Here is a 54,861-nt window from a genome sequence, read left to right as displayed (position 1 = left end):
TAACAATAATTCTAATTTACTGTGTTTTGTTTTTAATCTCCATAAATCAAACACGGTCCAAACAATTGAATAAAAACTCTACATACGCTGCAAATACTGAATTTTACAAATGTACTATACCTTCTACTACATCATAGGTAACACACAGTAGCTAACAGTCTGTCAGTGACTTATATGTTTAACCCATCCATTGCTATGTCACACAGCCAATTTGCTGGTGCAGAACAGTAAAAACCCAGTTCAATCTAATCTGTAGGTCAAATCTCTGAATTTAAATCTCTTCTAGACAGGTTTAAGTCTCTTGAAGTGCCTTCTTTTTTTCTTTCTTTTCGCGGTGGGCACAGAAAGAGATGCTATTTCCATGCAGAAAATATGTTGCCAAGGTAACAGAGGAGAGAGCGAGAGTATGAGTGTGTGTGTGTGTGTGTTAGTGAGAGAGAGAGAGGGAGGCTGAGATACCCCGTGAATACCAGGACTGCCGCTGCAGACGTAAAGCTCAACGCTCCACCCCGCGTGTCAGCATCAGCACAGCAGAATTTCAACCCGTGTACAACACTCGTTACACATCTGAAGCCTGTCTTTGAACGCTGTAAATGTCAAGACGGGTTTATTTCTGTCTCTGTTTGCAGCACAGAACAGTATGGGTTATAATTCATCCTTCCGTTTTGCTGCTCCGTCTTCTTCGCACCCCCTTTCTCACCTCTGGTCCCCTATTTCTCCCCGACTCTGTCTCCACCTATATATAGATTGCCTGTCTCTCCTTCCTTTGCCTCAGTGTCAGTCTCTGTCTCCCCTCTCATCCTCTCCTGGTGTCTGTCAAACTTTGGTTTGCTTGATTGGCATGGCTATAATTAAATATGCTGCTTTCAAAGCAACTTGGTCTACACTGGATCTATAATTATTCAGTGTACGTCAGAATAGGATGAGTACTAAATACACATGCAAACTATTAATTCAGCCATTAGATATAGCCTACTGCTTATCCGTGCAGGGTTGCAGGGTTGGAGATGGTCCCAGCTGACACCGGGCGAGGGCGGGCTGCACTTGGGCAGGTCAGCTGTCTATCACAGGGCCGACAGATAGAGATAAACAACAAATCATGCTCACACCCACGGGCAATTAACGTAACCCGCGTGTCTTTGGATTGTCAGGAGAACCTAAAGGAAACAGCACAAGGGAACATGCAAAGCTTCAAACCCAGAACCGTCTCTCTGTGAGGCCGTCTATGTTGGTATTCAGTTGTTTTAAGTTGTTTAAGTTATTTAAAAAGAAAATCACTAGTTTCTCATTCTCACTTGGGAGGATTTGATGTTTTTCTGTGTTTTATATCATTATAAATTCAACATCTTTGGGATTTGAACTGCTGCTTGTAGATGGGACTTTGTTGATGATACTGTTTTGACTGGTGGAAGGTAACTAAGAGCTTTTACTAATTACTTTTATACAATTTTGAATACAGAGGGGTTTTTTTAGTTAAAGGATCTGAGAACTTCCTCCAAACATTAATTGATTAATCAATAATGAAAATATAATTAGTTGTAGCCTCTATATATTAGATAAGATAATGAGACTGCTTTGAACTCAGAGGCTGTGTGGGGTTTTATTTTGTAAAGAGTTTGGTTCTTGAATCTTCATAAGATCGTCTCATTGCAGTGTTGTGAGTCTGTTTTCTCTGTGTTGCCAGGTTTGTGTCCACAGCCCCAGTAGCCAGGTTCTGATCATTTTCAGTTCCATCAGATTTATGATTTTTTTTTACAGCAGATGCACTGATGCACCATCCCTTCTCTCTTTGCTGTATCCAGCTGGTCCAGATGTGGTGTAGCTACAGCAGCCTCCTCCTCCTCTCTCTCTCCCCTGTGCTTCAGTCTCTCTCTAATCAGCCACCAGATGTCAATCACAAATTGACCTTTATTTGATTAATGCCTCATTTCAGGATCCTGGTCACGTCCCCGCTTCGCTCCAACCAGTCACTAAAGGTGAATTCTTTTCAAAAGACCCGATCCGCTGCATCTACATTTCAAATCAGCGACTGTAGCCTGTGCAGAGATGTGATTGGCCCTACATCACCAAACGATGTACAGCCAGTTAGATCAAAAGACCTTTAAAGCCTTGTTTATGAAGAGCTACCTGACATTCTCAATTTCACCCGCAGTAGCTCCGTCCCATCAGCTGCAGTGGATGACAACTGATCAAACAACAGCTGCGGGGCCACTGCAGTGTTATTCTCCATCCATATCCCCATGTGTGTTCGCATGTATACTTGATAATCCCAATTAGCATGAAATTCATGTTAAATGTGACACCCCGGTTTGATATCTCAACTTAACAAGCACACTTAGATGAGATCACTGTGAGCAATAAACAAGATTAGCACTCATAAACACATAATCCTGGTGTGATCTGGTTAGGGAAGCTGTGAAACAATGCAGATGGAGACACTCTGCAATGGCCGAGTGAAGTGCAGGCATGCGTGTGGTAACGTGTAGCCTACTACTTTGGGGCCACTTTGTGTCTCTGCGATTGCTGAGCAAAATAATGTGGCCCACGACCTCCCAACAGCTTCCTATCCTCCATTAGGCCCAGCAGAAGCCTGAAGCGATAACAAGATTAGCATAAGCACTTTTAGTAAGTCACTGTGAATGGGATCCTTAAAGAGGCTTAAACTGTCCCCCCCCCCCTTCACCAGCAGCTGATACATAGTTGGGAGCTGACTGGCACATCTGCTTGGCTGCTCCACTGCTCTCTTAGTGATCTCTAATCAATGAGAGATCCATCACTGGTGACGCTCAGCACACAGACAGAGAGCAAATCACTTCTATAAGTGATAGCAGCTATCAGGCAAATGGGCAGAAAATGGTTCCTAATGGTGCCTGGTGTGTCTGGTGTAAACTGCAACCAGCCTCTTTGTCGTCCATCACCCCGGAGCATATGTAACCGAGAGAGAGAGGAGGGCGAGGAAGAGGAGGGAGCATCTGTTCGTTCAGCGTGGGAACCCCTCAGGGGGGCAGCGAGATAATCTGGGTTCACGTCAAACCGAATCTGGAGCCGTGTGTGCATGTGGGATGACGCTGTGTCACCGAGTCTGCGTGTCAAACAGTGGAAGTCACTCAGTCAGCAACACCCCCGCCGTGTGACCTTCGCTCAACCGACTCCTCCACTCACTAATGGGAGATCCAAAAACACACCCTCAATTTTCTGTCTGCAGCTTTTGTCAAAAATCCTGTTGTTAATTGAGGCGAAGTTGACCCAAAGGCCGGGGTCACGCATAAAAATGACTGTGTCCAACCTCCTCGCCAAACTAAAAACCCCTCCAACAGAGTGACACTGCTCGAAAGGAGAGTGAAGTACTTTTCAGTGTGACCAATTAACTTGACAACACAACACTTGGCAGCACTGGTTATCTGCTGCAGTCATGGCTGTGACGAGACAGTAACAGTTGGTGCTGCGTAAACAGGGAAGTCTTTAGTTTAGATTTGACCATTTCAATTATCTCCCCCTTTTGCCTGTGCTGTTTTCCCAGAAACAGTGATCACATTCACTATTAATGAGCCATGATGTTCATCCTGGACCCATTTACTCTTCTCAATAATGCATACACTTTGGAATTGCCTGTGCATATTTTACCCCACCCCCTCTGTGTACCCCCCCCCCCCCCGAGACAGATATTGGTGTTGTTTTGGTTGCCCCAGGCTCTCTCTCTACATGTTCTCACTGGGATAATACTTGCCAGGGAAACAATGTCTCATGTCTCATGTGTGAGTCTGACTAAGACCGCCTGCTGAGTGGAGATAATGAAACACCAAGCTGCAGCGTGAAGAGCAAAAGGTGCTAACACACTTGTTGAAGGACCTCGGTCTTGTACGATAAAACGTTTCCATTACTCGTCTGTGATGCTAAGTGGCTCCTCAGTTTGTTGAAATAGGCCCAACGATCTCTCAAAATAAGAAAATTGACCACAAATTGGACATATCAGTGTGCCAATTTGAGTTTCCCATCATCATGATTGTCATTAAAAGCAGGCAATTGTGGTATCGGAGGCCATGTTGGTTTAAGTGCTCCGTAAAAGGACTTGTCCTGTCAGAACCGACTCAAAGTCACACTAACGGAATGAAAAGCCTGTTAGTGGTGACAGCAGAAAATGAATTTAATCAGCCCAAACATTAACGCCACCATGGATGAGAGTGGAGGAAAGGTTCATCTAAATGCCTCTGATGATCACTCTGACCCTGGTGGCATCTGAGCAGATCTCAGTTCAGCTCCAGACTGAGGAGGGGGTCGTTTGGTCTGGAGTGGAGGAGGTGGGTCGGACTCAAAGAGACTGCGGGTCCAGGAGAAGCCCATAGTGGCCAACCATGGTGTTTTTTGTGGAACCATATCTGTATGCAGTTGTTCCCAGATGGACACAATCATCCTCACACCATGAAACACCTAGTTCTCCACCCAAACAGTTGGTGGCAGTAACATGATCCACTTGAACGTCAAACACCAACACGAAAGAGGTTGAAGAAGTTGTTGTTTGCATCATGTTCTCCAAGTGAAGACTGTCAGAGAGAAGAGGTGGCTGCAGGTACGTTTTTAACAAACAGAGTCATGTTTATTCACTATGTTTGAAATGTCTCTTGTCTAAATATGGACAGATGATCCAGATATGGTAATGTTTGCAAAGTTAACTTAGGCTGTTACCTTCCCAGTATGTGAGTTGCATGCTACAAACTGTTTCACTGCATCTGAGTCATTTAAAAGAAAATATTCAGTTGGAATCAGCATGAAACAGTCCTGTGGTTGTAATGTGGCCCTTTGCTGCTCCCCAACGACGGGGCTTTCAGTGTCGATGTGGCTTGGTCAGTTATAGGTCAGTCTGTCTCGTGTTTTTGGAGATAATTAAAATTCTTCCACACATTCACACAAATATCTTCCCAGGGTTCAACTGCATGAGTTTCTCAATTAGTCCTACATTGCAAAGAGAGTTGCAAAGAAATAATAACTTTGAAAAGCTTTCCCATCATTTTATGGTTGCTGTTGTTGATATTGGTGCACCTGCCAGGCAAATGTGTTAGTGAAGCACTATAGATCTATATTGTGACTTGCCACAGGAGAAAAAAATGATAGAAAATATAAGATATCAATGTCTGTGCCACCCGTGTGTGAGCACCAGTGGAGTGGAGTAAATTTACTTAAGTACATATCCAGAGGATTTGTACTTTACGTGAGTAGTAGATTTCTTTGGTACTTATTACTCTTACTTGAATACATTTCCAAGACAAATATTTTTACTTTTACTCGAGTTAATTTCTAGGAAGGCTGAAAAGTACTGGTTACTTTCAGGTCTGCCCTTTTTTTCTTATTTTTTCTAAAATACTATTGGACACAAGCTGTGTTTGTCAAAGAAGGAAACCCTAACCCCTAAAAGCAGCACATCATCAGTGAGTTAATTCTCAGAAACAAGAGTTAAAATGTCCTTAAATTCATGTAGAAAAAAATATAGTAATTCATTGATGTGAAAAATAAGAAATTTACTCTTACTCTTACTTTTAAAGTAAATTTAAAAGCATGTACTTTAGGATACTTAAGTACCTTTAAAAGCAATTACTTTTTTTACTCTTACTCAAGTAACATGTCGACTGAGCTACTTTTACTTGTAACGGAGTAAATTTTGACCAGTAGTATTTGTACTCTTACTCAAGTACTGGGGTCGAGTACTCTGTTCATCTCTGGTGAGTACTGGCCTCAGTCAAACCACCTTTATAAAAACTGTCTGGCTCTGCCACCGAGGTCCACTGCTTAAGAGGGTCAGTGGTTTGCTGGGTTGTTGGTGGTGGTGGGGGCTGGGGGGTGAGATTGTTGCAGTTTGGAGGAGTGAGTCAGCACGATACAAAGCAGTAAACTGGAGAAGAGGGAGATGGGGGGGGAGGGGGGGACTCGAGCAGGAAACACATTATGTGGGTCTGGAAAGCGGGTCAGGCTCGCGCCGTGTTGTGAAGGGGAGCGTGTGGTTCTGATGTGGCCGGAGGGCACACTCCGCTCTGCTCGGTGCCGGACCTCCAGCAGAAGTCTCACCCATACTCACCCCACCGCTGCCCACCCCTCCTGCTCTCCCACTTCCTCCCCCCACCCCCTCCCCGACCCCTTTGTGAAGGTGCAGTGAATACAGAGGAGCCGGAGGCGGCCTGGCTGCCTTACAAAGGATGCTCTTTTCTGTGTCTCCTGCACTCCTCGTTCTGTTTCACTCGACATTCTCTCTCACTCTCTCGGCTCCCCGTGCCCTCTCCCTCTCCCTCTCCCTCTCGTCTCCCTCTCTCTCGTCTCAGAGCTGTCTCGCTTTCTTCTCTCCACCTCTCGCTCCCTCTTTTTTCCCTTCATCCTCACCCCTGCCTCTCTGCCTCCCACCCTCCTCAGCGTATTTGTTTCACAAAACCTTCCATCTACTCCTCTCTGCTTCGCCTCCTCTCCTCCTCTGTCTCTCTCTCTCTGTCTCTCCCTCTCTGTCTCTCTCTCCAGAAAAGCATCTATTATTAACATACACCTCTGGCTCTTGTCGAAGACTAAACCAAGGTTCAGGCCCAGCTCCTCAGCATTTTAATCACCCATAATGAGCAGGAAATAATGAATAAAAGCGCTTGAATCCAGCTTGTTTGGATGACAGCAATTAATTTATGTCTTGCATACTGTATGTGCAGCTCATCTTAACAGGTTCTCCCTGCATTAATGTTGTATTTCTACCCAATATTCTGTATCCCCCAGGGTTTGGTGCTGTTAGACGCATACCAGTGCATGTATATAAAAATCAATCTGGCAGCATCTGACCACCAAAACACAGAGTCCAACACTGAATCGGAGCTCTTTTTCCAGACGATAATGCATATCATGTCAGTTCTGCTGTCAGGGAGGAATTACTGTAACTGTAGAATCGGTTGTGCATGGGTTCCCACTGTGGGGATTGTGTTCAACTTCTCCTGCGGCAGGTCTCTGCAGTGGCTGCACAGGCACGCCGCTGTCAGGCAAAAGGAGAAGCGTCCCCGGTGACTAGCGTGGCCTCTTTTCATCATCTGCTTCCAAACAGCAGCGACTCGGGGCAGGGATCTGTAAGAGGTCCACCGCTCGCGGAGAAAAGGGGAGTTATGTTGCTGCAAACCCAAAATTCATCAGCACTTTGACTGGTGGAGCATGTTGAACTGAGGGATGCAGCAGTGGCTTTGTTGTAAAAATGACTTCCCGGGGCAGTGAGTGCCTCCACTGATGCTTCAGACGGTGGGAGAAGTCGGGGGAATTCATGAGGCAGACTGAAAATAAGATAAATCTGGAGTGTGTCCCTTTTATCACTGGTTTATTTGTACTGGTAAACATCAAACAGAAACAACAGCAAAATCAAGAGCTGGCATCCACCCATACGTGTGATTATCGTTTCTCTTACATCGACAAGTTAATTTACAATGGCTGTCACCAGCGTGACATGATAACGTCGGTAAGTAAAAAATATGGAAATGAACGCTTCCTCTGGATCTCGTCCTCACGTAATATCAGATTACTTCCCGCACCTGTCACGCTGTTGGTGTTGATTCAATTGTCGCTCAAATCAGTCATGACAGGAATCCTATCAGAGTCGAGTCTTTATGCAATTATGTGATAAAAATGTATCGATTCAAACCAGAGGGCAGTATAGGCTGAGTCGACTAGTGCCACAAATATGCTGCATTGTGCTGTGTCTGGGAGTGTGAGGTGCTGAAAAGATGGAGCGCTGTCTGTCTACTACATTCTCTTCCAACCCCCTCTGGGATGTAAAGCACATTCGTAATCTCTCCAAACCTCCTCCAAGGTAATTAAGACATGTCACCATCTGTCTGTAGAGCTGTAGACAAGATCATGTTCAAAGTCTACAGAGATTGTATCACTTTAAGTAACAGGCAATGAGATTGTGAGTATAATAACCCATCCCCCTGCATGTTCCTCTCTTTTGTTATAATACAGTATGTCCAGGTTACTGCATCCAATACCACATGAACACTTAGGGTTGTGTTGAGATGTACAGTATCTCACACAACTAAACATTTTTGTACATGAAGTCGTTTTATACATTGTTGTTGTGCCTTTCATCAAATGTCGTTATAAAGAAGACTTTGATAGGTTATAAGGTAGAAAACAAATGTGAAACGTTTCCCACAACCCTGTGCGCCTGCCTTGCCCCCAGATATATGAGAGAAGCCGGCGGGTCCCTCGGTGGAGAAGTTCACAACAAGGCATCGGATCCGTGTCTGCTCCACAACAGGCCACAACTCCCATCCAACAAAACAGGAGAGTGCGCGTCGTAAATTCCAAAATCATAAAGTGCTCTCCAGAAGCCACTCGGACCTGGAGAGCTTGTCCCTGGCCCGGTGAATGTTTGTGGAGCCGTCGAGCTGCGGCAGCTCTCCGCTCATGGACAGGCTGCGTTTGGAGCGCAGGCTGGCCCCGGTTTTGGGGTAGGTCACGTAGCAGCGCTCTGTGTACGAGTCTACGTTAAGGGAGTGCCTGCGGTTCACCCTGGCTCCCCCTGCGGGCACAGTCATGTAGTGTCGGGGGGTCTGGTGGGGCCGCGGACCCCTGGGGACGGCAGTCCATTTGGTGGCCTGGCCGGGGACAGCCAGGGTGACGGCGGTGGCCATTTTGACCTCTGACGAGTTATTGCGGTTCATGTTATCCAGCTCGACGTCCGCCTGCGCTTCGGCTCTGCCAGACTCCGAGGGTTTTGGTGGAGCGCTGGAGCGCTTGGGCCTCGGAGCGCCCGGGGAAGCCGGGTGCCAGCTGTGGCTGGCGGCGGAGGTAGAGACGGTGCAGTCGGGGACGGAGGTTTTGGTGCCGGCTACGACAACGGGCGCTCGCTGCTTGGCTGGCTCCGGGGGCGGCAGGGAAACTCGGAGGCAGTCCTTGTCATTCTTTTCCGGACGTAGACCCTGTTTGGAGAGGGACTTGGGAATCCCACAGCTGTGGAGCTGTCCGTCACTGCTCAGCGAGCGAATATCCCCCATCTCCAGAGCCTAACGTGGCATGAGGAGAGAGAGAGAAGGATGAAAGAAAGCCTCCGTTTCAATATCAACAAAGATAATGAACAGGAGAAAGAAACAAAACAAAGGAAAATCATGTCACACTGACCTTATCTGCATCTCCTTGGTTACACACCCTGTAGCGCACAATGAGGAAGATAATAAAGGCGAGGACCGAGGCCACAATAATCCCTCCGATGATAACCACAATAGTGCCGCCAAGAAACTGGGACTGCATGAAATGGCATCGGAGGTACTGCGGCTCGGTGGTGAAGTGGATGCAGCCGATCACCCTGGTGGCCGTCAGCGAGGTCACCTGGTCGTCATAGATGGCCAGCACACACAGGTCGTAGTTAGTGCCGGCCGCCAGGTTGTTTACCAGGATGTTCTTGCTGGTTGGAGGTATCATTCTATAGAGGGTTAGAACAAGAAGCTTTGTGAGATGTGACATAGATGAGAGAGGGTTAAATGAAAGGAGACAGAAGCAAATCAGATTATCCAGCTTATTGTTTTGTAGGGATAAAATGACATGACAATGATTTATCTCTCAGGGGGCTATTTAAGATCTGTCTAGGCATAATCTTTTGTGATATTTGATTTATTCTCAAAGCGTCAATGCCGATAAAAGGTTGCTTTCAGTGGCTGGGGGATGCAGGATGCCTCTGTTTGTTCACGTCAGGATTACAGGCGCAGCTCCTTCATGGGTTGGGTATAGCCGCTGCCGAACATCCTATCTGTTGTTGACTTCGAAGTTCATTTGGAAAAAAAAGGTGCCTGTGCCATCACATCACAGTGATTAGCAGTGAATGTGGAGTGAAAGAGGGCAGAGATGAAAGAATGCTGTATACACCCGGTTTCTCAAATCACAGGCGTGTGTGAAGTCTCGGATTCTTTTGTAAAACTCTGGTTTGAAGACTCTTTCATCTCCCTATCAGTCTGCGGCCGACTGCTGACATTCTGGTTTGATTTTGTTGATTAAGCACGATCTGGCGGTAAACGGTACACTCCAGCAAGGAGGTGGGGGGTGATGAGTAGAAGAATGAGAAGTCAGATACAGTGCATTAGTCTGTTTTCCTCTTAGGATTAATAGACACCACAAGTAATCATGTCGACAGCCAGGTCCAGTTCTTAATGACTAAATATCCAGAGGGATTTACGCATTCAAAGACTATGAAGGTGAAACAAGGGTCAGGGGAATTCAAATTTGAAATATTGAGTTTGTTTACTAGATTCAATTGTGATACTTGCACGGAATCCACTTCAAGCAATATCTGCTTACCTGTACACCAGGGAGTCATCATACGTCCCATTATACTGGATCTGGAACATGCGGATTCCAGGAATACTCCTCTGGAAGTTAAACTTGACAAGGGCCGAGGTGGACGTGGCCTCAGCGATTACCACTTTCTTATCCTGGCTCGTCTTAGTGTTCCCCAGGGGCACCACTCCCGTCTCTGTCCCCGTCTTGGTCACCGTGGCGATATCTGATGATCCGGGGTCGGGCTCCTGCTCTGAAGCCGTGTTGTTGGTGATGTGCGGCAGCTTAGCGATGACCAGCTCCACCGTCTGCTGGGCCTCGCCAGCCGGGTTGGAGGCCACACAGGTGAAAGAGCCTGCAGCACAAACTAATTGGATTAGTATTCCCACTGATTTCTTTTCTGTGATTATACACAAGCATAGACACAGTAATAAAAACACATCTCAACCATATTTAAAGGGATAGTTCAACACTTGGGCAAATTGGCCAATTGCCATAATCCCTATAGCTTTAGGAGTTGGTTCGTTACCTTTAATTGTCGGTGCAAGCTATTTTTAGAAAGGCGGAGCAGAGCTGTGAGCTGCTCAGAGCTACGCTATGGAGGCTAATGGGATTTCTTGGTTTCCCTCATCAAACTCAACAAATACACAATCCAACAACTCTCGCTCTGGTGGACAAGTTGTGACCTGCACATTCACCATGCCATGAGATAATAATGGAACATTACGAGACAGAGTTGTTTTTGAGGTAAATTCATGCAAAACCGTTGATGCGTGTTCCCGTCAGGGGCAGTTTTTCGGCAAACAGTCTTTGCATTTGCCTCGAAAACAACTCTGTCTCGTAATGTTCAGTTATTATATCATAGCCAGTGGTGAATGTGCAGGTCACAACTTGCCCACCAGAGCGTTTTGGAGTTGTTGGATTGTGTATTTGATGAGTTTGATGAGGGAAACCAAGAAATCCCATGAGCCTCCGTAGTGTAGCTCTGAACAGCTAGTGGCTCTGCTCCGCCGTTCTAAAAATAGCTTGCACCGACAATTAAAGGTAACAAACCTACTGCTATGACTATAGAGATTATGGCAACAGGCCAATTTGGCAAAATGTTGAACTATCCCTTTAAAGGGATAGTTCAACATTTTGGAAACTTTATCCACTTTCTTGCTGAGCTGTTTGTGTTTACATGCTCCAAACAACCAATGGACCAACTGTTGTGTTAGCTGTATACTAGCAAGCAAGGGACACACTACTCCTGTCTCTGTGTGTGTTTGTCTGAGTGAGTTCAACTCTGACTGAACTCACAACTCACCAGAAACCCCAGTTCTTCCTTTTATCTCCCTCCAGTCTCTCACCTTTCTCTCTTTAATCTCGACGTGTTCCTGAATCCTAATCACACCGCCTGGGGTGAGCACAAATTTCAACTATATTTGCAACTCACACAGACATATATCATATAAAAGTCTAAATATGTTGTCTTATCTCTGACTTCGTCCAAAAGTAACAAACTCTGCCTACCAGAAAATAATTAATCTCTAATCAACACGCTAATGAGCATGCTGTAGCTCAGTTGTTTAACTCATATTAAAAAAAACAAGAAACTGCGGTGCTATATCCTGCTACACATTTTAACTGCTTACTTGAAAATGAAATCATCTCATCTCCCAGTCCAATAAAAAAGCATAAAATATATTTCCTAAAATGTGTTTTATTCAAGGTGGATTTTCTTTTCTTTCAAAAATAACCACAAACTGGAATTGAACCACCGCAAGACACTTTGTGATCAAGGTGAAGAAGTCACTTTTCTTCTCCTTGTGACTTCAATCAGTGTGTCAGCCGGCAGCACTCTTGCACACTCTAAACTTTATCACCCGGTGCAGACAGATACTTCACTTCTATAGGCCTCTGCGTACACAAGCAAACAACTCATTTTGTTCTGTCAACAACACAAGCACAGCCAGCCAGGGGTGTAAACAGACCGGAGTCCTTGACGGTGCTGATGAGGATGTCCAGCGTGCCGTCTGTGTGGACCGTGGCCCTGGAGGAGTTGGACATAAGGCGTCCGTCTGGGGCGATCCAGTGGATAATGGGGTCGGGGTCGCCCCTGGCCTTACAACGCAGAGTGACGCTCTGACCCTCCAGAGCATGCAGCTCCTGAAGCAGAGGGAGGCAGTCAGCATACCATTTCAACATATGTTAAACACACACACACACTGACTAGATAATACACTACATACTAAACTGAACTGATCTGAACTGTAATCCTTTGTGCTTTACCCAGACAGTCTGAATAGCTGACACATTATAATTACTGCCCTTATTGACAAAGTTGTTTTGGAGTTAGCATGATTATGAAGGCAGGATTATCAATATGACAGAAGATTGCAGTATGTATGAGTCCAAGACTAATATAATTCCATCTGCAATTATGCATAATGGCTTTGCTGAATGTAAATGAGATGATATAGCTGTAGTTATTTGCAGAGAATTTGATCAGATAATTTTGTTTGGATGCATGAATCAAGAGCTAAATCACTGTAAGCTTTCACTGTGTAATAAGAGCCTCTCAGTGGATCCATCATAAACCTACAAATAGCTTTATTAAGACGATAACTGAAAATCCTGCTAAAGAAGTTCTCTAAAACCCTCCACAGGCCACAGTTCGATTACATTTTCGAGTGCGATCTAGATATTTTACAGTATTCAGTTAGCTGTGTGGTCCAGATGAGTCCCACAAGTCCTGTAAGGCTCCGCTGGCTTGTGAAGCTAATATTTAGTGTGACAGTCAAAGAAAGCACAAAGTGCCACCTTGGATTAACTGAGGTGGAATCCAATGTCTGCCTCTGGGAACATAACAGTGGTGAGTGTCTTAACGGTGCACAGTTCAATTGAAGGGTTATACCTGAGAGTGTCTAGTGATGAGAGGGGGCTCACACAGGAACTCCTCCTCTGATACGGTCCAGAAATAGCGTCCGGCAAGGTGTTGGGGTGAAGCGCAGGTCTCCAGATCGTCCTCCCTCCGTAACCTCCGCAGCCACAGCAGCTCACAGTTACACCTCAGGGGGTTCCCTCCGAAGCTCAGCGCGAACGACGTGGGTCCCATTATCCCGGAGGTGGCCAGGACTCCGGCTCTTTGGAAAATAGGGTCAGGGGGAAGCTTCTGGAGCTTGTTGGAGGTCACGTCGAGCCTTTTGAGCTTCTGCAGCCCGGAGAAGGTTCCCTCGGGAATGTAGCTGAGCATGTTGTGGTCCAAGTTGAGGGTGTGAAGATTGGACATCCTCTGAATGGCCACCCAAGGGGCGCTCTCCAAGTTGTTGTAGGATAGGTCCAGCTCTTCCAGCGCCGTGAGGTCGTTGAAGGCTCCGATGTGGATGTGGGTGAGCTGGTTGTTGTTGAGGATGAGGTGGTGCAGCTTGGACATGCCGCTGAAGGTGTCGTTGGTGATGCGGCTCAGACGGTTGCTGTCCAGGTGAAGGGCTCGTAGGTTCTCCAGGTCTTTGAAGGCGTGAGGCGCGATGGAGCCGATGGTGTTCCGAGAGAGGGTCAGGTCCACCAGTTTGGTCATGTTGGCGAAGTCTTTGCGTTTGATGCTGGTTACAAAGTTATCCCCGAGTCGCATCTCCACCGTGTGCCTGTCGATGTAGGGGGGGACAAACAGCAGCCCCTTTTTGTCGCACAAAGTGGCCAGGTTGGGGTTCAGCATTTGACAGACACAGCGTTTGGGGCAGATTTGAACTTTGTGGGCCTTCACAGCCACACCGAGAACTATCAGATAAACCAGGAGAGACTCCATTTGGCTTTTCAGTCAGCTTAGTACACCTAGAACAGATCAAAGCAAAGAGAGATGGGGGGGAAACAGTTAAAGAAGACAAAGCATGACATCTGCGATTGTATCATCTTTATCGTCTCTAATTCCTCTAGCTGTACACGTGCTCTGAAAAAAAAAGAGGGAACCAGGGGATTCCGCTCTGTAAAGTTGAAGCTTTTCCACTAGATTTGAAACATTACTTACACTGCCAGCACACAGCCAAGTCCAAATTCAGAGCGGAAAGTGACTAGGTGTCTCACTGCCCGAACAAACAAAGAATGCTGTGCAATTAGACATGAAACTAATTAGTCACCTGCTGACTTGGGAACGAAAATCTCCCCAGCAATCTTGTATGATTTTTGTGGCAGCTTTCCTTTTTAGCCCCTGCCCCCCTGCCCATACGTTTTGATATGATAATGTCAGTCCTTTATATTTGTGTACAGAAGGATGAAAGTCTAGACTGGCGGTCCAGGGCCTCATAGACTGATATCTCCCAGGATCATATCGCCAATAGGAAGGGATGATTGGGCCCAGTGCCTCGGTGAGGATGTGCTATGCCTTGCTATTGATTTTCTCTCCGCTCTCTCTGCTTCTACTCTTACTTATGACACAACCGAGATGGGGGGATAAGGAGGGATCCATTTGATGAATCCCGAGACCTTGTCAGGGATATAACATGTCATAAAACTAAGAAAGTGAAGATCAGATCACAGCTATGCAGGTGCACCGCACAATGTCCCAGAGCGAGAGTGACATTAGCTGTGATTATATTTAGCGCTGAAACTTAGAGTCATTTTGGTTTGAACACGCAATATTCGGCCCTCTGGGTGTCTCATTACAGCATACAGAAAGGGATACCAATCCAATCAAACACGGAGAGCAAGAGACCCAATCCCGCAACTGTAGTAAAAATTCAAAGGCTAACCTTTAAATACTGAAGAGAATGGCTGATTTATGAATATAGCTTTCTGTGGTTTGCTGGTAATGCCTCCATTGTCGACTTTGGGTCTTGGAGAATGTGCATAAAAATCTTGCCTCAGCACAAAGCCTGCCAGCTGAGTACCTTCATGCTTCGAAAGCTGCTGTTGCACCGGAGCCGTGACACACAACTCGCGGTGTAATAACCTTGACACTCGCAGTATGAGGAAAATAACATGGAGTATAGAAAAACATCAGACTGGATGGGAGTGACACCCTGCCATGTGGGGGGCATGTTTCCAACATAGAGAGGGGGAGTGATGGGAGCCTGGTGGGTAAGTGGGAAAAATGTATCACATCTTAACAAGACCACAAGAAGGAGGTCGTCTGAAAATATGGAAGAAATGGGGGCAATGGGAGGACAGATATTATTGCAGGGAGCACGCTGGGTGTGACATTTTCATGAATACTGCTGATCATGCAGCAATGAATCAATGTCTTTCTCAGCCCATTTTTACAAGGTAAAACTCTACCAAGTCGCAGAAGAAGCGCCTTTGGTGGGATGTAATCCGAGTTGCCGCGGCGAAGAGATGTGAGCGGGTGAAAAATGAACTGTGGCATCGTTATTAAATGTTGCCATGGCTTTCCTTAAGGATGGCAGATGACATCAGTGTCAAGCGTTACTGTGAAGCTGCGTGGTGGGTTTCAAGCTTCTGTGTGAAAATGTTCATAATATATCTATATGTGTGTGCAGCGCGCCCATATCTGAGAATAATCTGCTAAAACTGAGGTGCAAGCAAGCGGGTTGATGTTGGTGTGCCAGCCACCTTCTGCTCTCACTCTGAGTGGCACGGCCTCTGGATGTGCAATGAGGCGAAGAGGACCTGCTACTTCCAGACTCGAATGGTGCTGAAGACGTGATATTGATTCACTCCGTGGAGATGGGGCTTTTTTCACTGCTGAAAAGTCAGTCAAACGTGAAGAGAATGGTTGCAATGGTAATCCCTACAAAATTTGTTCTGCGAGGACAAAAGGACAGTCCCTGGCTGCCGAGACGGGGCAGGAAATATCTCTCGCCGACTCCCTAATTTGCATTTAATTATGGGTGTTCCACAGAGATTTGCATAACAGGTTGCACTCATCAGGTACATGAACAAATAAGTAGATAATCAATCAATGCATTCATCAATCACGTACTTCATCTTTAAATGTCACGCCCCCAGAAAATCATTATCCTCCAGGTTGGGTTGTTCATTATGGTGAGACGACTTGGGAGGGCCACAAATAAACAAGAAAACAGATAATCTACTGATGTATTAACTGTAATCTCCCTGTTAGTCAATCAAATGTTCGTTTACTACCTCTGAGCAGGTCTTTTCGCCCTCGGAGAACAGAACAGACTGACAGCACACACCCACACACATACACACACACACCAGTGGGTGGATTTGTGCATAATAGAGGTAGCTCACTACACAACAACCTCCAGCTATGGAGACAGACATTCATGCACAGCAGCAGCATTATACTGTAGGAGAGGATATCTATGGTCTCCCCGGGGCAGCGTTCGCCAAGAAAAGCTTTATGCAGCACACTGCATGCCAATCGGCCCGGTGAGGTCATGGGGAATATGTTTTCAGATGGTCTGACTTATGCTGGAGCTCGTGTGAGAAAGCCTCTTCAATCCACGTCTGGGCAGGGACTGAGGGAGAGCGGCCCCGCGCGAGGAAGTTAATGAGATGAAGTCTGAACGCTTTCGCCTCCATGCAGGTCGACATGATGGCACATGGCAGCATCTCGGCAATGTCTCACCTGGGTTACTCGGGAGGTGGGGGGAGGAAAGAGCAGCAAGACGCGTGCTACAGCCAAAAATAAGCTGTTGGCGTGTCAAGGCGGTAAACTGACACCGCAACACTGAAACACTATCGACAAAACAGTGAAGCAGGTCCTGCTTTATGAGCCCAAATGGAGCTGCAGCGTCTAGTGAAGTGGATCATATTTTCACCGAGGTGGTAGAAATTCTATTTCACCAGGTAAATGCTCGTGTAGCTCGGGTCCAAACATCCTGACCAAATATTGATGCTGTTCCGGACCGTCTAACTAACACATCTGTGTTTGTGAATGCGGGCATGTGCTGTGACACCCTTTTCCTACAGAGTCTGCCAATGTTAGAATGCGATAGCTCTTGGGTGACAGCCTTGATGCCATGGCAACACAGAAAACGTCAGTTTTTTCTTTTTTTTGGTGAGATGTTATCAGGGGCTCATTTCAGATCGCCTAATAATATTTAGAACAAAGAGTCCTCAGAGGAAAAGGCCTTAAACGGCCGAGGTTGTGGTCAGAGGCCACAGACTCAGTGTGTGGATCCAGTGTTTGGAGCGACTGAATCATTCCTCTCCTTCCAGTGCAGCACGCAATAAAAACCTGAGTGACTTGATGGATAGCTCTGATGTAGTTGAAATTATTTTTCAGACAAGCTAGTGTGTGTGTGTGTGTGTGTGTGTGCCAGCCAGGGGGATGGCATACTAAGCAGACACCACTGCATCAATAGAAGTGCTGTTCATCAGCATTTACAACTCCCCCTTGTAATTCCAAGTGTTTTCCTTCGCACAGTATCAGAAGAAATTCAGAGCCATGATGGTGACTATCTCCTGACTGGAGCACACTAGAGTCCAACAAAACAAACTATAAAACCAGAAAGCACTCATTATTTTGAGAGGCTGCTGTTCCCCCTCCTGAAGCAGGAGAGACATTCAAATGCTGATCACTGACTATGGATCTTAATTCTTGAACCGTGGTGACGAGCCGTGATGTGAGGGGGCTTATGACCTGGGATTTTCTTCTGGAGAGATGAATGCTGAAACCTTGAGCATCACCTCTGAATATCAATACGGCCTCTTCAAACAAATATTTTCCACAGCATGGGGCCGCAGGTCTGTGGCTCGTCAAATCTGCCAAATGCCAAGTTCAATTTCAGGTAGGAAGTGTAAAAAAAAAGAAGAAGAAGAAAAGAAGTAAAATCTCTGCCTTTTTTTGTGATAACACTATGCTTCTCTTACAAGAGCCCTTTTCACGTTACTGTCTGGATGAAGGGGAGCAGGGACAGTCGAAATGAAATTCATGATCAGAGTACATATTGGCTCATTTTCCCTCTTTCAAAGACTCCTGTTTTCTACCTTGCACAGCAAGAAAATAGCTAAATAATGTATAATCTTCTCTTCCCTCTTTGTGTTGTGTCATCAAAAAGCAGCTCTCATACACTAGGTGCACACACACAGACACACACACACACACCTACACACACACAACATCTGGACCAGGTGTATGTGCATGCAGGTTTGCAAGCCTTAAATAATTACATTTTGAGATCTTAACGAAAACACCTCATCTTATTTTGTGGTGGGTAAAAAAAAAAGTGGGTCATTGTATGAGGAGCTGGTCTGCAGAACAGCCACATATCACTCTCCTGCTATCAGTGAAAGGTATAGCAGCACATAAGCTACATAACTGAGTGCATTAACAGAGCACTAAGAGCACAGAGAAGCAGCAAAATGAGGCGTGAGGCTGATTTCACTGGTCTAGCAGTTACAATGGTGCCTCGGGCTCTCATGAATAATAGGATATGTGATAACTAACACTCCACACAAGACAAGACCATAAGTCACATTCGCCAGTCTCCCATCAGTCATCTGGCAACATGTTCCTCTGCCCACACACTTATAACACCATCACCTGGCTAATTTAGACTCTATCACGGCTTAATGACTGGGGTGTCATTTGCATATGAGCCAGGGTGATGCCATCAGACAGCCTATCACTGTGCTGTATCAGAAAAGAGAAAAAAATACACAATAAAACACAGACACATCTCACATCTGAAAATCAATCTTCATCCTGCACGTATAGCTCCGTGAGAGCGGGCTGAATAATGGGCACATTAGACACGATTCTCACTTTCACCTGTAGGAGAAGAAGCAGCCAAGTGGATACTAAAAATAAAATTGCGATCTGACGGCGTTCCTTGGCAAATGAAGAGGTTTTTGTTGACCTTGCGGTATACAGGTCCTGGGCTGGTGGGCTACAGCCACAACCCCTGTCACACAGGAGGAGGAGGAGGAGGAGGGGGGAGAGATCTGAGCCCTTTGCTTTCAGATGCGTCCTGGGAGAACTAGACTCCTACTTCAAGTCAATATTGCGCCTCTTGAAACACAGTTCCCCAAAAGAGTTCAGGAGCTGCGATCCGCACCGATCGCCACCAATAAAAAAAAATATTGAACTTACCTCGCAAATGAAACATCCAGCCCAAGTCAAAGGAGGGTGGCTCTGAGCTTATTTCCTCCCAGGGGGGGCTGAGAGCATCCTACTGAGAGCGGCTTGCCTTTAAAAAAAAAATGGGACCGAGATAATTCAGGTGTCCCGAAACACGCGTCTTGGCTCCTATAACATGTGACGGCCTGCGAAACCAGCGATGCCCTTCAAGAAATCCATGAGCAGCAGATAAAGGACGATTCCTCCACGATCCGCTCCAATCGGAGAAATGTAGCCTATCTGAGATTTCCTCCTCTGGTAACCAAAGGGAGAAGGGGAAAAAAAAAAAAACCCACAGTGGGAAAACGCAGCCTGAAGGGTCCCGGTGCGGCTCTGGGGCTGCAGCTGTGCGGGATCGCCTCCGCTGCGCATCCGCCTGTGTGCACCTCCACCAGAGAAAACGCCTTTGTAGCGACGGGCTGCTTTAATATCTACAGCGCTGTGAGAGTGACTGGTGCTGCGCTGAATCCAGCCAGATGTTCCTATCGCTTTCACGGTTTTTTTTTTTTTTTTTTGCCGGCGACGCAAGGCTCAGTGCGAGTTAATCCAGATTGACTGAAAGGTTGCTGCCATAATATATCCCCCCCCCCACTTCTTGCCCCCGGACGACTGTCAACCACCGACCCGGCTCCGTTTCTGACCAGAGGTGCTGTGCTCGGAATGGTAATCTGTGCGCTCCGAGCTGCACAGAGACCATTTGTGTGCATAGACAGATGCAATGCCTCCCAGCCTATCTCACAGGCAGGCATCATCATTTATTCATGTAGATTGAACTCCACTGCACGAAAATGCAGGAGATATAGGCTACCATTCTCTAAAAATTAAAAGCCATTAGCCTAAAAAGATCAGAAATGTTCATCTGATTTAGACAGGAGATGGGAAATGAGCCAATGTTGGCCCAAACGAGAGTCTAATTTATATCCTTCAGATCAAAATTTTGCTGTAGGCTATACTGTACATCTGGTATAAGTGAGGCCAAATATAGCAGCCTTTAAGTGAATATTCTTGCATGTATTACATAGATTATTGGCAGGAAAGTGTTGAGTTGGCTGAAACTGAAAGCCTGGACTCCCTGTGGGTCTGTTTGGCACCCTACCCATCACTATCTGATGCAATGATCCTATGGCCTTTTGTGCAAGTTGGCAAAGTAGTCTATATGTGCACGAGTCCATTACAGAGCAGTGGTGCAGTCATCTTGGACTCGCATACTCAGTGTTTTTTTCTTTTTTTTATTCCCAGGAACAGTGACCTGTACTGCTCCTGTAGCCTTGCAGCACTTTGGAAATAGGTGTTCCTTGTCATCCGGAGAATTACCCTGAGGATTTCTACTTCAGATCAATAGCTCCATCCAGTTACAACATATCCACCAGAGATCAATAGGAATGGCCTAAATACTTTAAGCATTCACAGCACCACAGATCCAGAACAACAAGTCTGTTGTGTGTATGTGTGTGCCGTGTGCACTGATACATGCATGATGAAGGCTTTGTTGTTTCTTTCTTGTTGTGAGGTCGATAGATTAGCCATTCATTTCAGGAGTGATTCTCACGCTGTGTGGCAACCTGCACTAAAAAACCCAGAAGAGGAACTGAAGTCACCATGTGGGTAGTGAAGTGTTAATGTCAAGGCCTGCATGCAACCTACTGTGTGTCTCATCTGATCTGAGTCATCATGAACTGACAGTTAGTGATATGAAATCACACTGACATGTTTTGGGTTTTACTGTGCTCCTTTACTGTTGGCCTCTCTCTCTCACTGACATGTGTCATCTAGAAACTCCTGGTAGCCGAGGCTGTCCGCCCGTTCACCTGTCCGGCTCTTCCTCTCCAGGAACAGGCCCTTGCTGTCCCGACGAGGGTCGGCGATGCTGCCGCTCCAGGGGGTCTCTGTGATTCCCAGCAGCTCACGCACATGAGCAGAGATTACCTGCAGGGTGCACAGCAGAGTGGAAACCTTTGATAAAGTATATGTTCACAGTATCTAACCTTTATTTAATGAGGTAGTCCCACTGAGAGTTGGCAGTCTCTTCAAGGAGATCTCAACTAGTAGTTTGGCACCATGGAAAGATAAGGTTGCAGAGTCATATTCCAAAAAACATATCAAAAGATTTGCAGGCTTAACCAATAGAAATGATCTTGACTCGACAAATCTCAGGAGCCTTCATTATCAGTTTACACTCTCCAAAGAGAGACAAAGTCTTTTTTGTTCTTTTTGAAGTTTCTACTAAAAGCAGAGCTGAAAGGATAATGGTGCTTTTAGTTAATGTAGTTCTGACCTGAGGGAGAAATGTAAAACCAGCAGTTGCTTTAGCTATAAAGAGCATCCAACACTGCTTTAAGTGGATGTCACACCTTTAAACAGAAGTGTATAGTGAGATGAGTTGGCATGGACTGGACAGTGGTTGTTGCTGTATAGTCTCATTATTTGTTTCAGTTAAGACCTTATTCTGTTCTGTGGACGGAAACCCTCAAACACTTGGTGTTTTTACTTAGTGAATTATGATAATTACCAAAATCTGAATAAATTAAGACACATTCATCAAAAAAAGTTCCAGCACCAGATGGTGAGAGTTATTTAAAGCAGAATCACTTTAACAGTGTCAGTACTGTGTTGAAGCTCCCATCAACACTGTCAGAGTACAGCTCTGATATGTGAGGTTTCTTCTTATCTGTTATTACCTGCATGTCTTTAAAATCAGTGATTCCAAGTCTGGGCAGGTAGATACAGTTCACATAGATGAGCTTTCTCCCAGTGATGAGGTTGTCGCTGAAACATGCCTGTGACAGAGATGAACATTGAGATGTCACACCACTGACTGATACTACGTGTTATCTGCTTTCAGCGAGGTGCAATGGTGAATGTTAACCTACTTTGTACTGTGGGAATCCTAATGACTCGATCCATCCTGCAACATCATGACAAGTCCACTGTAGGAAACTCAAGTTGCCTGTAAGCATGTTGCCATGGAAACTGTTACCTGCCATTAGGTGTTATTAGGCGTTCACCAAGCGAAGAAAAAATATAAACAAAATAAGGCTACTGTGTCGATGGGAAGTGGCGGAGTTTTTTCAACCAACTCGACAAACTGTTCAGTAGAGCCAAAGGTAGAGTTCCCAGGAAGATTCTTTTAAAGCTTTTTTTGTTTTTAAAAGCTCAGTCCAGAGTCAGAAACAACTCAAACCACTGTTTGTCCGAACAGCCAATTAGCTTCTTGTATTTTAGGGCGGCTGACAAACCGAGCGATTTGATTGGCTCTTAACTCGGTCTATTCCCGCCCCTCACTGAGCAAACAGCCAATACCGCCTCGCGCAGCTTCCACAGATCTACAAACCACCCGCTCAACTGCCAATCTCGCGAGTTCACGCTGTCGATGTTTTGTAGATCGACTCAAAGCGCAGCATTTAATCCCGCCGCTCTGCCTTCTGCCAGTTGAACTTCTCTCTGCTCTGCGGGGTCTTGTGGGTCGGTTGAAGGGCTTTGGAGCAGGACAACACAAACCTGAACCTTCAGCAATGGCAGCCATTCTTCTCCGGTCGCTAGTGAACAAGACGGTAAAGTAAAGTCACGCTAACCCTCTGCAGAGCGGTGGCTTTTGTTTGACGCTTATGCAACTCAACATAGCTAACCACCTGCGCTGCTAGCTAACACATACACACACACGCACGCACGCTGCACACAGGCTACTCCTACTTTTTTGCAAGTTATTTAATATTTATGTGGTGTTTTAAGTCGGCCACGCAAGCACAGGTGTTGTTAACATCACGTTGAGAGCAGGGAGAAGTCAGTGGAGCAGTCAGGCTCGGCTCTTAATCTCCACCAGACCTGACACAATGAGTTTAATGCGAACTGAGGTCGACTAATGCTCTGGTGTTTTATTTCTTGCAGGCCCCCGTTCAGCTGGGTCGCTTGTGTTACTCCTCCTCCTCTCTGGTAAGAGCTGCTACTTTCATAACCCAACACGAATGACTGGATGTTATGTCAGAGTGTGTCAGGCCCCAGTGAAACAAAGCCCCCTCCTGTTTTCTTACATCACCTTTCAGATTGTGGCACAACTGAAACTTCATTTTTGATTATTCACCAATAAAGATCTTGTATGCTGAAGATACATTATTCAACATGCACATTTATTTATTTTAGAATACTACTTTTTATCTGATTTTCAGTTAAGCAAAACACTCATAATCTCACAAAAACACAACCCCCAAACCCCTTTCCTACGGTGGCCCTGAGAGCTCAGTGCACTGCAACTTAAAATGCATGCAAAGACACAAACCTGCTACAGATTCAGAAAACAACAGCTATGACATCAGTTTGACAACACAAACCTGACAACAAAACAGAAGTGTTTCCAGGGAGCATAAGAAAGTGACAGCCCTGACAGGTGCAGGCTTTAGTTCAGTGCATCTTGACTTTAAAGGTCCTGAAGACAGCTACCTGTCAGTGTTGTGTGAAAATAAGGTGAGTTTGTTTGGTTTATGATAACATCAACATCACATAATCCAGCTTTTATTGCTTATGCATTCTGTTAGCTGAGCCTTAGACTTTAGCAGGGTTTGTCATAGTCACAGTTTTTCAAAGATATTTTTTTGCAGTGTCTGCGTTGTCAAATTAATGGAGTTGTTTTCTCATTTTGTAGCACATTTGCCATCCCTAAGAGTGATACATTTAGCTCTCAGGGCCATCTCAAGAAAGGTCTTTTATATTAATTTCTAAGAGTGTGTGTGCTCTTTTTCAAGTGGAACAACTATTCATTTCAAGAAATTAATTAATAGGGAGATGGGAACCTATAAAATACACAAGGTAATTATATGTATTTTTGGCGGTTTTCAAGATCACGCTATAATGTATTGTATTCATGTATTCATGATATGAGTGTATTGGTCAGGTACATTTTTATAAATGACAATCTACAGAGGATGGTTCCACATTTTGGTGGTTAAATTATACAGTGAGGCAAAACACTCTGACAAATTGTCCCATAAAATTCAAGAAACTTTCAAATAAGGTTTTGTCAGGACATACATTTCAATTAAAGGGGTAATTATTTTAAAGCATTAATTCCCAGTTATACTGCATCGATTTTTTCTTTAACATGGAGCAGATTTTGCACCATTCATACCCTGCAAAGAAATTTGTCATTGCACTCTGTGCACTTTGTGCTCATTACAATGCATACTCATTACCTGTGTCCCAGTTCCGCACCACTCTCTCACTGACGCTGTATTTTCTATGCACTAATCTTCCCAGTGCAGTCATTTGTAGTTGGTGTATGAGAAATCAGCACAAGATGACACAACATCTGCGTGTATTGAACTGTCAGACATCAAACTACAGAGCCATTACCAAAACCCATAAAGACAGAATTACATCATTAAATAATAATTGATACTTATTGAATTAATACAACACAATCAAAATCAATCTTTTCTAAACGGTGTGGATATTAGAATTTTAACTGAAACTAATTTTTATTGTTGAAGTTGAGATTTTTTTTTATTAAATGAAGCAATAACATGATTGCGTGTTCAGAAAGTAAAGAGCTCCAACACGACAGTGCTTTAGACGGTGACTGTATGTTGTGATGATGGATGGTTGTCCTCAGTGAACTCGGTAATGATGTAATCTAGCTGGGAAGGGATTTAAACATATGCTTCTGTGATCCTCTAGCCCACCACCAAGCTGTTCATCGATGGCAAGTTTGTTGAGTCCAACACGTCTGAATGGCTCGACATTCACAACCCTGTAAGTATTCATAGATGAATGATACCCAATCCGCACACAGGCTGCAGTAACAAGATCTCCACTAAAAGCTTGCTGCAAGGAATCTGGTCAGCTCTCTAGTAGTAACTGGTGAACATGAAAGAGGAGAAAATATGTCACGATTTTCCCCATTTTCTAAATTTCTAATGACCTAATTTGTAAAGTGAGCCCAGTGTAAAGCTGGGAGATGGTTTTTAATATCATCCAAAGGGCCTGCTGGTGAATAGTGTGTCAAGTAAAAGCCTGTAGCAAGCTGGTGATGGTGACGACAGCATGCATCTACTGTCATCATGTAACACTTAAAACCTGTAAAGAATAGAAAACAAACAGTGTTATTAATATTAATGAATTAATGTACAGGCAGCAGTGCAAGTAATGACTTCCTCCTGCTCTTAGTCAACTTGTCTGTGTGGACTGTCTCCTTCTCCTCAGGCCACTAATGAGGTAGTGGGACGTGTTCCCAAAGCGACCCAGGAGGAGATGCTGGCGGCCGCCGACTCTTGCTCCAGAGCCTTCCACTCCTGGTCCGAGACCTCCATCCTCAGCAGGCAGCAGATCTTCCTGCGCTACCAGCAGCTCATCAAGGACAACATCGTAAGCACATCTGTCACTTGCTCATGTTTCAATGATGTGTCCATTTTAAGATTACAAGTTGGTGAACAAGGAAATGTGTGCATTTTTTTTTTCTTTTGCTTTAAAAATAAAGGACTTCTCCCTGATGTCTGAACTTGTTTTTCTTAATCTTTCAGAAAGAGCTGGCTAAAATGATCACCTTGGAGCAAGGCAAAACTCTTGCTGACGCGGAGGGGGATGTATTCAGAGGACTACGTAAGTAATGCACTGACTTGACTTGCAGCTGCGTTATCGGGTTTGGATATCCTGGTTGGATTGAGTGCGTGTTTTTTTTTTTTTTTAAATATCTGTATCTCTTGATGAAAAGTCCTGAACTCTGGAAACCCTCGATACCAAAGTCTGGGTAAAATAGTTTGATTCCAAGTAGCTGCAGGGTGTCCATCATTTGTGTGCAACGTGATGCTCCCTAAAGTAGTAGCTTTCACTTTTGAATTATGGGACCAAAGTTTATAGAGACTTAAAACTGCTGTTCACTGTGCTTTATTATAGCCTTTAGTTTTTATCAAAACAAAGGTTGCAGTAACAGTATTCCTGCAGCATTACATTGTTATTTTTCTGCTATTTTGTAGAGCACTTTGCAGGCTCTGCTTTCAGTTGCACGCTATATAAAGATAATTATGCAGGTTCCACAATGTGGTTCACTTTGGCAGTCTTGCATCAACAAGAATCAAGTGCACTTGCAAATAAAAGATGATATATTTTGGTTATTACAAGACAGAGGGTGCCAAAGTATTTTTGAGTTTGGTACAGCTCCCAGTTTTGGGGATGCCCAGATTATTCTGGCATGCTAACTTTACACTTATCAGCTGAAAGACAGGCTACATCTGCAGGTGAGCTGCCAGCATTTGAGATTTCCTGCAGCACTGGGAGCAACGGTGCTCGAAGTTTCCACAAGTTCTATTACAGTTTCCTTTTCACGTGGAAAATAAATCAATTAAGTTAGTTTTTTTTTATTAGGTACGAGGCTAAAGCACGAACTGAGTAATGTGTTTTAATGTCGGTATTTAATCATCTTGTCACCATAGATAACTAGAATTTCCATTACACTTATTCAGAGACATATCCATTAGTTTTGTGATGCATCTCAGATCTGTACTTTTTTACTTGTTAACTTCATCCTCTTTTTTTTTTTTTTTTTTGCTTCCTTCCTCAGAGGTGGTTGAACATGCCTGCAGCATTACATCCCTCATGCTGGGGGAAACCTTACCCTCCATCACCAAGGACATGGACACTTACACCTACCGCCTGCCCATCGGCGTGTGCGCCGGCATCGCCCCTTTCAACTTCCCCGCCATGATCCCTCTGTGGATGTTCCCCATCGGCATGGTGTGTGGCAACACCTACCTCATGAAGCCCTCGGAGCGCGTCCCAGGATGCACCATGCTCCTGGCTAAAATGCTTCAAGATGCTGGGGCACCAGATGGTACACTCAACATCATCCACGGCCAGCATGCAGGTGAGTGTGTGTGTGTGTGTGTGTGTGAGTGAAAATATTTGCTTCTGAATAAGCAGGGGGGGGCAATCATTCAGTGTACGATAACCAATGGGGAAATGTCCACGGATGATTCAGATACTAGTCATACACCCCCTGGCGATATGTAGATGGGGACATTTCAATGATTCATGCAGCCTATATCTGTAAGTAATTCACAAATGTTGTGCTGCTGAAGGATTTGAGCGTCTGTGTCACAGGCCTGTGCGTTCCTATATGTGGCCGGATGAATGCAGCACGGCCGAGGCAGAGGAGGGGGAGGATTCACATTATGTTTATCTTTTTGTAGCGGTGAACTTCATCTGTGACCATCCAGCCATTAAAGCTATTAGCTTTGTGGGCTCCAACCAGGCTGGAGAGTACATCTATGAGCGAGGATCCAAGAATGGCAAGAGAGTGCAGTCCAACATGGTACAGCAGAACTCGAAGCTCTCACTTCAACAGCCACATACACACAAACACACACACAGTACTGTTGTTACATTAGGGAACTAGCTGTTTTCCACAACCCACATTTTTCAACACTGCTCCATATGCATCTGTCTGTAGCGATTGGGAACAAAGTATCCACTATTACTGTTACTATGACAACAGCTGAGCGTTTTGCTGAGATTTCTAATGTATGTGATTAGCACTGTGCTGCCTCTGTACAGTTTCTCTCCAGTAGACTCCGTCAAACAGATCTGTGTGTCCTACATTTTCTATATTAGGGAGCCAAGAACCACGGTGTGGTGATGCCTGACGCCAACAAAGAGAACACCATCAACCAGCTGGTGGGCGCCGCCTTCGGAGCAGCTGGCCAGCGCTGCATGGCTCTCTCCACCGCTATTTTTGTAGGGGAGTCTCGTGACTGGCTCCCGGAGCTGGTTGAGCGCTCCAAATCGCTGCGTGTAAATGCAGGTAATTCCATTTGTAACAAAAAAGAATGTATTGTTTGCATTTTATTTTTCATTTTCTAAACAAAAGTTGGCTTCTGTGGAAGTAAAATATGACTGTTTGTCCTGAAGGTGATCAGCCCGGCGCAGATGTGGGCCCCCTGATCTCCCCCGAGGCCAGGACAAGGGTGGAGTCTCTGATCCAGAGTGGAGTGGACGAGGGTGCCAAGCTGATGCTGGATGGGAGGAATGTCAAAGTAAAAGGATATGAAAACGGAAACTTTGTAGGACCCACCATCCTGGGCGGTGTGACGGTGAGATCAACACAGCAGCTTGTTTTTCAGTCACTAAAAAGCTTAATATAGGTGGATGCACACTGCACAGCCGGTTTATTTTTAAAACTGCAGTCTGAGGTTAGCTTGTTTTGTATTTTGATTTTTTTAATTCTTTTTTTTTTTTTTGAGAAATCAAATGAAGCTGACCTTGCTTTTTGTAACTGGGGGAAAAGAGGGGGTTTTAGCAAGTACAAAATAAGTTGCAGTAGCTTCTCTGTGGAATTGTTTTTGTAGTCAGAATGATTATCACAGATCAAATAACTCACAGCAAATATGAGTCAGTTTAATATGGTCGAGAAATCTCATTATTTTAACTCGTATCTCAGTGTTATGCTCCTACAATTTCTTCAATGCACATTACCTGGAGAAGATGAGGAAAACTGCTGCATGTGGAAGATTTAACAGTAGTCGTATCATAAACCTAATGTGCTGATAATGAAGCCAGCGAGTTCTGTGAAACACTGGAGGAAACTCTGGTTTGATCCTTCTGCTGTTCTCTCCAGCCGGACATGACGTGTTACCGAGAGGAGATCTTCGGGCCGGTGCTCGTCGTCCTGGAAGCCGAGAGTCTGGACGAAGCCATTTCTCTGATCAACAGCAATCCCTACGGCAACGGCACCGCCATCTTCACCACCAATGGAGCCACAGCACGCAAATACACACATGAAGTGGATGTCGGCCAGGTGAGACTTGCTTTCCCAGTAGAAACACAGACACAACCGTTCAAGATGTGGTGTTTGGGTTTGGTTTGGTTTTTTTCTCCTTTTTAAACTAGAAATTCTTTGAGTGATGTCTCCAGTCATAACACCCAAACACATTCCTGTTTTGAGTGGGTGCTGTAACAAACAATCAGTGTCTGATTCAGAGATTTGGCCTGTCTGGGCTGTTGACCCAAACTAAACAGCAGCAGAAGCTCCTTTTTCTCATTTGAGTTCAAGGTGAGAGTTTGAGTTTATTGTGATGACAGAAAACACACAGGAGGCTTTAGACCAGACAGTTTTGAGCAGATTTTTCAAGGAGCAGACAAAATCGTGCTCCAGAGAATGAAGAAAAGTCATGAACAGAAAACGTAAGACTTTGTTCATCCCTCAGTGGGGAAATTTCAAGTAACAGCAGCTCCAGGATATGAAGTAGAAAAAGACAGGAGTAAATAGGTATGGAAAGAAATGAGAGAACAATAATAAAAAGTAAAGTAAAATGTGTCTAAGAAGTTGAACAATCCAAAACAGGTAAAAGATGCGATAAAAAAGGAACATTTTCATTTCAGCATTCAACTGTTTTCTTCTTCTTCATGTGCTATTAACCCCAATTTTGCTGTACAGAAATCTTGATTTGTTGACATGTATCATTAGCTGAGGTTGTGTTGATTCTGCATTTGAATGAATTATTCAAGATTTTTATTGTCAATTCCCCATATTTCCCTTTTTCCAGGACACACAGAATAATTGAAAAACTGTTACTTTCTTCCCTTAAAAATAAACATTTTAAAATATAAATTAGGCAGTGGACAGTAGTGCAGGAAAGCTCTTGGCAAAAAGCTAAGGGAAAAATATTTTTGTGAGCCTTGGTGTGTTAAAAGTAACAGAGGAACAACTACGTTTTTAAGATGTCTTTCTTACAGTTTATTTTTTATGTCATGCCAAGCAAATGTAACATTTCTTCCTCATGTATGTGTTTGTACAGATTGGAGTGAATGTGCCCATCCCCGTCCCCCTCCCCATGTTCTCCTTCACTGGCTCCAGAGGGTCGTTCAGGGGAGACACCAACTTCTATGGCAAGCAGGTAAATGGAACGTTCATGGAACGCTACACATCGGAATGGAAACTTGAATTTGATTGGTTGACTGACACGGCGCTTCTCTGTGTACCACCAGGGCATCCAGTTTTACACTCAGATCAAGACGGTGACATCCCAGTGGAAGGCCGAGGACGCCACTGTGACGAGCCCAGCTGTTACCATGCCAACCATGGGACGCTAGGCTAAACCGATAGAGCATCCAACACAACCTTCACTGACTTCTCATATGCCTTAAGCCCAAGGAGGGAATTGTGGGGATAAAAAAAGGTTACATGTCCTTTTTAGTGTCAACACCAGGGATTGTTGGTCGGTGATTGTACTTTGTACTTTGAAAATCCTGGACACCTTTTGTTGCACAAACACACATCGATGCGAATGGTGCTGCATTTGGAGACTGGGGGAGTTGGGGTTGGACTGATGAATGAATGGTGCTGTGAGTCTCTCTCTCTTTATAGGTTTGTATTTTTGTATGTTTTTGTCCCGTCTGTGTCTTGTCCTGACTGGGTCTGTTATGATTTAATCATGGATCCTTTGTGTGCTCTGGTGTTAGATTTCTTAAAGCGTTAAGGAGAAATTGAAATGGTCAGTCGTTCTGCTGCTGAGCAGTGACTGCAAATGTCTTCCAGTATCATCTGTGACTTGTCCTGTATATCAGCACTTGATATATTGTTAAAAAAAAAAAGTAGATGGAAATGGAACAAATGTTACATCAGAACAAGGACACATTCACTCCACTGAAATAACGGCTGCTGCTCATGTCCTCCAGATGTGTCCTACTCTATACTGTCCAGTGGTGGGATTAGTGTGTGTGTGTGTGTGTGTGTGTGTTCAGTGTCAGATAGCAGCTCAGTTCTATACTAAAGTGTCTGCAAAACAGTTTCTTTCTGGTCAGTATGAACAGTATAAAAGTTGGATTGCGGTGTTTTTACATGTCATGAACTTGAAATTATACTCTTCAGAAACCGTTGAGATGAAGTTACTGGGATGAACAAGATTAAGTGTCAGACATCTTTTCATCACTACTTCAAACTTTGTCCCCTGTACTCCCCTCTGAAGTCTTGTTGCTGAAGATGAAGAGATGAAAAGGTATCAAAACTGTCATTTACCGTTTGAATAAAGACGCTGTAATTTGATGCACTTGAGTGAAGATTTTTATGTTAAAATGGAGCCACTGGATCTGTTACAGTTTTAGATACTGTTCACTCCACAGTGATAATATGTTCTTCTGCCTCAGCCTATAATTCCTTCTTTTTTTCAGGTAGGTCAAACAGTCCAGGGCTCAAAAGACAATAGACAATCAGGTACATCAACACTTCACATACACAAATGTATGTATAGCGAATATACAATGATGTCTTACCTCTCAAAGAAGCTTTTCTCCCATCTATGTCTCTCCCTTTCATTTTACTTTAACTATAAACTTACGAGATAAAGGTGTCACATTCAGTCATCCATAAATACCCACTCGCAACACAGTCTCCCTAGTAGTCCAGTAAAAATGTAATTTAGTAAGATGTAAGTTTTGGTCCAGTGCCAAAATAAACGATAATGGTTGGACATATTTGACTCACACAAACTCCAACACTTTGTTCCAACCCCATGGTGTCTCTTCTGAGTCGGGCTTACAAAGAATCCCATGATGCATTTCCACCCCAAATTCCTTCTAGCTGTGTGAAAATGTTTTCCTCTGTAGTTTACACATTTCTCTCTATCTCCAGAGATAACTATTCCCTTCTCTTTCCTGTTTACTGTTAATAGAGTCTCTTAAACTTTTATTTATATAGGCTAGTGGCATGCTAAAGTTTGGGCACCCCTGTCTAAATGTCTGTTAATGTGAACAGTTCAGAGAGTGGAGGTTCAAGGTTCAAGAGTCTTTATTATTCAGCAAGTGGAAGATGAAATGATCTCCAAAAGGCATACAGTTAAACATGAAACACTTTTGCAATATATTAAGCAATATCACTGTTTTATCTTTGTTTTCTACAGTTTTAGGGTGAAAAGGGAAACAAAGCAGCAGCTGCAAAAGAATGTGAAACCCTGGAGACTTGAGCTCTCAGATAACTTTGACCAAGGCATCAGACAATTTACTATTTACACACTGATAGTTTCCAAAGGGGGGGTGCTACTAGGCACCAACATGCCAGTGGCCAAAACTTTGTTGAGGGCCCTTTTCCTTTTCTGTCATTTTGAAAATGTAAAAGATGAAAAGGAAAAAGAAGGATATTGTTTAAAATGTAAAGGGAATATGTCGTCTGTACTTTATGCCCTTTGGAGATCATTTCATCTTCCACTTGTTTAACTGTTCACTTAACAGAAACTTTTGCCCAGGGGTGCCCAAACTTTTGCAAGACACTGTAATCTTTATATTCCACATCCAGTCAAGGAGTTGTGGGTTGGCTCTAAGACATGCAGTACATTACTGTCTTCTTTTTCCAATCCCTCAGTCATAAATTCATTTAACAGATATCACACATACAGATCTTCATCAATCTTGGTTCTCCAATCTATAATTCATTTAGAGAACTCTTAAAAAACTCATAATGAAATAATGATGATAAAGATAATGACCACTTAAGGCCCCCACCCCTGTGTGTTGTTCTTTCTGGTGCCTGTCTGTTATGAAGTCAGCACCTTTTATTGTGACCTGTCTGCAGAGCCCTGCTGCACGAGACCCAAAACAACAGTTGTCCCGGGCTGTGACGTCACGGGCAGTCAGCTGTGAGAGGGCTGGTCGCGAGCCGGACATCATGGTGAGCCACTGAGCCTCAGCTGTGTTCAGCGACCACAGCACGCTGCGTTAGGTCGACCCACATGCTCCGTTACCGTGTGTTTCATTGTTTCCGGCGCGGCTTTGATGTTTTATCAGGAAATGTAAAGTTGGTCGTTGACGCCGCGGCAGCTAACGTTAGCTAAGTTAACTAGCTTGTTGACAAACTTCACCGGTCGGTAACGTGCCTGTTGGAGAAGTAACTCAACGCTACGGAAAGCTAAATCGTTGCACTGATACAGTATTTTGTTGTGGGCTATCACTATTTGTGTATTTAGGGTCGTCCAGTCTAGAGTCACGGTTATAGTGTTGTTGGTCGTACAAGTTTATTCTCGGCTCGGCTGCTAACTTCTCCTCCTCTAACGTTAACTTACTCTGCTAAGTTACTGTTCAAGCTAACAGGCAGACTGTGGTGCTGTGTGTCACCTGACGTGATGTGACATGACATGTTAGCTTTTTTAGTGGCTATTATCCTCAATTCAAATCAAAAGGCCACTGATGCACCATGGGTCATGTGGTTCATATTGCCTTTTCGATTTTTCCCCAGACAATCAGCAAACAAACACAAAAAACAGGTGTATGCTGGTCCTAAACCAGTCTACTTACATGAATAATCTAATATGCCCATAGCATCAGTCAAAAGTAAATGTCAATTAACCAAACTTACTTTGCTAAATAAACAAGCAACTATGATGAAACTAATGATTAACATAAGAGAGTTTCATAAAAAAAAAAATGGAACAAATGACTTCAAGTGACTTGAATTTTAAACAACTAGATAAGAGAGAAATAAATAAACAAGTGAAAAGCTACTACAGTTTAGTCTTCATAGTATTTCTGTCTAACTTAATATAAAACCAGTGTAAATGGCTGATTAAACGCTGCGTCTGTTCACTGACAGTGGATCATTAACTTTATGGACTCTGCAGCGAAGCATTTTTATGCTAAAATTTGCTGGATCGTTTCTGTTGATACTACACTAAAGGAGTGTTTTTGTTTTTGTTTTAGTTAGGGTTACCGTCTGGTAGTGTGAAACCCAGTAGTCTGTAACTCAGTCCCTCCAAAGAACCAGCACAGAAGCTCCACAGACAATACCAAAGCATCATAAACCATCATTTTATATTGCTTCATAAAAAATGAAGCCTTGCAACAGCTGCAGGTCTGCTGTCATGGTTTCAGGCGTTGGCATCAGCTAACTTTCAAATCGCAGATGATTGTGAAAAAAAAGCACAACTGAAAAAGAATATAAAATACAAGCAGAGAACAGGAGAAAATAAAAACACATGCCATAAAATAATAAAAACTACACAGAGGACAGACCAACAATGAAGCCACAAGAATTAGACCAAACAAGACAAAACAAGTCAGTTTTTAACAACTTCTCAAAACAACAGTGTCTTATATAAACAACAGGTTATAACTTTGTGTCATATATTTTGATTTTTAGTGATGTGTCATTTTTTACAGAAAGCAAAAATTACAGCAAATGTCTCATCTCATCACATCACAACCCCTTTTTGTAGATACCATGTATCACAGTTCAGTGATAAATCAGTAACAGTTTCCTCTAAACCCTCTCATGTGTTCGTTTGTTTTTGTTTTTTTCCTCAAGTCTGAAATTTAAAACTGTAAATAAACTAGTAGATGATACAATTCTCAAGTAAAAATGTGCCTCAAGGGTTCCCATAATGCACTGCTTCACTGAGGAGTCTAAAACATCAAAATTCATCATGCAAGGCATCTGAATCTTGTAGAGACAGGCTGACACATGCCTGGGTTGCTTTGTATTGATTGTTTTAAGTATTTAAGTCCAACGTGGTGAAATCGTGATGTTTTTGTAATTGTCTACAAGGCTTTGCTCAGCAGGTAGAGAGGCAGATTTTGGGATGTGGCCCTGTGGTTGGCTCAGCGGTCTGACGGGGGGTGTGGCCACATGCTCTGGCGTAAATAACTTGATTGCTTCTTACCCTCCTGTTGCTTGTCATGCTGTAATTTACCATCTCCGGCTAGCGTCAGCAACAGCTTGAGCTGCTCTGTTGAGCAGTGTAATTAAATCACTAAGTCACACAGCTCTTAACGAGAAGACCTCTTGTCTTTTTGTTGTTGTTGTTCCTCCAGAGAGAAGATGAAACCCGACGTGCCACTTCTCCTCCTGGTCCTGCTGGCTGCCGCGGTGCTGAGCCGAGCCCAGGCCGGGACCTCTCTGCTGGACCTGACCAACAGCATGGTGAACGTCCTCCCCAGCCTCAGCCGCCCGGCCAACCACAGCCGCATCTTCTACGCCGTGATGTTCGATGCAGGGAGCACGGGCACGCGCATCCATGTGTACACCTTTATCCAGAGTGACTCAGGTAAAGCTGGGCTCTGAGCTGTTTCTCTCTGCTCTTTTACTCATTTGGCCGTATCAACATCCAGGGTGAGAATCCTCTTTATTCCCAGGTGTATATATATTGTAGCGCATATGTCATATACGATGTGAACGTGGGAAAAATTGGAGATTTACACGGCAAGGGCAGTGTAACAAGCTTTTCCTCCTCCATCCTTCCTCAGTTCAGGGCACAAAGGTGACACTTGGGTTCATTCACTTTTTTTGTGATAATCCTATTTCGTCAAATTTAAGTCAACATGCCTCATCGTGTATAAGAGGATATAGTCTGCGTATGTATGCTAAGCAGATTTAGGCCTCTTAATGCTTTTAATAGCTGCTGCATATTTGATGTGGGTGGATCTTGTATCTTTTAGAGGAGCTGCCCGTTTTGGACAATGAGATGTTCCATTCCATAAAGCCTGGTTTGTCAGCATATGCTGACTTCCCTGAAATGGTGAGTTCATTGTCATATCTAATCAATTATATCGAACCAAACGGAAAAGGTCTGCTGGCTCTACACACTGTAATCAGAATCACTGCCAATACCCTCCCTCTGCGGAGGATCACACTGGTAATCAAAGCAAGTTTGAAGTGAGAGAAGCAGAGCGACAAGTGAAGATTGAAAACAGTGTTTCCCCTGTGGCTGTGTGTGTGTGTGTTTGTGTATAAAGGCGGGACACACAGTGAGGATGCTGCTGAAGGTGGCCAAGAAGACGGTGCCTCGGCTGGAGTGGAAGCGGACCCCCGTGTTCCTCCGAGCCACAGCTGGACTTCGGCTGCTGCCCGCTGAGAAAGCTCAGGCTCTCCTGGACCAGGTGACGGAGTGCACCCATACGAGGGCACGACAGCACTGTTTACACTACATCAAGATTCAGTGGAGGAGAGGAAGTCGTTAGCTGCTAAACTGTGTGACACTTTCAATGGGAATCCTCTTATCCAGTGAAGGAGCGGGCAGGAAAAAGAAAGAGCGTTTTCAGAGCTATGGCAGGTGGTACGGAGACAAGAGGGAAAGTATTGTTATCAGAGCGCTGTGAGCTTAGTGTGGATGGCTCTCGTGGAGGATAAGATAGTAATGGATGGCCCTGGGGCACCTTGGAGGATAAATGATACTTTATTAATCCTCCTGAGGGAATTAATTAATCCCTTCAAGCGGAGGGCACCTCTGGATGAGCTACCATTACAGTAGATAACATTAAGGACATTTCTCTGCTGCCTTCCATGTCTCCCTCTCCCCTACCTCCCTCTCCCTCCCTCTCTCTCTCTCCTCTTCTTCCACAGGTTCAACATGTGTTTGATGAGTCTCCTTTTTTGGTCTCAGACAACAGTGTCACCATAATGAACGGCACAAATGAAGGTAATGTCTGCCCGCCCCTCCGCCCTTAGAGGCAGCACAAACGTCAGTTACCATGACCACTCATGTTCTCTCTGCAGTATTTTGTAGGTGGCATCAGTGATCCCCCTGCCCTACTTTTTACTCAGCTCTGCAACGTCTACTAGGAACCTTTGTTTACTGCAGACATTTCACTAAACTACCATACATAGATTATTGCTTTTTTTTTTTTTTTTTTGATGACACCTAAGAAAATTAAATAGTTTTCTACCACAAAGTCGTTGTGACCTTAAAAGGCTGTAATTATGTGGTGGAAAATGTTAGTGTCTGTTGTGCCATAGTGTAATTGATTTGTCAGCATTTCAAGCCTTTTTTTTCTTTTTTCAAATTACAGCTCTTACTCACACGTGTGCACATGTGTTTGTATATCCTGTAACCATTGCAATCTCTGTTAAAATGTGTCATCACTTTTTCTAAAATGAACTTGTGCCTCCCCCCTGAAATCACTGTTTTGTGTTTCCTGCTTTGTTTGTTTGCTAATTTTGTACATGTAGGAATCCTGGCCTGGATATCTGTGAACTTTCTGACAGGTAAGCACCGTCTGTGACACAACGCTGAATATTTTCCCAGATTTGAGCTCTGCCACTGTAGGACCAAATTTAACTTGGTGTGTGAAATCGTCAGTATCTTATTATAGAGCCTTGTTCACAAATAGAGGCTGAATGTACACAGCTGCAATTACCTTGCCTAAGGCAGATTGCTCTGATCTCTATCAGGCTCCGCGGTGGGATTTTATACTTTTCAGTTGCACGTGTGTGCCAACTAGGCCTTTTGAAGATATCATCAGAGGTACAAGTGATTAGTTCTTCTCTGTTGTGGGTGCTAGATTAAAGTAGGAAATGTTTTTCAGGTCACCTCAACGCACAAACCAAAAAGACGGTTGGAATATTGGATTTGGGGGGAGGATCTACACAGATCACTTTCCTGCCAAAACTGAAGGTCTGTTGTTTGTTTGCATATTTAGAGACTTCACATTAAACCTTGAATTATTGATCAATAACCCACTCTGTCCTCCGTGTCCCACTGTAGAAAACCATTGAAAGCGTTCCTGTCACTGATTACATCGCCAGATTTGACATCTTCAACTCAACATTTGAACTGTACACTTACAGGTAATCAATAGATGATTAAATATAATTAATACATAATTAATAAAACCTATTGAGTGAGTCTACATTGTATTATAAGTAATTGCGTCAAATAACCTTCATATTGAATCTCTTAATAATCTCCATATATTTTTACCTTTTAAATGAACCTCCTGTATTTATTATCTTTGTTGTGTTCCAGTGCCACTGACTTTGTTGTTGTAACTTCACTTGGATCTGTTTTTAATTAGGAAAACTTCTATTTTCTGTTTAGTCATTAGGATGTGAACAATTGGCAGGCACCATTTGTTTGGCCTATTTTCAGAATGACTTATTTGTTACATACAGTCTGTTCCTGGTTGGTTTGTAACTGTTATCAACCCTTTGACTCTGTCCAGTTACCTGGGAAATGGGCTGATGGCAGCACGGCTGGCCACGCTGGGCGCTCTGGGTGCAGAAGGTAATGTTCTGTTCATGCAGAGAAGCTGCTCTGTCGCCATTAGCTGCGGTGGGTTAGTGTTGTTCACTGCGAGTGTGTCTCTGAAGGATACTGAGGCACAACAGTGAGTCAGTTCTCAGCGCAGGGTCTTATTTGTTCCTTCCTGCCCATTCTGCTCAATACAGAGAGAAGGATGTAACAAAAGAAAGATATTTTGTGGGATGTACTTCAAGTCCTACTTTCTGATAAACAATTCAATTGAGACCCTCAGATGAATCACTGAAGGGCTCGGTGACATTACCGTGTTCTTACCTCAGGAGATTGAAAATGAGTCATGTGTGTGCAGGGCTGGAGTGGCGGGTTTTTAAAAGTTCCTGCCTGCCAAAGAAGTTCAGTGATCAGTGGAGTTTTGGAGGGATAACCTACCATGTGAGCGGGGACCCAGAGGGTAAGATCCTGTTGTGAGGAGAATGAATCCAAAACCATTGTTTAGGGAAAAACATCCCTTACAGTTGTCCCTTTACATTTCCATTAAACCAAGAATTATAACTGAGCAAAACACAGGATGGAGATGTTTTTGATGGCAGTAAAACATTATGTAATGTTCGCAATGCCTATTAAAGGGATAGTTCAACATTTTGGCAAATTTGGCTATTGCCATAATCCCTATGGTTATAGAAGTAGGTTCATCAACTGTAATTATTGGTGCATGTTGTTTTGAGATCCGCCCAGCCGAATGTAGTTCCGGCTATGCATTTGCTTTGAAAACAACTCTGTCTCGGTGTGGTCGTGAATGTGCAGGTCACAACACCAGAGTGTTTTGGAGTTGTTGCATTGTGTGTTTGATGAGGGACAGGGGACCTGCACCACTCACCTCCATTGTGTTCGCTGAGCAGCTCGCATCTCTGCCCCGCTGATCTCAAAACAACATGCACCGATAGTTAAAGGTAATAAACCTACCCCTATAGGGATAATGACAATAGGCGAATTTGCCAAAATGTTGAACTATCCCTTTAAAATGCAGTGAAATTACACATCACTTCATGCAAATTAAGCATCACCAACACAAGATGCTTAATTACACTCCTCTGTGTGTTTCCTCTCCAGGTTATGCAGGATTCAAGTACTGTTACCAAGAGGTGCTGAAGGTGGTGAAGGGCATCATTCACCAGCCGTATGAGCTGGAAGACACCAATGTTTTCTATGCATTCTCCTATTATTTTGACAGAGCTGTGGATGCAGGTCTTATCGGTTAGCACACACACACACACACACACACCTTCTGTACACACCTTTCATAATTATGCACATCCAGCAGAATGTTATTACCCACTCCAGTGCTAGACAGAGGTGGCAAAAATGTGAGTCATCTGCACCTGTCTCGGTGGATTTGATGAGCTATAGGTGTGTAGTTATTAGAGAAATTGCTATCTTCTGCCAGTCTGCACTCAAAGGCCACAGGCTTTAATATAAGTTATTGTGGAAATACACTGGTAAAGCTGCTACTATAATGAATGGTATAGGGTTTTGAATGTGACCCCAATCACCTCTTGTTTCAGATGGAGTCCACGGAGGGATGCTGCAGGTCAGAGATTTTAAGAAGAGAGCCAAGGAGGGTGAGTTGGACAAAACAGCGCATTGTTATTATAACAGATGTGCAGCTACCTGTACTTGAGACACAGCGTGCATCTCAATAGTCTGGACTCGCTGCTTTCTGAAAATCCTGCCCTCACCCTCTCAGCAGAATACAGATGGCTGATTATCCAACCTAACAGACTTGATTCCTCCCTTTCTCTCTGCTCAGTGTGCAATAAGATGACCAAGTCCCCTCCCATCAGCCCTTTCCTGTGTATGGACATGACCTACATCGCTTGTCTGCTCAAGGATGGGTTTGGCTTCAAGGAGAGCTCTGTGCTACAGGTGAGGCGGTCTTATAGAACACAACCAAGTGTTTGTGAGCTAGCATATAATGATCCAGCAGGAGAAATGCATGAAGCAACAGTTTCCAAAACATAAAAATTAACTTTCATGTTTGAAGTTGTGTAATTGTATTGAATTCTGATCTATCAAGTCAAAGACAGGAGTTCAGGATATCTTACCATTACCATTTTAACTGACCCTATATCAGAAGACTGGCAGATTAGTAATCACAAAGATGGTTGCATCGGTCAGATCATAATTAACACAACAATTCCTGCTGTCATAAAAAATAAATGAAAAAAGGAGTTTGACACACAACTTCTGTTACTTTTTTATTTCAATAAATACAAAAGGCATTTGAGTGATTTGGTGTTGGGTTTGTGTCCCCTCCCAGTTGACCAAGAAAGTGAACAATGTGGAGGCGAGCTGGGCTCTGGGTGCTATACTGGATCACTTCCACAACCTGAAGATCCACTAAGGAACAAACACTGCTGATGTAGGTGGTGCTCAGTAACAAAACACAACAAGTAATGGACGCTGTTATCTAACAGCCCCAGACATCTGCTGTTTGTTTCATAGGGGCAGAACTAACCACATGAGTAATTCTTAATCTTTTGTAAAAGGCAGTTATTCTCCAGACATATTATATTGAGCTGTAAATGAGCACTGTGCTGCCTTCCTCCGAGAACAAGTGAAGCACTGGAGGTTTACATTTGAGTGACAAATGTTAGCAATAACACACTCGGTTAATGCAGCTTTGGACATTAATGGATACACAATTTATTTGCGATAAATGTATTTGTGTTTTACTCAGGGTGCTGAACATGGTGGCCTGGCTTTGATAGGCTGGTGATGCTGTGTAAGACCAGTGTTTACATGCAGCAATATGATAGACTGTGCTTCAGCAGTGTTCAGTGTTTTGTTCTACTAACAAAGACAATGGGGATTTACATGTATCGGGTACATTTAGATTTGTACAATCCCTATCAGCCACTGAAGTTTTGGTTAAAAATAAGTGGCACTCGCTGTTGGCTTGAGACTATCACTGCAATTCAACCTCTGACTCCTGTTTACAATGAGAGTGCACAGAACAATGCATGGTCATTATATTTTCATAAACTCTTAAAACCCGTCTCAGTGTTTCTTTGGGAGCATTTATTTTCAAAAACTTGAGGAAGAAGGTTGTTTGTACAAACTCTGCCCTTTTACACTTGTCAAAATAAAACCATCATCGGTTGCTAATTACAAATATCTACATGGGTTAAAGTCAGAGATTCATCTATGTACAGAATAGATAGACGTCTATGTTTAGTACTCTGCTGACTGCCAGTCTAGTTGCTGCTGAAATAGACAGTGTGTGAGCGTGTGTGTGACGTTTCTCATGGCCGACTACAGCAGCGCCACCACATCTTCTCCATATGCATGGCCTTCGGTCGTCATGGTCACCAGCTCATGAGGCTGAGATAGAACTACCACTGAGTCTGCAGAGCCTGGAGGGAGAAACATAGACACAAAGCCAAGGTCAAAGAGGAGAAAACACCACGTCACATGAGCGCTGCCTTAACAGTAACATGAACAGTTAAGACCTGGCTTACACACAGCTTACTCAGTCTACAGTTCCTCTCTACTTTACTTTTGTCCTTGAAGTTTCTATTAACTTTCACTTGGTTTTTGCTTGTTGGTTTTAATGAGGAGTGCTGACAGAAGGTCAAGAGAGAAAAAAAAATCCTGTAATACTGAGTCTATAAAAAGTAATCAAAGTCTTAGAGAGGTGAATACATTAAACACTTAGAAAACAACAGACTGATCCTGAAAGTGACCCAGTGAGCTGTGGGTGGGACAGTTTGACCTTGTATCAACACTTACCTCTGCAGCCGTCTGGCAGCAAATAAGAATCAAGTAAAGCTGTTTTTCTACATAACAACAAAAGGAAAGTCATGTCTCCTCAGTCACATGTTTTTCTTTTCCTCATCAATAAATAAACTAAGTTTCAGTTTCAGGGGAAGTTGACTGAGTCGCAAACAGTGATTGGAAAAAAAACCCCAACTAAACAGGACATTAGCAGCACCACAGGGCGACTCAGTAGCTCTGTCATTAACACCACATTATGAGCTCGGCTAAATGACTGTTTACTACACGGATGTTGTAACGTCAGGCGCTCTGTTATTTTCTCCACCTTGTATATGTGCCTTCTTTACTCCGCCATACGTGTGCAGACGCCTACCTGGTGATCTAAGCATAGCATGATGAAGATTCATGGGTTCCACGGCTGTTGTCATGGTGACCATACTATCTCCGTTCTCGCCGTCCGCCTCCAGCAGGCTGCTCTGTGTCAGGGCCTCGCCTGTCGGTGGCAAACAAATGAACTTTTTGCTTTTCACATAATTAAAGAAGAAACACACATGAAATGGAGAGTGACACATGAAGAAGTCTGAGAAATCAACGTCCAAACCTGAAATCTGCTCTACAACAACTCTCCTAATTAACTCTTGACCCTTTTGTGAATTCTTTTGTGTTAAAGGGCTGTAGTTATTACAACAAAGGCCATTTAATAATTCAGTAAGAATCTCTGCTGTGTATAAATAACACAGAAACTAGCCCTCTGTTGTGAAACTGCATCCTCCTTTGCTTCTTTTACAATAGACCAGCCTCTTTGGGGAGACTGACCCGAATAAATCTGCTGTTTATAATTAGAGCTTTGGCAGCGCTTCTTCTGTGGTGATTCAGCTGCGGTGCTTCCCCATCGCTACGGCAATGTGACAAGGAGGCGAATGCGCTGTCTGCTTCCATTGTTTCATGCTATAAAACTAATTTAAGCTGATTTAGTGCAATTAGTCCATATGTGGTGATGTAAAGGGCTGAATGAATGAGAGAGACGTCTCTCATCTGAAGAGGTGTTGAAACTGATGCTAAGAATAAAGGCAGGAGTGAAATTGGATAAATTTACCACAGCTGGAGCAGACGATTGACTCAAGTATCCACTCGTTTATCTCAGTAATTTGTAAGGTGAAAAAAAGGACAAGATAAAGCTTGAAGACATGGATCTGAATCACTGTTAACTTGGGGATTATAGACTATCGAGGTGAATCTGACCCCATCAGAGCTGTTTCTGAGGTCGAATCGTGCTGTCTCTGCTTTTTCTTTTTTTAAAGATATGTGCAGTCTAAAACAATTCAGCTACTGGCCCTGAAAAATAAAAATTTAAATGATACATTTTTAAGTGCTAAAAGTCATTAATAATTCAAGAACTGTAACTTAGACCAACACCATCTCTCTGCACTTTTTAAAATGTATAGGCTGCTTGATGCTACATAATCCAAGGATTAGCATATCCACCTACCACTCTGGGTGTGTGTGTGTGTGTGTGTGTGTGTGTGTGTGTGTGTGTGTAATACCTGTTTCTCTGCTTTCATTGCTGAGCCCGTCCTCTCCATGTCTCTTCCTCATGTGAACGTTTCTGCTGCCAGACTGAGAGAAGGTCTTCCCACAGATGCCACAGTGATGAGGCTTCTCACCTGCGCAACACACACGCATACAAAGAGACAGAGGGAGAAACAAAAACAGATGTACTACAATGCAAATCCTTCTGAAGTGACAGAAAACTCTCCTTCAAGGCAGATGATGATATACAATATCTGTAGCACGCTAATTACAAAAAAAGAGCTCAGCTGTTGGGCCGTACACTCTGCCCCCACTCACCAGAATGTACGAGCATGTGTTTCCGTAGACTGGAATACTCTGCAAAGGATCGCCCACAACCATCTGCTTCACATAGAAAAGGCTTCTCTCCTGGAAACAGACACCCACCATCACCCCAACACACACACACACACACAGATGTTTGACTCCCTAATATAAAGACCTAATGTCGTAAACGTATCTCAGAATTGCACCCAATGTCCTAAAAGTGGTTGTAATAGTGTTTAATGCAGCAGTTGTGTGTTTTGTTTACAGAAGTTGTGGCGACAGCTCGTGTATTCTGGAGCTGAAGAATGTAAAAATGTAATAAATGTGGAAATTATAGCTCATAACTAGATGTTCTTGCAGACATATGGGCAAAAATATAAACAGTGGAGAGTGGAGCTGGTCTGCTAACTGGTCCCTAGATAGAAGGAGACAACTGTGGAGCAGCCATCAAGAATCTTAATGTCACCTAAATAAAATATGACAGAGTACTGTTACTCATTGCAGCAGTGAAATGGAGGCGCCAGTGCTGCTGACTCTTCATATCTCCGGCCTCGACTGCACCAAGGAAGCATTAAATGAGCAGAATCGAATGGCCTGAGTCAGTTATTACTTCCAGCCAGTTTGGTCTTTTATGCGCAGGTGTCTTCCCTCCTCCCCACCTGTGTGTATACGTCTGTGGTTCTTCAGGTTTCCAGCTGTGGTGAACTTCTTGCCACAGTTCTTCTCCTTGCAGATGAAGGGCTTCTCGCCGTTGTGTGTCCTCATGTGAACCTGCAGCCGCTGCAGCACGTAGAAGCTCTTCCCGCAGCCCTCCGCGCCGCACCTGAACATTCGGTCATTCCTGGGAGCAGAGATAAAACCAAACCGATGTGCCGCGGTGTCTTTACAGCAGCCGACCGCAAGGTCAGACCGGGCAGCTGTAAACAGCTCTCCTACTCTGGTGTGAGCAGAGGTCCTGCAGCACAAGGCTCAGCTGTGTTCCTCCTGTTTGACTGACTACCACCAATAACCAGTGAGAAACACAACCTGAGGTGTGACTAAACTTAGAACTCACTTGGTCTCAAAAGGCTGGAAAATCAACTTTGATATCGCCAGTGTTATAAAATAAAAGTCGAATGATTGACAGTTAGGAATTTCAAAAGACAAAATGAGGTCACAATATCTGTTTTCTTTTCTTTTTTTTAATTTGGGCATTATCAGTAGCATTGTTTGCAAATATTAATGGGATATTTCAACATTTTGGCAAATTTGCCTATTGTCATAATCCCTATAGTTTTAGGACTCCCCAGCAAAAATATCCTGGATACGCCACTGCTTTAATTGTTGATGTTCTTAAATCTGCGGGGCAGAGACATGAGCTCTGCACGGCCATGTTATTTTCACCTTTCCCTCATCAAACTCATCAAATACACAATCCAATAACTCCTAAATGCTCTCGTGGACTAATTGTGACCTGCACATTCACCACGCTATGAGATAATAATAGAACGTTACGAGACAAGTTGTTTTCGAGGGAAATGCGTAGCCGGAACTACATTCTCGACATGGCTGCTGGGCGGAGTGATTTCAAAAGCTAAAGTAGTTCCGAGTATTTGCTTCAGGTGTCATAATGATACATAATACATTATTATTTCATAGCGTGGTGAATGTGCATGTCACAACTTGTCCACAACAGTGTTTTGGAGTTGTTGGATTGTGTATTTAGTTTTATGAGGGAAACATAAAAATACCATGAGCCTCTGTTGCGTTCGCTGAGCAGCTTGCATCTCTGCCCCACCCATCTCAAAACAGCTTGCACCAACAATTAAAGGTAATGAACCTACTCCTAAAACTATAGAGATTATGGTGAATTTGCCTAAATGTTGAAATATCCCTTTAACACACAGACTCGTGCACACACACGACAGCTTATATAAAAGTGTGGTGTCTTGTAAGCCCATGTGGGCAGGGTACAGTTATTTGGATAAAATGCCTGCAGTCAGGAGCTGAGATTGGACTGCACACATCCACAGTGTGTAATGATTTGTTTAAAAAGTTGGAAACTCTATTAGCCTGCAAACTTAGATTATTATTATTTTTCAATTTGGAAAATGTATCCACATTAGCCACGGGGTTGAATATCAGCACTTTGGCAACAACATCTTTCCGGAAACACCGCCTGACTCCATTATCCTCCACCGCCGTGTGTGAAATGTGTTACCTGTGTGTTTTGAGGTGATATTTGAGATGAGCCGGCCAGGTGAACGTCCTGCAGCAGCCCTCGAACGAGCAGCGGAGAATCTGCTTGGAGAGGGGGCGGCCGGTTCGAGACGGCAGCTCTCTCTTGTCCCCGTCCGCTGTCAAAATGTGTGTGTGGTCACCTAGGCAATCGGGAGAGGAGAGAAGAGGAGAGTGAGCGGGGGCTGTGCAGGAGAACGATCCCGGAGCGCCAGGTGTCCGGCCTCTGGAGCGCACACACATAAAAACTAATCATCAAATACTGACTGAGACCCGTCGAACAGCCGCAGCCAGAAGAAAACAACCTGAAGCCGCTCTGCTTTAACCAGCATCACGCCACGCTTTCAATAATAGCTGACACAGGGGTATTGCTTGCAGCGTACCAGCAGTAATGCACCTAGAACTGATACCCCACTGCTGATGGGAACTTGTCTAATCTAACGCAGATAGCAGGCGAAGCCATTACAGTGACACAGAGGAGTTTAAGTCTCTCGCTGAAAGCAGTTTCACTCTGCCGCAGATATTTCATTTAACAATGTATAAAGTATTTTGAACTCTCTCTTAACTGGTCCAGTGGCTCAGAATAAGCCGACAGAGAGATCATGTCAAAGACGTTCAGAGCCGGAGCCACGTGGTCCCAAGAAAAGGACGTGTCCCTTTTCCCCTTCGCTAACGACTTCCTGCTTGACCTTCACGGGAAAATAATGAGGTCAAGGATGTGATGTGGAGAAGAGGCAGAACAGGAGCATGTCTAACAGTCCAGCTGAGCAGTAACTAGGTTATGTGATCACACAAGGTTGGTGTGAAACAGTGTTTTAAATAGTGCTCGAACAAAATATGGAAACTATATCCGCCATCGCCTTTGGATCAGAGGAGGAAGAACTGAGGGGCCAAAGCTGCGTCAGAATAAAAACATTAAAAATGTTTCTTTGGGTGCTCGGTGGTCCAGTGGTTAGAGAGCACATCCCATGTTGGCATATGCCTAAGGTGCACATTCTTATTTCCCCAGTCTCTCTACACTGTCCTATCAAATAAAGGCAAAAAAAAGCCCCAAAAATGTATTTTAAAAAATAGCATCTTTGTTTTGAATTGCAATTTTTAACACCGAAAAAATTCAAAGAAACAAAATGGACAACAAAGAAGCAAAAGGAGATGTTGATAACCCAGAGGAAGCAGAAGCAGGTTGGATGAGAGGAAGTAAATGAGGAACTATGTGGCAAGAAAACTTCACTCAGGTATCACTTTTTTTTCATCCAGGACCTCCAGCTACAATTCAACTCAGAGGGGTTCAAAGATCAGAGATGTAGCCAGGAGCCACAGCGCTCTGATGTCATGGCTGAGGTCTTTATCTATCAGATTGCCTGTGGAGGGAAGTTAAAATGGGCTGTGATGTAGCTCCGACTCCCGGTGAGGGTCAACACTCTGCCGTGGCGGTGTGCGCCGCAGCTGCAGACGCCTACAGTCGCAGAGATTCGTCTATTGTGGAGTGCACTGTGCAACGTGGATCTAATAAACAGGGAGGCTGATGCATGCAGACGGCCGGGATGACTAACACCACAGTCCTGGGCCGTGATGCACGCAGGAGTGTCGTCGTCGGCGTGCGTCACCCATCTATAGTGGCCAGGAAGGAAGGAAGGTGAGAAGAGGACCAGTGCTGCTGCTGCTCATCTTTCTTCTTGTCTATACTGCATTAGCTATATCACTAAATGCACATTAAATCATCCCAGACACACCACTCTGTACTGGAGAATGATCAATGCTCTGCGATATTGTGGCGTTTACAACTCCAGTGGATGTTTGCAGGCAGACAACAAATTCATTTTGATTTAGAGATGATGAGAAGTGTTGATCGCAGTTTGAGTCAGCGCTGATTAAACTGCATTTTCATCTCAACACTGACCTTATTTCTCTTCTGTCTGTCTTGTGATGTCTGATGCAGGGAGTTATCTTACCACAGGATGCACCGCTTCAACAGACAGGCGTCATTCTTTTATATTCTCATTGTCTTTTTTCCCTCCCTAAATCTTTCCTCACAACGTTTAATTACGGATTGTTGGCTCCACTGCACACGTCCACGATCGGCATCATCACAGCGGAGTTTTTGAGGTGACTGTTTGGCTTTGCTTTCCGCTGTGACAAACATTTCTGGCTGCGATGATAAGAGAAAAAGTGACTTTACCGTTACTGACACTCGCGGCTCTGGCGTCCTGGCTGGCCTTGGCGTCTCTGGCGAGCTGCGCCCGCGTGGCGGCGATCAGGCTGTCGTGTGCCAGCTCCTGCACCCGCAGATACCAGGGAGCGCTGCCATCGATCCCGTAGTCCCCCGATGAGACCCCCTCGTCGTCATCCTCCCCGGCGCCATCTGCGGCGAAGATCAGGGACTCCGAGGAGGCTGTGATGCCTGACGGGGAAATAAAGGCAGAGGGAGAATCACCATGAAACAACTGCGTTCAAGGCCAACGCAATAATCTGAAAGATCATCGATGGCATGAGCCCCTCGGGGTCACATTTCTGAGTAATGAATTCAGAAATGTGACCATGGCTGAGTATCTAATGATGCTAGGCAATTTAGTGTTTAATGTTATGGCTTTACTCTGAAGGACGGGGAGGGAGACAGACACAACCCATCTTTAGAAATACGATTTGAATTTAGCTGAACAATAGACAAAATGATTCTGTCTGTCGAAATCTTTTTTTCTATCTTCCTCATCTCTCAGACAGAGCGGTGCATAAAAGGTGCGTGTCAGGAGACCGAATTTAATTTTTTGTCTCTCCTGCCACGGGCTGATGAAACCAGGAGAATGTGCCTGGCAGGGATGATTTCTTCCAACCAAAATAATTTACTTTTTTTTCCCTTCATGGATATGTGTCACCCCAATCCTTTTCAGCCCCGAGTGCAGAATCGGGAGCTGAGCCAGACAGAAAGTGCCGACACCAGATCAGATTTAGAGTTTTAATCTTAAACGTTCTCACTTTTACTTTTATAGCAGTTCATCAGAAAGTGGCTCATCACACTGGAAATAATGTTTCTAGGTTTCTATTAAGGCTGCTGCTAATTATCTTCAATATTGATGAGTCTCTCGTTTATTTTTTGAGCAGTTCCTTTTGACCTAGAAAGAAACACTGAAATGGAAAAGTTTGTTCTTCTTCTTGTCTTATACAAATGTTACTCGTTTCTTTAGAGCAAAGTGAAAATCTAAACACTCAACTGAAGTGTTTGAAGGATTCTTCAACAAACACAGCAGCATGGTGTTGTGTAGGTAGATGCACACAGGTGTATTTATGTCAGCAGGTTGCTATTTGTTTACCTTTGGCTACGTTCAGCAGGACGTAGGAGGTGCTGTCTGACTGCTGTAAGTCATGGAGGATGGGCGGGGGGCTGGGTGACCGTGGGTGTGAGTGTGCGTGGACCACTAAGGGGCTCCGCTCTGACACGCCTCCGAACTCTGACAGGGAGGGAGAACTCTCGGGCTCATGGCTCAGGCCTCCATCTGAGGGGGAAATCAGCGTTTGTTAAATTCAGACGAGAACACAACAACGCACATTATCTGCAAGAGACATGGATCTACTGTAAACAATGTAGATTTGAAACTATTTACTCATAGAATATGAATTATTTTGATAGAGAGACAACAGAAAAACAAAGATGTGTTCGCTTAAAAAAAAAAACCCAATTAAAGGCCCCATTAAATTTTGATGAAGGTAATAAAATCAGGAATTTTTGTTATCACTTTCCCGAACATGAGCTTTTTTTCACACTTGGGTAAATTAATTAAACAGGTTCAGAATAATTTGTGATGGTTAAAGCAGAAGTAAGCGGAATGTTTGTGTTAATATAAGTCTTAAATAGTTATATCTTCCGACGGCAATCACTTATATGGAGTGTTTGGTCTGAAACACGGGTCTGTCAGTCACTCTGCACTGCTGTAAGCCGAGGAGAAAACTTTCCTTGTATCCTACAACCTTTATCCAATGAGGAGAGAGAACGGCATAAAGCAGCCAAGGGATGTGCGTGAATGTGGTGACGTAGGGATGAGGGCGGGGACTGCTAACTCCATCGACTGACAGGAAGTTAGCCAAAACGACCGGATCCCTTACTTCTGCTTTAAATAAATGAATGAATAAACTTGTTAGAGGGAGAATGGAGGCTCTCTGTCTTCCACCTAGCATCTCTTGGCTGAAAACCAACCTTGTAAGATCAGAGCTTCTGACCCGGTGTCCCAGATCTCGTCTCTGAGCACCGCAACACAAACACACCTCGTAACCCGTAATCTCTTGTTTATGACAGATTAAACTACACAAATGTTGTAACATGGTATATGATAAATAATGTTATCCACCACTCTATTGATTGAATTGTAAACAGATGCATATGGCCAGGACGAGGGTTAGCAAAACAGCAGAAAAGCAACCAGACTTGCATAGTTCCTCTTTAAGGCATTAAGATCTATGAGTTTGTACAGTTTGGTTCTGATCCAGATACTAATCTGGTTCTGACAGGTGTGTGGCGTTGTTTGGCTTTGGCAGAGGTTCTCTACTCTACTGAGTGCCATTTTAGTTATTTATGAAATCAATTAACAGGAAATCACACCCACAAACAATGCATAGAATATCTATCACGTCACAGTGTCAAATGGAAAATGAATGGATGTTGAAGCATCTTAGTAGAGCAGAGTGAGGTAAGGCTCGTAGGCCTTACTGTTCTAATGTAGGAGTCAGAACAATGCAATACTGAGTCAGATCACAGGGAATAGAGATCTTGTGAAAGAGGGAGATTAAATAAGCATTAAAAAGACGGTACAGGTACTCAGATCTGGGGATTTATTTGATAAATGTATTACCAGATTTATATATAAATATATTGTAATTTAGTCTCTGTATTGTGCAGCAGATTTAGATCAAAAAGAATATTTAGGATGTAGATTGCGGCCTTTTTAATAAATGTAACATTTTGATATAAATTTTATATTTTGGACTTTTGATCATTCTGCTCAACTAAATTATTTAGAGTTTACCAATTACATGTAGCCTTTGTTCACTTGATATTTTAAGCTGTCTGACAGAACAGTTTGTCCTTTCTGTTTTTCAGTCATTACTGAAAAAGAATGTCTCACATTGGAGACATTTATTTACGAGAAGGGACAATGCACGGGGACAATAAATTCCTCTTCAGTTACACAGATTTAGAGAAGCAGCAGAGGTGACTGTATTGGATTATGGACTGCAGAACACCACAGTATATGAGTCATCCAAATACCAAAAGTTGTTTGTAAGGCTTGTCTGGAGTGGAGGCATCAAAACGTTCATTCAGATTCTACTACGGATGCAACCGATAACAGCGTAGAAGCCAAAACAAAAACACCTTGTGGAACAGTATAAAGCATGAGTCAAAGAGAGGAACGTATAGATGTGAGAGTGAGCAGCTGCTGACCTGTGAGCTCCAGTGGGCTGCACAGGGAGCTGTCAGCTGGAGCCAGCAGAGGCAGGCAGGAGTGTTTGGACTCAGAGTCCTCCAAACCCTGCACTAACGGGATGGACGCGTTTTGTACAAACTGCACCAGCAGCTGGAAGGGGGAACACAGAGACAAACAAAACAGATGTCAGGATGCCAGACTCAGGTGTCACTCAATGCAATGTCAGAATAGAGTGGAAAGACAGACGACAAGGTTACCTCTGGTTTGGAGTCCAGCTCATCAGAAAGCATGGGTCACCCTGTGTGAAACCTGTGACGTAACGAGATAACAAGGAGGAACTTCAACATCTGACACGGTTGTCTACTCAAAACAAAGTCTAACAATAGAAACGAGCCTTACCTCTAAATTTGACCTGCTGAGTTAAAGATATACCGTGGGTCATACGCTCTGGGTGCTGCTGGTCATCTTTGAGTCCAGACCATCACACAGGAGCTGCGGCCAGACAACAGGACAACACGTCAACACTGACAAGGAGCAGCAGCAGTCTCGACTCTGCTAGCTGACAGCTGCTAACAACCAGCTACATACTAAACCCACAGGGTAAAAAGAAGACTGCTCAGTGTGGTGTAAGCTCGACAGCCCCACGTCGGTCTCATACAGACACGGTTGGTGGGTGAAACAGAAATGACAGAGACATACTGCCTTGTTAACTTAGCTAGCAGGGTTAGCAGCAGTTACCAAAACTAGCTCCCGGGGCCACACACAGGTGTTGTGTGTCCGCCGTCACGGCCTGGCCGCTGACCGGGTAACACGCACGAATTAAACCCCGTTAGACCCCCAGTGCCATTAGACTACCTTTACCTTATAACAGCAGCGTAGTTGTGATTCAGTGTGGCACCAGCTAGCTTAGCAATTGTCTCAAAACAGAGTGGCAGGTTTGTTCTACGGAAACTCCGATGGAACAATTTCAGGATGATTTCCGCGTATTCTGCGGAAGGAGCTCGTGCCGTCAACGCCATCTAGTGGTAAAAGTTGTAACCTACACTCTGACAAAGTCACCATTGGAAATATTACAGGGACCGACTCCTGTAACATTTGTTGGGGATTTTCTTTTCTCTTGATTCGAGCATGTAGGCTAAGTTTGTGTCAGTCATCGTTATAAAATTTGTGATGATCATGGTGGGGGGGAAAAGCATCTTCACATTCTGACAAGTTTGGTGCAAATGATAACTTCATTTTGGTGACACTGGACAGTTAGCTCACACAATAAATGTGCAATATGGTTTTGATGAACCATGAAAATTGTATCTTATATGTTCTGCTATTTATTTATTGTATAAGGAGAGACTGGACGGACAACTGGAGACTACAGGAGAGCTGTGCAGGGCCTCGTTTCTTGTTAGAAAGTCAATAAAGTAACAACAAAGACATACAATAAAAAACCGCAAACTGCCCACAAAAAAGACTACACAGACTAAAATGAAAAGAAAAAAGTGACGGTGCCATGTGTGCCTCTTTTAATCTGTGGTTCTTGCTTATTTTTTAAGAGTGGTTGGAGACCAGTGACCACAGGCCAGTGGAGAGAATGTAGTTACAGTACGGGGCCCAGAGCCAAAAACTCCTCATAAAGTGTAGTACAGTCAACCAGGAACGTATATTTTCTATTATTCCTTATATCAGTACATGGTTTTGAATATATGTATTAGTTATTCAAGTACATAGGCAGCAGTAAGCAGTGAGTGTGTGAGTGTGTTTGTATGATACAGGTTTTCTTTGATGCTAACTGTAATGTTTTGTATGATGAACTGTTGTATTTTGGATATAATATATGGATTTAATTACCTTTGACATATCTTATAACTATCCAAAATAGCAGAATACTGGCTCTTTAGAGATGATGAAGTTACACTCTTCGTCTTGGCAATGTGAACAGTTTTCAACCAACAGCAGGAACATTAGCGTAACTTATGCTGTTTCATTTTTAGTTTTATAGGATGTCTGTACCAACTGGTTATGAGTTGTCAGTTCTTGGTATTTGAACACGTGTACAGTGTGAAACTAACCGTCAGTAATCAGGCCCAGTCATTTTCAGTAACATGACACCACAGATATTGCAGGGTATTTACAACAAACACAGAAACTGAGTTCTATATATATACTGTATGTGTGTGTGTGTGTGTGTGTGTGTGTGTGTGTGTGTGTGTGTGTGTGTGTGTGTGTGTGTGTGTGTGTGTGTGTGTGTGTGTGTGTGTGTATGACAGATAGATATAAAGCATATATAAATAGATAACATTTCTCTGTGGTGGAGCAGATGTACAGTAGTCTTTAGAGATCCTAAAACACAGTGTAACAAAATCCACACATTGTTCATTGCTCATGTCCTTTTGTTCTCAGAGAACGAGTTTCTCTTTAACTGTTTGCTCTTTCTCAGTTCTCTAATATGAAGAGAGAGACAGTGTGTGGAAAACTCCAAAAATAAACATTTCCATTTTCCTGTTTCTCATCTTTATCCAAGATCCAAGCCTCAACACTTCCTCCACATTTCACCTAATCTGAACTGCCTTTGGATGACTGAGTGAAGTGACACCGTCAATATCAGACAAACCAAAGTCTCTTTGGAATGAAGTTTATTACACAAGCAATGAATTAACTTAAAATGTACAAAAAGAAGAGCCCTAGAGCACATTATATCAAACCCTTTGTCATTCTTAGTTACTCATCTTTGATTGGTAGAGCTGAGGAGTCATTATCTAGAAAACAGAAGTTGTGTGTTCTCAAGTTTTGAGACTGATGTTTTGGTAAAATACAGTGGCAAGTCCCATGAAGATTACAACAACCTCCCACATTTACAGTTCAAATGTCCAACAAGCCAAACCACAGTCAGTCAGCAGTCAAACTGAATCCACCACGTTTCCCTAAGACAATTCATGTTTCATATAAAAAACAATAATAACAATTATACAGGCTTGTATTGTCCATCGCTGCTGCTGGTGCTCTACTGAAACATCTTGACAAAACAAACACAATCCTTCCCCCAAACATTTCCAGCATCTTTAAAACGACAGAAGGCAGACTGAAATGCAACAAAGCTGCCAATGTTTGGATGAAAGACGCATAATCCAGTGTTACATTATAACAAGTATCCAACTGTACAAGAAAAAACAGACTTAACTTGTAGTAACTTCTTATTCTGTGTGTTTAAACAGACAATTCTGGGCACATAACACCATGCCACAACAACAACGTAACAATCCATGACACAGCATGTAGCATTTACAATGGCAGCATCAGAGACTAACGGTTTGAGACACTTCTTTAAATAAATAGTCAGTCACATGGACAGAATCCTGGAGGGACCACACCGGTGCTGCTCCAT

General features: G+C 43.8%; 5 protein-coding genes across 7 annotated transcripts; 2 read left to right on the top strand and 3 right to left on the bottom strand.

Annotated features, from left to right (window-relative positions):
• Positions 1-7,307: 7,307 nt before the first annotated feature.
• Positions 7,308-21,031, bottom strand: lrfn5b (leucine rich repeat and fibronectin type III domain containing 5b). 3 transcript variants are annotated; one of them, XM_085771548.1, is made up of 6 exons: positions 21,011-21,031; positions 13,172-14,088; positions 12,249-12,423; positions 10,297-10,630; positions 9,127-9,427; positions 7,308-9,011 (listed from the first exon to the last, which is right to left on the bottom strand). In XM_085771548.1, exons 2-6 carry the CDS (start codon positions 14,060-14,062, stop codon positions 8,316-8,318), a joined length of 2,397 nt encoding a protein of 798 aa, XP_085627674.1. In that variant the 5' UTR covers positions 14,063-14,088; positions 21,011-21,031; the 3' UTR covers positions 7,308-8,315. The 3 variants fall into 3 exon arrangements, with proteins under 3 accessions (XP_085627674.1, XP_085627672.1, XP_085627673.1); XM_085771546.1 differs by lacking the exon at positions 21,011-21,031 and adding an exon at positions 19,277-19,968; XM_085771547.1 differs by lacking the exon at positions 21,011-21,031 and having other exon boundaries at positions 13,172-14,166.
• LOC146962073 (sterile alpha motif domain-containing protein 15-like) lies at positions 21,014-22,488 on the bottom strand. The gene is made up of 3 exons (XM_085771550.1): positions 22,174-22,488; positions 21,982-22,080; positions 21,014-21,229 (listed from the first exon to the last, which is right to left on the bottom strand). Exons 1-3 carry the CDS (start codon positions 22,285-22,287, stop codon positions 21,056-21,058), a joined length of 387 nt encoding a protein of 128 aa, XP_085627676.1. The 5' UTR covers positions 22,288-22,488; the 3' UTR covers positions 21,014-21,055.
• Positions 22,489-22,672: 184 nt separating this feature from the next.
• Positions 22,673-31,328, top strand: LOC146962072 (methylmalonate-semialdehyde/malonate-semialdehyde dehydrogenase [acylating], mitochondrial-like). The gene is made up of 12 exons (XM_085771549.1): positions 22,673-22,854; positions 23,189-23,233; positions 24,971-25,045; positions 25,496-25,657; positions 25,813-25,891; positions 26,850-27,152; positions 27,478-27,599; positions 27,899-28,088; positions 28,196-28,377; positions 28,902-29,081; positions 30,082-30,180; positions 30,272-31,328. The coding sequence occupies exons 1-12, from the start codon at positions 22,816-22,818 to the stop codon at positions 30,374-30,376; spliced, it is 1,581 nt and encodes a 526-aa protein (XP_085627675.1). The 5' UTR covers positions 22,673-22,815; the 3' UTR covers positions 30,377-31,328.
• Positions 31,329-32,856: 1,528 nt separating this feature from the next.
• On the top strand, positions 32,857-41,422 carry entpd5b (ectonucleoside triphosphate diphosphohydrolase 5b). The gene is made up of 14 exons (XM_085770120.1): positions 32,857-32,945; positions 35,081-35,313; positions 35,705-35,784; positions 36,002-36,145; positions 36,609-36,684; positions 37,215-37,250; positions 37,571-37,659; positions 37,750-37,832; positions 38,207-38,268; positions 38,594-38,695; positions 39,355-39,498; positions 39,807-39,863; positions 40,052-40,167; positions 40,562-41,422. Exons 2-14 carry the CDS (start codon positions 35,088-35,090, stop codon positions 40,643-40,645), a joined length of 1,299 nt encoding a protein of 432 aa, XP_085626246.1. The 5' UTR covers positions 32,857-32,945; positions 35,081-35,087; the 3' UTR covers positions 40,646-41,422.
• Positions 40,487-51,831, bottom strand: znf410 (zinc finger protein 410). Its single transcript, XM_085770119.1, has 10 exons — positions 51,743-51,831; positions 51,503-51,635; positions 49,380-49,562; positions 48,251-48,472; positions 46,055-46,214; positions 44,514-44,695; positions 43,867-43,956; positions 43,563-43,682; positions 42,392-42,511; positions 40,487-41,657 (listed from the first exon to the last, which is right to left on the bottom strand). The coding sequence occupies exons 1-10, from the start codon at positions 51,773-51,775 to the stop codon at positions 41,557-41,559; spliced, it is 1,344 nt and encodes a 447-aa protein (XP_085626245.1). The 5' UTR covers positions 51,776-51,831; the 3' UTR covers positions 40,487-41,556.
• Positions 51,832-54,861: the final 3,030 nt, after the last annotated feature.

Source organism: Trachurus japonicus, chromosome 24 (genome assembly GCF_045865225.1).
Source record: "Trachurus japonicus isolate A0001 chromosome 24, Traja_1.0".
NCBI classification, from domain to species: domain Eukaryota; kingdom Metazoa; phylum Chordata; class Actinopteri; order Carangiformes; family Carangidae; genus Trachurus; species Trachurus japonicus.
This window is presented reverse-complemented; position numbering and strand designations above follow the sequence as displayed.

Coding starts and splice junctions, on each gene's coding strand:
- lrfn5b (XM_085771548.1), bottom strand. CDS start 14,062: ATGGAGTCTCTCCTGGTTTATCTGATAGTTCTCGGTGTGGCTGTGAAG. Junction 12,424..13,171: donor TCATCACTAGACACTCTCAG/GTATAACCCTTC, acceptor CCTCTGCTTCAG/GAGCTGCATGCTCTGGAGGG. Junction 9,428..10,296: donor GATGACTCCCTGGTGTACAG/GTAAGCAGATAT, acceptor AACCCTCTATAG/AATGATACCTCCAACCAGCA.
- LOC146962073 (XM_085771550.1), bottom strand. CDS start 22,287: ATGGCAGGTAACAGTTTCCATGGCAACATGCTTACAGGCAACTTGAGT. Junction 22,081..22,173: donor TAGGATTCCCACAGTACAAA/GTAGGTTAACAT, acceptor TCTCTGTCACAG/GCATGTTTCAGCGACAACCT. Junction 21,230..21,981: donor CTGATTTTAAAGACATGCAG/GTAATAACAGAT, acceptor TGCACCCTGCAG/GTAATCTCTGCTCATGTGCG.
- LOC146962072 (XM_085771549.1), top strand. CDS start 22,816: ATGGCAGCCATTCTTCTCCGGTCGCTAGTGAACAAGACG. Junction 28,089..28,195: donor ATCGCTGCGTGTAAATGCAG/GTAATTCCATTT, acceptor TTTGTCCTGAAG/GTGATCAGCCCGGCGCAGAT. Junction 29,082..30,081: donor ATGAAGTGGATGTCGGCCAG/GTGAGACTTGCT, acceptor GTGTTTGTACAG/ATTGGAGTGAATGTGCCCAT.
- entpd5b (XM_085770120.1), top strand. CDS start 35,088: ATGAAACCCGACGTGCCACTTCTCCTCCTGGTCCTGCTGGCTGCCGCG. Junction 36,685..37,214: donor AATGAACGGCACAAATGAAG/GTAATGTCTGCC, acceptor TTGTACATGTAG/GAATCCTGGCCTGGATATCT. Junction 39,864..40,051: donor TAAGAAGAGAGCCAAGGAGG/GTGAGTTGGACA, acceptor CTCTCTGCTCAG/TGTGCAATAAGATGACCAAG.
- znf410 (XM_085770119.1), bottom strand. CDS start 51,775: ATGCTTTCTGATGAGCTGGACTCCAAACCAGAG. Junction 48,473..49,379: donor CCTGCTGAACGTAGCCAAAG/GTAAACAAATAG, acceptor TTTCCCCGTCAG/GCATCACAGCCTCCTCGGAG. Junction 43,683..43,866: donor ACACATGCTCGTACATTCTG/GTGAGTGGGGGC, acceptor TGTGTTGCGCAG/GTGAGAAGCCTCATCACTGT.